This window comes from Equus quagga, chromosome 14 (assembly GCF_021613505.1).
Source record: "Equus quagga isolate Etosha38 chromosome 14, UCLA_HA_Equagga_1.0, whole genome shotgun sequence".
NCBI lineage: Eukaryota > Metazoa > Chordata > Mammalia > Perissodactyla > Equidae > Equus > Equus quagga.
Genome location: NC_060280.1, coordinates 59,801,794 through 59,873,882, shown reverse-complemented (window position 1 = coordinate 59,873,882; position 72,089 = coordinate 59,801,794). Strand labels below are relative to the sequence as shown.

At 42.2% G+C, this 72,089-nt stretch overlaps 2 protein-coding genes across 2 annotated transcripts in view; both read right to left on the bottom strand.

Annotated features, from left to right (window-relative positions):
- Positions 1–9,329, bottom strand: part of POU2AF3 (POU class 2 homeobox associating factor 3) — an 11,315-nt gene extending 1,986 nt beyond the window's left edge. Inside the window, exons 1-4 of the mRNA XM_046684884.1 lie at positions 7,477–9,329; positions 5,684–5,778; positions 1,642–1,696; positions 7–236 (exon numbers count right to left, since the gene is read on the bottom strand). Coding sequence (XP_046540840.1) covers positions 7–236; positions 1,642–1,696; positions 5,684–5,778; positions 7,477–7,483 — 387 coding nt within the window. The 5' untranslated portion in view covers positions 7,484–9,329. The remainder of the gene's footprint in view (positions 1–6; positions 237–1,641; positions 1,697–5,683; positions 5,779–7,476) is intronic.
- Positions 9,330–17,153: 7,824 nt separating this feature from the next.
- On the bottom strand, positions 17,154–51,526 carry POU2AF2 (POU class 2 homeobox associating factor 2). Its single transcript, XM_046684883.1, has 5 exons — positions 51,517–51,526; positions 42,429–42,538; positions 21,638–21,680; positions 18,790–19,088; positions 17,154–17,555 (listed from the first exon to the last, which is right to left on the bottom strand). Exons 1-5 carry the CDS (start codon positions 51,524–51,526, stop codon positions 17,154–17,156), a joined length of 864 nt encoding a protein of 287 aa, XP_046540839.1.
- Positions 51,527–72,089: the final 20,563 nt, after the last annotated feature.

The following is a 72,089-nucleotide window of genomic DNA, read 5'->3' as shown; positions in this document are numbered from 1 at the left end:
CATTACCAGGCTCTGGTTGAAGCAGAAAGGGGCAGCTTGGAAGCTGTCTGGGAAATAGTGTGGAGTACTTTGCATGGAATTGAGCGAAGGGTCCGAGTGTGTCTCCGTCTGAAGGTAGGAATCAAAGATCTGGTCGAGGCAGCTCGGGTTTTCTTCACAAGAAACACAACTGGAAAATTCTCGGGGTTGAAAATAATTAGGCGTGGAAGAAATCGGCTCAGGCTCAAAACACAGTCCTAGCAGAGAAAGGAAACAACAGATTTTTTGTTTATAAATGGCACTTATGGATTTGAATGGAGTTCTAGCCTACACTCTGAATATTTACTACATCTAGGGGAAAGGGGGGATTAAGAAGTTCTCAAAAAGTAAACAGGCAAACAATTCCGAGTTTTTAGTTGCCTCAGCTAATTCAAGTCTCAAGGAAATGAATCTGGTTAATAATGTGGAAATTGGCTGTAAATTTGGCCCAGGGCAAAAACAAAAGAACAGCGATCCAACCTGTGTCCAACTGTCACAGTCAAATAAAGGCTCAAGTCTCCACTTTCTTGGACTATAAAGCATCTACATCTAATGCTTATCTTGGAGTTCAAGTGAATCTCTCAGAAACAGCTGATAGAGTTTGAAGCTTTAGGAAAAGTTCTGCTGCCAAGGGAAAGAATTCTCTTGATTAAGGGTTATTGCTTACCTAAACTTTTCACGTTTAGTTACTTAAAATTTGAGGATTGATACAAATGGCAACACAAATTATAAAAATGGAAACCAGGAATGTAGACTATATATAAGTATTACTTGTTTTAAATTTCAAAAAGCAAAAATATTTTCTTAGTAAACATGTTAACATGATAATAAAATTAATATGAGTTAAATACTAAACAAGAATAATTCTGAAAGCAAGATTCCTTTTCCATTTTGGTATTAATAGGCCTGATTTGTGATTATTATCCGTAAGTGCTCAAAGAAGATAGGTTTAGAGTGTGTCCATCAGAGGGACGCCAGAACACTAGATTATTTGAAGTCTCAGGTTTCCGTTAAGGCTAAGTTAAAGTGGCACATTCAGTGGGGAGCTCCCACAAGCACAGGTTTCCTTACATATGACCTCCTTAAACTCTTAGCTGCTGAGTGGCATAGGTAGGAGTGTTTATGTAATAGAGTTATTCGTATTGGGCTGAGAAAATTTACACTTGTTTGAACTGCTTTCAGGGAAGAGAGAAAAGAAGGAGAAGGAAGCCTCTGCCGGTTAGAAACTAAATGAACAAGAGGAAAGGCATTATTCTAGGATCTCAGAATGTTCTGTATTCCATCTCATAATACACTAACAAAGATAACAAGTTTCTGAAAACAATTCTGATCTTTTAATCAAGCTTAGGTACTTGGAGATGAGGACCTGGAATAAACGTGAAGAACGGACTCTTGGGGTAGAGTAGAGAGCAGAGAATAGACAGTTCAGAAAGGAGGACAAAATTTTGCATTTGTTTCCTTGCTGGGTTTGCATCTGGAGTGACTATGCCTTTTTCACCTTCTGATTGGTTGGATTCCAATTAAATGGTGGTGCCTCTCTTAAGCCCTAAATCAAGCACTGAGAGACTGTCGAGATGGACCTTTGAGAGTTTTTGAGGGAATTGTAACACGGGCTGTACTGACCTGCAGGAGATGGTGCAACTGGGTCTGAAAGCTGGACACTGTTGCCTCCAGACAGCTGCCAAAGCAAGAATAGGACCATAAAGCAAAGTGAATTAAAAGTTCCATAAAGGGAAACTTAAGGCATCTTGACGTGAACTATGTTGCCTTCTACTCTAAGGTAAGCCAGGTTCTTTCTTCTAAAAAGACTTACTGTTGTTAAATACAACCAATGTTATATTTTATTTAGATGCAATTTTGATGTTTGCTTGGGGGTTTTTTCCTAATGTCAGATTCTCCCATTTAAATTTTAAAGGTTATTAATTTTGATAAAAAATTAACTTAAATGATTTTTATATTACATAGAAATGTGACAGTTTGAGAAAACTCAGTAAAGAGCCTTTCTAGTAAGCAATTTAATTTAAAATTAATAAGAACTAACACTTTAATTCCAACTATCTATAACTTAGTCAATTATTTTCCTCAAAATTTTCACATAAAGTCTGGCTGCTTAGCTCCAGGAGTTTGTTTTCCTAAAAGGACACAATTCCTAACATTATGAATCCTGGAGAGCTCAAAATATTCACATGTTCTTGCTAGCCATGAAATACTAAAGTGAAAAATATTTTCTTAAAGCTGTGACCAGTAAGCTGGAGCCTATCTACATTCTAGTTAAAGGTCAGGAAATATTTCAACTCTTTGTATTTTTTTTTTTTAATATTTTCTATAAAAGTTGCTTTTTTCACTACTATATTTAAATACTTGAAGTTTATGAGACCGTTCCTTATAACTATTTAAAGTCAGGCAGCCTTTATCTTCCAGTTGAATTGATAATTGTACTAACGGAGTAATTGAGGAATTTTTTTCCCCCTTAGGTTGGAGGTGGTGGCTTTAAAGTTTAAAGGACCAGCAGTGCTCTGTGATTCTGTGCTGGGAAGCCCAGCTCCCCGCACCTCTCCTGGGTTACAGGGTCTACTTACTCCTGTACACCTAGCCACTGGGAGACCGCACAGTCAGCCACTGCTGAAACAGGAGGTGGTAATTTTGAAAATGATCCATGCAGTAATGTCATGAACCAGGAAGCTGGAATCCTTCACCAGCTCTTTATGCAAATATCTGGCTGCAGCTTGAGCTAAAGTACTTGGACGGAGTGGGTTTTAAAAAATCTGCTTCATTGTAGAGCGCTCATTAACCCCATTCCTCCCCCGAAAGGACTGTTTGTCTGCCTCCCCACGTTATCTCCCTCAGGTATGTTTACGATATTCTACTAGATATGATCTTTCTAGTCATGGGTTCACTTTCTGCTTTGCTCCAAGAATACAAAGAAAGGCACCTCTTTCTTAGATTTCAAACAGCACAAAAATCCACAATCTATAATTTATAAAAACACATCAAGACTGTTGAAAAAAATTAATAATAAAAAAGGGTAAATTATATCTTTTGATAAGTACTAACTCAAGTTTCCTTTCATCCTAAAGGTAAAAGAATTGTGTGTATGTGTGTATATGTGTGTGTGTGTGTGTGTAGCACTGTTTGCAAGGTGATCTGGCCGAAATAAGTTTTTCAATCAAATTTACAAATCTGGCACGCATGTGTTTCTCCTGGCACTGTTTAAGACCCTGATATTTGTCTCAATCTATAACTTCCATTCACGATTGCCTTCTTAAAATTTCAGATTGTGGATACTTACTCTGACTTTATAACAGGCTAAGATAAATTTCTTCTCACTTTGTATATTTGATAAAATTAACTCTCTCCTTGGCTTAAAGCTTCCCAGAGGGGTCCTTCAACCATCGAACAAATTGGAGATCCTCTCTGTTAAACCAGAAAGGTCTACACCAAGAAGCAGGCAGACATCATACCCTGGGATCTGCCATCCTTGCCTCTGACTGTACCCTCACAGCTTTCCTAGAATCCAGATCCTTCTGATCGTTCCCAGTGAGGGATTGTACATCTGGCTCTTGTAATTAAATCATCTGTGTTACTCCTACATGCCTGTGAGGGCATGGGCAGACAGAATCTTCCAGGAAGCCAAGCAGAGCAGGCTTTGCTCTGCATGTTCCTGCAAGGCACTGGTTCATAAGCGCTGCTTTATTATTTCTCAGGGGGAAATTTGGAAAAACTTAGATAAGTCAAACTGCTCTAGGGAACAGATACTGGTCAGATCCACGAGTGAAATGTTTGACCCTTGCTCTTCATTCCTGCAGCTAGCTAGCAAGGGAACAGTAGCCAAACCACCCTGGAAGAGGCCAACAGCAATAAAATCGCCATGCCCAAATGAGACTTCTCCAGGTGCAGCTGAAGCAGAATTCTACCATGTACCAAAGCTCCTTAACGAAAGATTACATTCTGTTATGAACATCTTGATGTTTTGCTTTTGCTCCAGAAGCATTCCCCAGTTCCCTTGTTCCTGGTTTTATTACTTTTATAACCATCTCTGAATTGAAGAGGTCGATGGTTGAGGCTACCAGACTCCTGCTCAGCACAGCTGGATCTGCAGAAAGATAAATTTAGGGGACCAATAGGTGGGAAGTTTTTTTCTATTAAGAATGAAAAGACCTTGGTCCTACTTTTAGCTCTACCACGAGTAACTGCAAGACTTTGAACTTTACCTGTAATAGATCTCTGATCTGCTTACCACCCCTGGTTGTTGTAAGACCTAAATGAAATAGAGTGTGTGCAAGCACTTTAAAAGGACCACTGTAAAACCCTCTACAAAAGGAAGGAAGTTTATTGTGTTAACTGAAATTCTGCATACAGAAGTAATCACTTCTCCAGCAAATGTACAATTTGTGCGGGTACATGCCCTATCATGGCAAACTCACACCTGATCTCAACTCTACACTCTGTGCAAAGGCTGTGAATGAACATTACTGAAGAGCTGGCTTTCAATCCTTGGCTGTAATTTTATTTTAGTTGCTTTTCAGAAATAATAATAATGATAGCTTACATTTTTGGGGCACTTACTAAGTGGAAATCTTCTGAGCGCTTTCTATGCAATAACTCATTTAACCCTCACAGAATCCTATTATCTCCAGTTTAAAGATGAAGAAACCGTGGCAAGTGAGACTGAGTAATTTGAGGATATACACCACAGAGGAGCCGAGAACTGGCCCACTGGTTCTAGAACTTGTGCTCACTGCCCCTACATCAGTAGCCTCTTCCCACAAAGGCCCATTTCATGAAGTCATGCATTGCACATAAACAGCATCAGGTACAAAAACCGTTGTGGGGCAGATGCCAATAAGCTGGAGACAAAACCAATCCTAACACTGGCAATATGGGCCCCATGTGTCATATCCTACATCCACACCCAAACCAAGCCACAAGTAATTGTATGATGAATTGCCCTCTATCAGAGGATAACCTTACCTAGTTTGTTTGGTTCTGCTGCTGCCCTGAGCGATCTTGGCAGTACTATCTGCTTTAGCACATATATAAAGTGACAGGTACCCTTGTGACTGCCCAGATCCATCTCGTCATAACTGAAACTGCTTAAGGCTTCATTACATCATAAGGAGGTGGTTCTATATCCTGAGCTGTCTCCTCTGCAGATACATGGCTCTTTCTGCTGGGAATTTCAATGCCTGGTGATTTACAGATAAATGACCTCAGAGGCTGGGTTCCCGAAGAATGAGGAGGGAAGGGGGAGGGTGTTCCACAGAGATTCCTTCCTTGAAGGGCTCCCTAAAATGAAATGGGTTTCTGGGAGGATTTTCTTTGGCTATATGAGGGCACACACACTGTCTTCCTAACAGAAGAACAACCTCCTTACCTGCTGGCTGCTCCTCACCCTGCACAGGACCAACAAACTCTTGATACTCAACTATGATCATATGAGGACTGGGCTCTCCCAAATTCTGAGCCCCACAACATGCCCCAGTTGTTCTTTGAGGCTTCCTATGACGAAGTGGGATGAAGCTGGGCACAGAAGTCATAAGAACAGCTGAGGAAGGCCAGGTCTGGAGATGGTGACTGGGTTCTCAGGTGGGCTCCTGTACCTTCCCAGACCCAGGGCTAAATGAGGCTGAAGGAGTTGAGTAGTAAGAGAAGGGTTTATGCTTACGGTTCCCCCTGAGGCTGCCTGGTGCGCCCTTCTCTGCTGCAGCAGCTCCTTCACCGTGATCTTCACCCGGACACCTTGGTACACTTTTGGTTTTTCTGGGGAAAAGCAACTGAGTCAGTGGTCAAGTGCAAGTTTTGGGAGTTGGTGGTCCTCTTTATAGACTATAGCACCTGAGGCCAGGTTCCTAGGTTTGGCGAATGCAAAGAGAACGCTAAAAGACAAGTGGGAAAGAAACTCAAATTTCTCAAACTTGAAACGATGAAGCTCCAGAGGCAGGGCAGGTTTCAGGGCCCCAGTGGGAACAGAACCTCTGGAAATCTGTGGGGCCACACATGTGCAAGCTTGGAGCCTCTTCTTTATCCACCAGATCAGGTGTGGCTTCTGGGGAGGCTCCGACCTCTACTTGCCCTTGGTCTGAAAGCCAGCCCTGGGGCTGGCAGCAGACAGGTGCAGTTTGGCGAGCCTTGTCCTTGGGCCGGTGAGGGACCTGCTAGACGAAACCCAGTAAAGGGACCAGGCCCGGGGACATCCCTCCCTCCATCCCGTCTATCTTTGCCTTCTGCCTTCTCTCCCTCGCCTCTTTTCTCCGCCTTTCTCGCTCTCCATCTTTTCCTCCTCCCGCCTTCGGCCCGGCTCCTGCTCTCCCTGCTTCTCTTCCCTTCCCACCCCCTCCTTTCTGGGGCAGGCATCTCTCCGCCGCGCAGGGAGCCTCCGAGGCGAGTCCGCGCAGCGCGAGCTCCGGGGAGGCCGGGCCGGGCTCCCGAGGATCGCGCCTCCGTCTGGGGGCCGCCCTCCGAAAGGGGCCTCCCCCGGGGCTGGCGGGCCGGGTGGAACCGGCCTGGCTTGCTAGAGAGTCCAGGCGCGGGCCGGAGGGGTCGGCGGGGAGGGACGCCCCGCGCCGGCAGCGGGGGCAGCGCAGCCTCGGGCGGGCCCGCGGAGCCACAGTGAGTAGGTTGGGCCGGGCCGCCAGGCCACGCCGGAACGGGCGGGCGAGCTTCCCAGGTCGGGGGTGGCCGGAGGAGTCCAGTGCGACTCCGGCCCTGACCTCGACCCTGGAGTGAGCGCTGGGGGTATGGCGCGGGGCGGGGCTGGGCCCCGCGCCTTGGGGCGGCCGCGCGATCAGCCTGGTGGCTTGGGGACAGTGCCAGGCCGCCAGCGCCTCGCCTGGTCACTGCGGAGACCGCAGCTGGACAGGAGGGAGCCCCCCTGGCCAGGTTCCGGGAGCTAGGGGTCTCCCCAGGAATGGAGGTTGCTCTAGGCGTCGCCCAGACACAGGGAATCCCGTGCCGGCCCTCAGGGCCAGGGCCCCGCGCCCTCTCCGCGGTCCAGTCCCCCGACTTGCCGCCTCGTTAGCGGCTCTGCAGACAGCGGGCGCGGCTCGGGGTCCCACAGGGACCGCCAGCGCTCAGCCGTGTGCTGCCGGCCCGCCCTGCTCGCGTCCGGGGCTCACCGTGAGCCTCTAGCTCCCCCCGCCGCCGCCTCTGGGCGCGCAGAGTCCGCGCCGCAAAGCCCCAGGGTCACCCCTCTGGCAAAGGGGGAGGGCGGGTGGGGGGACCGAGGTACAAGGACGTTTGCAGTGGCCAACTGGGCCTCTGGACCTCTGCCCTTGGGAGCAGGTGCCGAATGGGAGCGGCCACAGAGTGGCCCGGGACCTCTCAGGATCCCCGGCTCATCCTTGCATGCCCTGACTTTGTGCCTCTCTGTTCTGTGCAGGAGAAGCTGTGGAAATACGCCGGGATCGAAACGCCCCTGGCCCACATGACCCCACCCTGGGAGAAGCAGCCGAGAGTTACCGGACATCGTGGTCAGCAGAAGCTGGGCCGGTGGCTGGGTGCTGCAGCTGCAGGGACTCAGTGCCTAGGAGGGCTCCTGTGCAAGGAGAGAAGCAGAGATGCAACATTTTTAAAGTTTCACAAAGCATCCAGCTGCACTCAGGTTCCTGGAGCAGGAGACAAACAGAATTAATGTTTTATACCTTCGGGTATAGGTTTGAGTTTTTTCCCCCTCATGCCAAGTATTTAAAACCTCTAGAAACCCATGATTTGACAATCAATGATTGCGCGATACTTTCAATTTGAATATTCAAAGGCTTAACAAAATGGACTATCTTCTGCAGAAATCCTGCACACAGGCACCCCACAGAGAGTCCAGAGAAACAGGGAGTGAGACCCCTTTGGGTCCTGGCCCTTGCTTTTACTGTATTTTGAGCATTTTTCCCACCTTCCCACAGGCAGAGCAGGAGTCCTCAAAGATGCTCTGTATTTCTGCCTCAAAGGCAACTCCGGGGGCCCTGAGGGACTTCGGCTGCCCTTCATGACCACTTGAGCCAGGCTGGCCAGTCACACTGATTCCCACATCCCCAATCTCCATTTTAAGGGCAAATCTCAGGTTTTGGGGTGTGAACATGGCAGCCAGTAGGTATGGCATGTCAGAAAGTTATGTGGGCCCAGGTTGCAGGCCGGAGGCCCGGCAGGGGCCTTAGCTCTGCACCTCGTCTCCTTCTGGCCCCGCCTGGCCACGTGCCAGCTTCCCTGCCCTTTGTGCCACTTTCTGTCTGGACCCCAGACGCTGGGGTTTCTACAGAGAATACCTGCCCATTAAGACCCTTTGCTCCTCCCCAAGGAGCTGGGGATGCCCGTGGGGCCTAGCCTTTCGCAGATTTTCTGAGGCTGGTGTTTCTTCGCTGGGAAGTTCCCTCTTCTTTCCTCCTCCTCTCTCTAGAGCCATCCCTGCCTTTTTGTTGCAGGAGCGTGTGTCTAGAAACAGTGGTAAGCTTGCCTCCTACTCATTTTAGCTGAAAGGACATGGATTTGTGTTCCAGCCTTCATACTTGGAGGGGAGGTCAGGCTGCCCCCTTGGTCCAGGCCCGAGCCTGTCACAAGTGACCGGGACTGTACTGGGTTATGTTCTCTAAGCACTTGCTCTGCCTCTCTCGTGCTTGAGAAGACAGGAGTGGTCTAGAGAGGGAGCAAGTACCAGGCCAAATCCTCTCCTAGCCCCCGAGGGGCTGGGGCAGCCCTGGAAGGCAGAGAGATAGGGTGGGGTTCCCTTTGCAAATAAGCCAAGACATTCCCATGATGCCAGGCCAGGTGATGGTTAGAGGCCTCTGCTGTATGTTCCCTAAGTTCTCTGAAATGCAGAAAGTGGAGTTGAGCCCCATGGGCCACCAGAAAAATACCTGAATGCCCTCCAATGTGTCCCATGCAGGGTGGAGCATTCGGAGATGGGAGAACAGGGGTCTCTGAGAGTGACAAGACACCAGAGTCTGTGATGGATAAGACTTGCTTGGCCCCTGAAGCCATGTCTCTGAGGGAGGGGATGAGAGCTGGTAACACCTGAGTGGCACCTGCCATTGGACGGCAGGATGGGGTGTGTTTGTCTCCAGCCCAGCTGGAATCTGTCAGCTTCTGGAGCCTTTTCCCCCAAAGGTCCCTGAGCCTGTGTCCTGAGTTTTCTTGGTGGACGTCAGGCCTGAGGCAGAGTTGGGAGGAGGGGAAGGACATTGGGAGTTGTCATTCCTCCCTGCCCTCCCCTGCCTGGGCACTGCTCCTCCTGAAGGGACAGTGAGCAAAGCAACGTGGAACTGGGGACATCTCTTGTCCTCCTAGCTTCTTCCGTTACTTCTTTTCTCTTTTGTCCTCCTTTTTGTTTTACACTTACTTTGGGGTTTGCTTTTTAAAATCTCCCTCTTTGTCCTTTCTGTTTATTTTTTTTCCGAGATTCTTTTTCTTTGTTTCTCTTCCTGTCACTGCTTTCCTCCATCTCTTGTCTGCATTGTTTTTTTTCTCCCTGGCCCCTTCTGCGTCTCTTTCCCCCTGTTCTGGGGTGCCATCTCATTTTTTCAGGCTTAATCTCCTTCCAAGCCTCTCCTTTTGCGTGGAGATGGGCAGGGACAGAGGGAGGCCACTGAGGTCCCTTGGCAACATCGTTGAGGTTGATGCTGATGACTGGCTGCCCTGTAGGAAGGGCAGGCAGGGGTTGGGTCAGCTCCCTAGAAGTCTTTAGGGACAGCGAAGAATTCTTTGTCCCTTCCTCCAGGAGCCTCTGCCTGAACCTTGCAGCAGTTCTGGGGGCTTCTATGTTGGTCCCTGCTGCTGGGATGGATGTTCTAGAGTGGTTGCTGGCCAGCAACTATAGAAAACTGGGTTTCCCATGGCCTGAGCCCTATTTTGAGAAAGAACTTCCTATTTTTTAGCCCAACATTAAGGAGTTTGGGTTCCTGCTGTTCCTGTAATTGCAAAACCCCAGCAGAGTCATAAGAGCCAAATGCCATGCTGGTGGGGGTAAGGGAGAATCCTTTCTGAATGCGGCCTGTGAATCCTCCTTACAGGTCTGCGTGTGTCAGGAGGCCTGGAGCAACCAGGGCTACACTGAGACCCCACAGAGTTGGATGTTCCTCTTAGGAGACTGGTAAAACTTGTCATTTATTGAGAGATTATTGGATGTCAGGCACTGTATTGTATTGTATAGCTTCCCCATTTTGCAGATGAGGAAACAAGCCTGGAGGGGTCAGCAGGATGCCCAAGATTATCGAACACAGAAATGGCAGGAGTGGGAATCAAACTTTGATAACTCTGACGCTAAAACCCTTGTTCTTAAGTAGTGTTGTCTTCCTGATGTCTTAGAGCAGAGGCTTTCAAACTCACTGGACTTCAACCCACAGTAGGAAATTCATTGTATATGTTCACATACTGTCTCTATAACTATATTTTATATTTATAAAACAAACTTTTCATGAATAATCCACACCTATGTATATGAGGCACTCTGATATATTCTGTTCTATTCCATCTTTTCCGTTTCATTGTATTTATGAAAAGTATATGTTGCTTGGGAGTCACTAAGATAATTTGATGACTCACTGGTGAGTTGTGACTACCATTAGAAAACTACTGCCTGGAAGCTATGCAGACAGACTTGTCGATGTTGTGCCTGTGAAAGCATTGTGATGAGCTGTTAGTCTGGCTCTCAGGGTATGTGAGGATGTGAAGGCAGTGCAGCCCATTGACTTGAGAGTATTCTGGAGACACCAGAACCCTGAGGAAGAGGCTGGCTAGAGGTGAGGGTGACCTGTGAATTTATGATGCTAATTCCAGTTTGTGCTTCACAGCCTGGGAATTCGTTCCTCTTGCTGGGGACATTGTCATCTCCAGGGTGTCTGCCCTGAAGTCCTGATAATCATTTTGGGGATTTAATAAAAGTGAAAAAAATGTTGTGGGCTTTCCAACAGGCTTTAACAGGCCCACTTGCTTAAAAACATGACCTATGGTCCTGGTGTGTGGATACTGGAAGGGATCTTTGAGGTGCTGAGAGAGACTTGGGGTCTTTTTACAACATCCCTGCTGGTGGTCGTTCAGCCTCTGGCTTCCTCCACTGCTTAGCTGAGGTCCTGGCCCGTAGTACATTTGTGTTGAGGAAATGGGAGCTCTCTATTTGTAAGGCAGCCTGTTCTCCTGTTGGACTGCTTTGAATATAATGATCACTGATTGCGCCCAAATACAATTGTGTATTAATTGAGCACCAACTATGTACCAGTTATGGTATGGAGCACTAAGAATACTAAGATAAGTCTTGGTTTGTGCCATCAACTGCTCTGTGATGAACACAGAATAGCTGTTTTCCCACTTCCACACTACTGTTTCTCCATTATCTGTTTGTTTGGTTCATTCATTGGTTCATTCATTCATTTATTCATTCAAGCATATACTGATTATCTCCTCTGAGCGGGCCCAGCGCTGAGCCTGAAGAGGTCATGCCCATCCCTGTCCTCCACCTCAAGCCTTCTCCTTTTGAGGCTCACCGTCTGTAATTTCTCTAGTTCCTCATAGGTTATAGTTTTTCAGATCTCTGAGCCACTGAGCTCAGAAACCCTTTAGTTTGTCATTGACCTTCTTAAAGTCACTGAGCACCCAGAATAAAGGGAATAGAATAGGTTTCTTTTTAAAGTTTTAAACTGAATATTTAACTGAAGATTTTTGGCAGGCTTTTGTATGCAAATGACACTGCAGAACACTATATTTTTCTCCCAAAGTAGGAGATTTTGTTAAACTTAGACACATGAATATGAAAAGACTTTCAGTAGAAAGAAAAGGGAGTTTATTCCCTCCAGATTTGACTACTGCTCTAAATTCTCTTTATTAATGCAAAGTTCTTTTGTCACTCTGGCTTTGGGACACTGTTACCAAGCCTTGTGGGAAATATCAAGTTCCAAAAACACAGAGGAAACAAGTAGTTACTGGGTCCTAGAGTGAATGTTTGGTCCGTATGAAAATGACCAGGACGACTGTTAGATGGAGATTATTTAATGAGTTGTGCTAAGTAAGTCTCTTCCCATAAAACATATTCAAAGTTTTAAATTTTCCTTAAGAGGCTTCTATGGGGGAACAGGCATTTGATAATTTCTCATCTAAATAAAGAAAATACCATCAGACGCTGCTTGAAAAGTTCATCCTTTACTGAAAACATTTTTATTATGCAATATTAAGGCATACAAAAACATATAAAGAATACCATGATAAAAATCTATGAATATATTATCACGGTTGGAAATAAAACAGTCGAGTGATCTTTAATTTATGACTAAATTGATTTATTACACATTGAACTTTTGGATTATTCTACTCAAGAGGTTTGGTTAGGGAGAAGGTTAGCAGGGACATCTATCAATTTTCGTAATGCAAAAGACCTAATTCTTAGACATTATTTGTTTTGTCCACATTTTTTCCCTTTTGGAACTTATAAAATTTTTTTACTCTTCTTTCCTTTTAGCTTATAATGTACTGATAATGACAGTGCATATTGCAAACCCATAATTTGTCAGAGGTTATGATTATAGGACACTTTTATATCAAAGATCAGAGGTAACTTAGTGTCATCACTTACAAATAATTATAGAAGATTTTAATTATGATTTACTTAGGCTGATTTTTTGGGATTCTAGTTCCTGATCTACTCATCATCTTTGTTTTAATCACACCAGGGATACCACCACACATTGAATAACTTTTATTTATAGGACTTAGCAATATATTATAGTACATGTAGATACTAAATGAAACATTTTTCGGTGCTACTTCAAAGGTTCAGTAATTTTCCTTCTTAAAGAAATTTAAAGACACTAAATCAATCATTTTAAATATATTATCACTAAAGCTCAATATCTACTACTGTCAGAATTTGCAGAGTGTGGTTACTGTTAAATACTAAACATGGTGAGGATTTTCTCATTCATTAGTTTCCAAGAGTGGTCACACACAGTGTCAGGGTCTAAATAGTTATTCGTCTTTGTGGTATAATTTTAGTTTGATTTCACAAAGGTTTTACTGAGCACCTACAGCATCCTGGGCACGAAGCCAGGTGCTGGGGATGTGTTGCTGAGCCATTCATGAGTCCTGCCCTTGATCAGTCTAGTTAGAGCCTCACTCGTTAGCTAGAGTGTATGATTTTTTGTTTTTAAAGATTGGCACCTGAGCTAACATCTGTTGCCAATCTTCCTTTTTTTCTTCTTCTTCCCAAAGCCCCCCAGTACATAGCTGTATATTCTAGTTGTAGGTCCTTCTGGTTGTGCTATGTGGGATGCCGCCTCAGCATGGCTTGATGAGCGGTGCCATGTCCATGCCCAGGGTCCGAACTAGGGAAACCCTGGGCCACCGAAGCAGAATGCATGATCTTTTTTTTGAGGAAGATTAGCCCTGAGCTAACTACTGCCAATCCTCCTCTTTTTGCTGAGGAAGACTGGGCCTGAGCTAACATCCATGCCCATCTTCCTCTACTTTATACGTGGGATGCCTACCACAGCATGGCTTTTTGCCAAGCGGTGCCATATCCGCAGCCGGAATCCAAACCAGCAAACCCCGGGCCACCGAGAAGCGGAACGTGCGAACTTAACTGCTGCGCCACCAGGCCGGCCCTGAAAGCATGATCTTAACCACTTGGCCATGGGGCTGGCCCCATAGAGTGTATGATTTTGTATGTAACCTCTCTAGAGTCAATAGTTATTGAACGTGGTGTGTAAGAGGAACAGTGTAATATTATTTTGAACAGAGAGGATACTGTGGACAGAACCTAATGAAAGAGTATAATTTTGGTGTGAAGTTGGTAGAATCACTATAATGTAATGTGACTTAAATCTTGGTCATCATTTGTTATTTTGGTTCTTTTAAATATAACTGATATTTTATTATGAATGTATTATTTAGATTTACATATTGACAAATGGATCACAAAAATTCTAGCAATACTTTTCTATGTATGTATATATGTATGTAAATATATGTTTTACTTTTGGGGTTAGTAGTTCTTCTCCCCTCGTAGAATTTCTTTTAGAGTACTCCAGCACGTCAGTACTAAAGTGCTTCTTCCCTTACCACCATAGTACCATCATACTGTATTATTAACTGAGCTGTAGCAGGCCATAATGTTCATTTAAAAGCATTTATTAAGTGAATGAGGTAAAAATGTGGTTTTCTTCTCTCACTTGGAGTTTGTGTAACAGCGTAAGAGAAACACAAACACTTTCAACTACATACTGCAATATCCATTTCAAGTGATTTATGAGAGAATTGCCCATATTCAGCTTTTGCATGGACAAATTTTGCTTTCCACTTCTTTTTGACGTTACCCTCTAGTCAGCTTTCTTAGTAGCTTGAACTCGACATCACCATCTCTGCTTATATTGAATCTTAAGGGACCTGAAAGAGATGGCATTTTGACCCTGAGCTCTTTAATTTTCTCTAGTATTCCCAGGAAAGCTGTGAGTCCTCAAACAGCAGGTTTAAGGAAGGAGAGGGAGAGAAGAATGTGCATTTGTTTCTTATGCTGGCCTTGTGCATTATTATGAAAAGTTGCAGTTAGTTCCCGGCATGCAGTAGGAAATAGAGAGTGCTTAGAGGGGAAATGGGATAGGGAAATATAATTAATTTCCCTGTCGTGATTTTGTGGCTTGGTTTCACTTTTTAACAAAGTATTGTAAATTCCAAAAACGCTAAAACCGAACTAAATCAAAATATGTGTAATATAGCAACACATTGTCAAGCTAATAGAATTCTGAAAAATCGTGTACTATTTGGAATCATTAGCACCACTCCCCACCCCCCAGCTGCTGTAGACGAGGTAACTGAAATGGATAGTAGATGTAGTGGGGGCCTGTGTAGGTCTCCTTTTTATAAATTAATTTTCCAAACAGTGTGAAAGGGCTTGGCTGCTTTAAGAAGGATGTGGACACCCCTGCACTCACTGCATTTACTGCCATTTCCAAGTCTGGTTGCTGAGCTCTGCTTATCTGAGAGTCGACGTATCCTCAGGTCGTGAGGAGATGAACATTATACGTGAGTAGATAACAGCGAACTAAGAAAAATGAGCATGGCTAACATTAGTGTTAAAATCAAACAAAGGTCAAGGTGATGTGGACCCATATTTATCACTTACACAACCATTATTGTGTTGTGTGCTATTTAGTAAGAGGGAGTAAGCAGTAGATAACCGTGATTATTATAAATTTTATACAACCAATCTTGAAAAATGACTTTGAGACCCTTGTGAAGACCCCTAAATCTATAGAGAGGGCCAGATCTCTTTGTTCTGATGCATAGGCCTGCTGTCCAGGTATGAGTGACACTGGATGACAGGTGCCTCTGCCAAGGATATTGGGAACCAGGACTGAGGTCCCAACTTTCATCAGACTTTAGAAAGAGCAGCTCTCTCTCCCACAGTGAAGTTGCCTCCTTCCACTGAAGAGCGAATAGTGGGCAAAGTAAAGATCAGGCTGTGAAACGAAGTGGTAGGAGGGAAGGAGTGAGGCAGGGGGCCCAGCAGGGTGCAGCCCGGAGCTGAGGACCACTAGTGCTCCTCCTTATCTGCTCCTGTGGGGATGCTCTCCCAGGAGGGAGCTGAGGGGTGTGAGGTAAAGGAAGGCTCCCTATGCAGGCATTTCTGCAGGCACTCCATAAATTAGGAATGTGCTTGCTTAACCAGAAAATACCCTTAAAGGTCTGTAGAAGGAAGAATATCAATTATTCACTTCTAAGTGAGAATGTCCTCATTAGATTTTTTTGGACTCCTATCTAGCTGAGGGAGAGCATGGGACACTGGCATAGAGGATGTGATGGAGACTGTATTGAGGGGCTTTGGGCAACAAGGTAGAAAATGAGACCATTGGGACCCCAGGAGATGGACGGAAAAGGCATTGGGTCAGGAGGCACCAGGGGGATCAGAAAAATGGGATAAAAAAAGGAAGGTGGTAGGGAGTTGGGAGGAAGAGTATGGATGCAACCTGCGGGCCTCAACTCATGCAGTGCAAAGTCAAAGTGTGTGCAGGGCATTTCTGATGGGCTTTGTCTGCATATGGGCACACTGCTTGGTGGGAATTACTCTGGGAACTTAATTGCAAAGGAATCCACACCAATCGAACTTTCGCGAGACAGATGAATGCTTCAGATGTCAGTTTCGTCATTTATACATAGTAAGAGCTGCACGTTCTGATGGATGAGCCTGCAACAAGGTCTTCCTTTAAATGGGAGACGATGTGTGTAAAGCTACTGGTGCACACCTGACAGTACATCCCTCTCCAAAGACCTTTTGCTTCTTGGTGTTCTGTGGTCTGTTGTTTCTTGCTGGCAACCCAGTCCTGCTCTCTGTATTTTCTTTACAATGCGTGCATTCTTATTTGATCCCACAATGCCCATGTTACTGATCCACTCTGAACTGTAGGTTTATTCCATCCAAGACACAAGGTCTAGCTTATTTAAGGCTACTATTGATCAAAGAATGTTTTTGGCCTTTATTGTTTTTTGGATTAGCCTAATTTTTGGACATCCTGGGCTTTAGGGCAGAGTCAAAACTATGTGGTTATGAAGCCATAGCCTCCTGACCTCATCCTATTTTAATGACAAGAAAGCATCCATATGTGGTGCCATATTTATTACTGGGGCTTTACAAGTCACTGTAAGGAGAGAAATCTATATAATGCTTCGCACTTTAAAGCCACATGGTATAAAATGAGTGTTGTTTCATATGCCCCAATCTATATTATATTCTATGCATTCTCGCTTACTAAAGAACACTCATGGTTCACAACTAAGAAAAATTGGATAGGAAAATCAGTATGTTTTATGATTAGCATAAACTTTTTAATGTAATTTAAGAAAAAATTATCAGTGCCAAAAATGATACTTCCAAGGTAACAGAAGATTCAGAATATAATGGATTACTAAAGTTCCCAAAAGACCTCACTGTCAGGTTGTCTCACTAGAATATGGTCCCTGATATCCTGAATTAACATTGTGTTCTATTTCAGTGGGATTGTGGTAGGGAGGATTACAAATAAAATAGATGTCACCGTCCATTAACAAAGGGTGGCATGATGGTTTATCCCGAAAAATCCAGTTCTGAATGAGCTGCCACACTGAAAACAATCTGTGGAATACAGACCCAAGTTAAAGAAAGGCATAGCAGAAGTCCTCTGGTGCGTCCCTCAGTAAGCTCTGCGGCATTCGTACGACCCCCACGCTGTGCTCCCGTCTTCTTTTGCCCATGCAGAAGGGTCCTGAAGGGCAGAGGTGTCTGCCCCCTCGTCGGGGGAGAGGGACACCACCTTGGGCGGCAGGTCATTCGACATCGTCATGAAAGGAGTGAAGGGGTAGGGGGGCGGGGTGGGGTACCCTGGCGTGTGGTACAGATCCTCCAGCGCATGCAGCGAGTAGGACTGAGCCCCAGCTAGGGGGGCCCCCCAGCTAGAGCTCCTGTGCTGGGCGGAGCTCCCCAGCTCCAGCTGGGAGAGGCAACTTGTGCTGGGCGGCAAGGTCTGCAGGGCCTCGGCGGGGACGGGGTCTGGCTGGCTGAGACCATCGGGCACCGTCTGCTCCCACGAGTCCCTCTGACGAGAACGGAAAGGGCACTGGGGTTAGTCATTAGGTGATACTCTGATGGGGAGAGATTTCCTCCCCGACAGGGGGCGCTGCTGGACCAAGGCTTCCAGAGCCGACCTGGCGTCCTCGCTCTGCTCTCCGAAACCTCCTTCCCACGCAGCGTTCCCTCTGGTGACTGACAGCAGCAGCGGAGATTTGAGTTCCCTTCTTACTCTAGAATTAGATTCCCTATATATACGAAGATTCTTTTCCCCACAAAACAGCGTTAAATGAGTGAAGTGTGAGAATAATCAAATGAACATTTATAGAGCATTTTACCATTTACAACACACTATGTCTTGGGTTCTTTTTGAGCTGCACCATGCCGGGGTCCTAGACAGCCCTTTCCACAGCGCGGTAGTCAGTGCCGGCTGCTCCTGGAAGGCGTAGGTCTCTAAACCACAGAGTGAGTTTCTGGGTGGGCTAAGAAGACCACCCTGCCCTCCGGGAGCAAAGAGCTAGGAACCTCATAGGCTTGGAGCTGGAAAGATTGGGATTCCACTCATAGCTGTGCCACTTACTGCCTTCCTGACTCTGAGCACCTCACTTTGTTCATTTGTAAAATGGGACTTTAATAACTATATCTCAAGTCGTTGCAAGTATTAAATAAACAAAGACACATAAAAGTTCCTGGCATAGAGCAGGTACTCAATAATGCTAATCCCCACCCTCTTTCGTCTAAAATCCCATCTTGAGAGATTCATTCCTTTGTGGTTGAAGGCTTTACAGTTTTCTATAAGAAGGGTGTTAGTATTCTTCAGATCATTATGAACTCCTCTTTTTGAAGGATTGCGTGAGAACAAGGTTCTATAGGGTAGAAATATTGTGGGGGAGGGGAGGCACCGGACTGGGAGGGAAGGGAAGCCCCGGCCGGGCTTGCCCTGGGAGATTACAGCCTAGCTGTGCCTGAGATGTAACTCCAGGGCTCCTTTCCTTACGTGCTAGAGGAATGATGGGGGGACATTTGGCAAAATCAGTAAAGCATTAACAAAAAGGATAAAAATCCTGCCATATTAATCGTCTCGGCCTAAACCCTGGAATACATCCTTTTTGCTGTCGTAGTTGGCATGGATCTTCGAGGAAGGCTCCTGGAGCGTATCCTGGCAGAGCGGCCTGGTTTCATCCTGGTTGCCAAGTGCACGCACTGGCCAGACGCGCGTGACCTTACCTTACACGCGAAACGTGAAATATCTGTATACTCACCAGCACGAAGTGTGTGGGGTCGCTGGGGAACGGCGGCGGCAGGAGCGGCGGCAGGGGCGAGGGGCTGAACAGAGAGCCGGTGTTGGGGGTCAGGGCCGGGGGGCGGTGGTCTCCGTAGGGCTCCGTGAAGTAGGGATCCAGGAGGGCTGGGTGGCCCTGCCCTGCGGAGGCCTCGCAGGGAAAGGGCTTCGCCGCGCCCGAGGTGCAGACGTCATTTGCAAACTGCTTAGTGTTGTGGAAGTCTGAGTCAGATAGGAAAGATCTTCTGACCCCGTAGTAACCTGACATCACTGGTGAACCTGTTGCCAAATGAAAAACAAATGGGCAAAAATTTCCTCATGGGAAAGTCAAGGCGTCTCTTGTTGCAGCTGAGTTTCTCCACGTGTGAAATGGTGTTTCTAATGTATGCCCGACACCAAGGCTAATATTTCAATAGATAAATGTCTTGAAAAGCGTTAAATATTGTTGTATTATCTCTTTTAACTGGTCCAGCCCAAATAACTATTATGTTTCAAGTTCACTCTGCCTTTGGGGATGAGTTCGCTTTAGATGGCGCAATAACTGGTTGATCATTCACTCACTCAACATACATTTATTCTGTATCTTCTATGTGCCAGGCACTGCTAGGAAGGGGTTGGGCTTAAAGAGATAAGAATAAGAATCCCTTAGCATTTACATTTTATCGAATGAAGCATCTTTGTCACGGCTTCTGAGCTCTATCCCCATATACACAGGACCGTCAACAAGGGGCTGCTTCTGGGTATGTTGTCTGAGATGCAATATTTCTAGGTAAGGTGATACTGTAACCCCATGCTAAATCAGAGGCAGGTTGTACTTGTCTTCTAATTCTTTGTATACTGACCTTTAACCTGGTGTCTTGCACCCAGCAGGCATGGAGAAATGGCTTGCTTGCTTTGGGATGATATGGCTTTTGTGCAGTCAAATTAGAGGACCATACACAAAAAAAGTTTTCTGGCTTTGATGAGTCTCATGTTATTTGCTGCCCTCTTGTGGCCATACTGAGTCCCTCCCTCAGCTGCCCCGGGCACTGCAAGTTTGGGAAGAGAATGTCTGGCACAGAAAGTTTCCCTTGGTGAAAACAGGGGGGAAGAAGCTGAAACTGAGGAGTCTCATTTAAGGGAAGGCCAGCAAAATGATCCCAGAAGTGAAGGGATGTGTTTGCTAAAGACGGTCTGACGCCAGAGCTCAGGTGTAGCAGGAAATATGCTATCATTTAGTACATGTTCAGGGGCTTAGACTCAAGGGCTGTAAAACTGATTGTTTCCAGCTGTCGTGGGTGTGGTCTAATTAGCTAAGACCTTCACCTTGAGGTCACAGGAGGCCTGAGCTGGGAGGGAGATGCAGGTGCCTGTCTTTCTTACCTTCCCCCAACCACAGTGGACTGCTTCTGAGCTTTGTCCCTGTCCACCCTGCCCACTCTTCCTCAGGGAGAGGAGACAGACTCATCAAGACCCTCTTCCTTTGGTATCATGGCTCAGTCATACATTTCTCTGCATACACAGCACCCTGGTGTTCGCCATGTGAAGTGGCACTTCAGATTATGCTCATATTCTCTCACCTGAGTTACAACCCTCTTTCCAATTGACCTGCAAGCTCCATGGGGGCAGAACTTATGTCTCACACATTTTCTGTAAACCCAGGAGTATAACACTGTGTTCAACAATTATACGTAAATTTATTCATTCATTCAGAGGAAATCAAAATTCCTTGTAGAAACTTACAGCACCATTCTGCTCACTCCACTTTCATCCTAAATTCTATGGCCCCAAATTTCTAATCTGTTCATGAATTTGAAAGCAGCATTGGGGGTTTCATCATAAGCATACTTCCTTGGAAAGAAATTTGTGCAAGTGAAAATTAATATCAATAAATAAAGTTCTGTTTCACACCATGAATTTATCTCCACTGGAGTGGTTAAGGCTGAGAACAGAATGAAGAATCTGGAAACTAGCTGTCTAGGGTCTCATGTCTATATTTCCAATTTCCAAATAAAAACAATCACAAAGAAAAACCTCTTTGCTCTCTTAAGCATATATCTTTCTCCGTGAAAAGGAAGAATAATTCTAGAAGGTCAGAGAAGCTGCAGAAATTTTCTTCTATAGAAGGGAGCAGACGCAACCGGATTCCAGTGACTGTAAATATGATTGGGAAACACAACTCGGAGACATTCAGATATGTGAGATCTTCTACTGCTTTTATTCCTTTCCCTTATCCAGCTCTGAAGGCGACTAAAACTACTGAGAAAGCCTATGCCACTTCTGAGTTTGAGATCTGGAAGGAGTGTGTGTGTGTGTGTGCATGCGAGTGTGTGCACAGATCTGGGCGTGCGTAACCCTATTATTAAGAACTCCCTTTTCCATCCTCACAGGAGTCTTTTACGAGACATATGTACTGAAATGAATATAAAATGCTGAACTAAGTGCCTGACCTATAGAGAGCACCCAATAAATGGCAGTTCCTCCATCTGTCTGCAGGCCTCTCTCTTTCTGTCCTAAAGCAGATGCATAATCTGTTGGATCATGGTGCCAGAAAATTTCAGACATTTTTAGATTGTATCAAGGGCCTATTGCTGTTTGCTATTGCTTTTGCCCAATAAACTTCCGCTAGGCAAGGGATTAAAAGGCTGCCTTCAAGACAGAATGAATTTTAAATTCAGGGATGACTGAATGAGGTCTGTCTTCACTGATTTTGTATTTAAAAAATAACTATTTTAAAGCAGCAAAATTTTGAAAGTGTTGTAAAGTGGTTGTAAAAGAGTGGAAGCCCAAATGCCCGATTTAAACTCAAAAAGGAATGAATGACTTGCTCATTGAACTGAAGAACTCACCTGGCATCTGGACGAATGGTGACGGAGAGGAACTGACGCTGCCCTGGAAGGCAAAGATATCAAGTGTTTTCTTCTTTAGTTGCAAGTTTGAATCTTAGAAAATAGTTTCGGAATATATCTTACAAGCTTTATTTTCTGATACTAAGAACCACTATTTGAGGGGTTAGTTTGAGGGGGTTCACTGAGAGTAAGAATGAAAGTACAAGAGAGCAAAGTTTCACAAGGGACTGAGAGAAACCAAAGTTTTAGATTCTGGTAAATGTGCCAAAAAGTATGGACTAGATGAAATGGAATAATTTATCCTTTGTTTTTTGCTCTTTGCATTAATATCCTTCATCAAATATATATTAAGTGATTTATATCTATTCATACATGCATACATGTGCTTGGCGTTTGGCTTCAACATTGAATGGGCACTTTTTAACTGTCTATCTTCATGTAGAGGTGAAGCTCCACCAAGGGTAGGGACCTTGACTGTGACTTGTCCTCAGTGCCCAGAACAGAGTGTGGTTCATAGTAGACACAATAAAAATATGTGGAATAAAGATACAGTTCTCAAAGAACTGTGGTCTAGTGAGCATGGGAGTTTGGGGAATTTTGTTCATTGAATTATATCCCCCCAAAAGATACACTGAAGTCCTAACTCCTGGTTTCTGTGCACATGACCTTATTTGGAAATCGGATCTTTAAAGATGTAACTAGTTAAATTAAGATGTGGTCATACTGGATTAAGGTGGGCCCTAAATCCAATATGACTGGTGTCCTTAGAAGAGGAGAGACACCCAGAGACACAGTCATGGGGAGAAGGCCATGTGAAGACAGAGGCTGAAATTTGAGTGATACAGCCTCAAGCTAAAGGACACCAAGGATTGCCAGCAGCCACCAGAAGCCAGGAAGAGGCAAAAAAGGATGCTCCCCTGGAGTCTTCAGAGGGAGCCCGGGCCTGTGGACACCTTGATTTTGGTGTTCTAGCCTTCAGAACTCTGAGGCAATAACTTTCTATTGTTTTAAGCTACCCCATTTGTAGTAATTTGTTATACAGCTCTAGGAAACGAATACAGGGAATGATGGACTGAGACAGACAATTCACTATAGTGTAAGAAGTGGCATGGCTGGGGAACAATGGGGTGAGGTGGGCACCTAAGCTGGCATCAGGCATGGGGTGGGGAACACATCCTGGAGGAGGTGATGCCAAAGCTGACCTTTGAAGGAAGGGGATCCAGGTGTGTAGAGTCTTAAAATATACAAATGCAAATTGTGGCTTCAAGATGACCAGGAACAAAGGTAAGTGGAACATGACACTGTTGTAAAAGTTGAGTCCTCAATATCCAGTTCTTTGGATCTGAGCTCTTAGCTCTGACCCTCAAGGTCCTATAAACTCTTAAGAGTTGGAAGAGATTTTATAGAGAGTCTCATTCAGCTATCTACTCAATGCTGAAATCCTCCCCATATTATTCATACTTGGCGCCTTTAGCCTCCAGTGTTGGAAAAATCAGCGCCATCTGAGAAAACTCATTTCTTCTCTTGGGACCGCTGACTCCTACAAAGTAGGCTGAAAAGAACCACTTTCTTAATTCTAATCTCTTTGGTCCATACAGAATAAGTTTAATCCTTCAAATATTTGAAGACAACCCTCCATTTCCCAAGTGCCTTAATCAGCTCGGGCTGCTATAAGAAATACCATAGACTAGGTGGCTTTAACAACAAACATTTCTTCTATTTCTGGTGGCTGGAAGTTTGAGATCAGGGTGCCAATGTGGTTGGGTTCTTGGTGAGGACCCTCGTCCTGCTTTGCAGATGGCTGACCTCTTACAATGTCTTCACGTGGCAGAAAGAGATCATCTGTTTCACATGTCTCTTCCTATAAGGATAGGAATTCCACTCATGAGGGCTCCACCCTCATGACCTAATCACCTCCCTGAGGCCCAGTCTCCAAATACCATCACATTAGGGATTGGGGCTTCAACATTTGAATTCTGGGAGGATACAAACTTGCAGTCCATAGCACCAAGCTGGAATTCTATCTTCTCCAGGTAAAACATCCTCCAACCACTCAGAAGTAGCATAGTATTTAAAGTGAAGACTCTGGAACCAGAGTGTCTCTGTTTGAATCCCAGCTCTGCCTCTTATTAGCTGTGTGATCTTGGGCACATGAAGATTTAATGGGATCATGTATGTCAAGCACTTAGAATGTTCCTGGGATAATCAGGATATAAATGTTAGCTATTATCACTCAGATGCATTTTTATGCCCTTTATTTTTATGGTATATTCTTCTAAACATGTTCTGATTTGTATTTTCCCATTTAAGAAGTTAACACTTTTAAGTAGCAGAGGGGAACTCTGGGCATGCATGGTCAGAGGTGGGTGTAGATTGGGGTGCCCTAACATCTTATTTGGGAAGGCAAGGAGGCAGTGATTTTAACATAGAAGCACCTGTGTTTGGGCACATTTTCCCATATTGCCAGAGCCCATGTTATCCAGCGTTTCCCTCCAGTTTCCAGCTCTGTCTGTCTGTCTAGGTCTTTCCTGGAATGCCTGTGCCAAGGCCTACACCCTCTGGCTTCTGCCTCAGCCTCCCTGTGTGTATAAGTAGGGTGTGGCAGGGTGGTAGCTGTCCTGGGTGCTGCCTGGGGAGATCTCTCCCTGTTCTTCTCCTACCTTCTCTCCCTGCTCACTCCCCTTAAATTGCTCTGGCCAAGGCTGGGATCAGGAGAAAAGCTTCTGTGAGACATGGTACATGTGCCTAACGTGGTAGTATTAGCACCCTGTTCTCTCAGTATCTGTCAGCCATTTGTTCATTGACTGGCATGGCTCTACCTCTGGCCTCTGCCCAAGGCCGGGATAAAGCTCAGTCTATGTAACACAGCCCCTTCAGCTTTTGACATCTCTGCTGTAAATGCTTTCCTATCTTTCTCTTCTACCAGCAACAATCTCTAGAATCTTCTTATACTCCTTCTCTTTCTTCTAGTTAGGTTTAATTATTACAGAGGAATTGCCAGCATTGTCCCTCCCTCAACCCAATTTCAATACTTGAAGACTCTACAAAGGTTTCACAACTACAAGTGTAGTTGATTTTATTTATTATTTGATGAAAAGAACCTTCTTATGTTCACTTCTTCTATGTAATTTTGCCCTCTACCTGCTGTGGAAATTGAACTCTCTACTTCCATTCTTTCCGGTTACCCGTAAAATTTTACCTTGCATTTTTAACAGACTACAAACAATATCCTAAAACTCCCACTGACAGCCAAGATCTTTAGAATGTTAACTCTTTCTACTCCTCTCCTAATTTACATGTGTATATTTCCTTGCATTTTAGCTTGTTTCTTTTGTTAAACCTCCACAAATTAGACATCATAATTATTAGATTTATTTACATGTTCACAATTTTCCTTGCTTACTCTTCTTTCAGACTTTTTTTTCTAGATTCATTTTCCTTCTTCTAAACTAATCCTTTAGAAAATTCCTTTCATGGAGGTGGCGTTGGTGGTAAACTGTTCTGGCTTTTATTTATCTGAAAATATCATTTCTCTTGCCCTTGTACTTGAAAGATAATATTGCTGGACTCACAACTGTAACTTTATGGGTATTCTTCTCTCAGCACTTTAAAGATGTCACGCCACAGTCTTTGGCTTCCATGACCGCTATTAAGAAGTTTGCTATGAACCTTATAGTTATTCTTTGTGACATTCTTTCCTTCCTTTCTGACTGCTTTTTGATATACTCCCTTTGTCTTTATGGTTCTTAAAGTTCATCTCATTTTGCCTAGAGGTAGATTTTTAAAATTTACCCTGCTTGGTATAAGATATGCTTCATGTGTCTGGGGATTTGTGTCTTTCATAAGTTCTGGAAAAGTTTCAACCATCCTCTCTTTAAAGATTGCTTTGTCTGTATTATCTCTGTTCTCTCCTTCTGGGACTCTGTTCAGATGCATGTTAAACCTTTTACTTTTGTCCTCTATATCCCTTAACTTCATGTTATTTTCTTTATCTCCATGATTTTCTGTTCTATATTTTGGTATAGAATGGTATAGATTTCTTCAGATCTATATCCAGTTCACTAATTCTTTCTTCAACTGTAGTTAATTTGCTGTTTAACTCATACATTGAGTTATTTTATTATCAATAATTACTTATTTTTTCATTTCCATAAATTCCATTTGATTTTTACAAAACCTGCTTGGTAATTTTTGATAGTCTCTTGTTGAGTGTTCTTTATTTATTAAGTTATTGTATATTTGGTATTTGGTAATTTTAATATCTGGAAGTTCTGGAAACTTATTGCCTATTGTTTATGCTGACTTTCATTCATAGTGGTTTGCTTTTTTAAGCATTTGGTAATCTTTGATTGAAATTTATATCTGGTTAACCTTAAACTGTGAAAAGCTGGGGTCCTAATTTGAGGTTGCTTTCCTCCAGAAGATTTATGTTTATATTCTTAGGATCCAGCTCTCTTCCAGGTTCCCAGATTAATGGAGTCCCGGGTTCAGCCCCTCAACCTTGACAACATCTCAAGGATCAGTCTTCACACGTAAAGCTAATTTGAAGACCTGTCCTCAGGGGAGCCCACCTTTTTGGTGTGTTCACCTTCTCATCATTCAATGTCTTAATTTCTGCTCAAAACTTTCCCCAACCTCCCATGTCAACCCTCCCTCCCATCCCAGCTTTGGAGATTTTCCTTACTTCTTGCCAGCTCAACAACTCATTAAAATGTGTTTTATTCAGGCTCCGGTTTTGTTGTGGGTGAGATTTCCCCCCTCTCTGACCATCTAGTCTCCCTGAAACAGAAATGAATCCCTAAATATTGAAACTGGATGTAGATACCTTCCTGTTTCTTACACAGCACAAAATATGTTATTTTACCATCATTTCCAACATTTTCCAGCAGAGATTTAAATTATAATGGAAGTAATTCATAAGCATATACTCATAGTAATTTTATAAGCACGCTGTTAGGCAAACGGCCAAATGTCTTAAATGTATTACCTCATTTAGTTCTCACAACCACCCCAGAAGACAAGTAATATTATTCTCATCTTAATAATGAGGAAACTGAAGCACAGAGAGAATAACCTAGGTTCCCCTGCAGGATGAGGTGGTCGTGGTGGTGGATGGGATCGAACAAGGACTTTTCTGATTTCAGAGCCTGTTTCTTAACTACCACACGTGCTACTGCCTTCCAAGCATTTTAATAATTCAAAAACAAAAATAGGAAATCTTCATAATTAAAAAAAGAATTTTAGTATAAAAGAAATTTATGGACATCCAGAGAGATGATATAATTATATAAAAGCTCACAAGAGGATCAAGTGGGATTTATACTTCATATATATCTCTCTATATATATCTGTAGTACTTCAAAATATATTCTATTTTTAGGGGGTCAGCTTTGTCGAGGTATAATTTAAAATTAATAAAATTCACAAATTTTAAGTATGCAATTTGGTGAATTTTGACAAACTCTTGTGACTCACTCACTATCATAATCATGACATAAAACATTTCCATCAAATTGATTATTTTATCGCTATAATTAGTCCTGCCCCATGGCCTGGGAAATATTTGGATGGATAAATACGGAAAGGAATGATAGTGCACCACTTCAGTTCATCTCACAGCACGTAGAAGAGTTCTAAAGGGGCTGTGTTGGGACTGGGAAGGATTTCACTGGACAGATTTCAGAGCTGGCCCTTACTCCCCCAGCCCATTCCCAGATTTTATAGGTTAACAAAGAACAGCCTAAAAACATGAGCCTTCAGCATGAGCGCTAGTTGTTATTACAAATGTGGAGGGAAAACTCACATTCCTTTCTTCTTTGTTCAAGATATTATATTCACACAGTTGCCTCTCACCATACGAATCCTCCAGAAATAGTATTGAAATTAATATTGAAACGCCCATAACTTTTGACCAAGCGAGATGGTATATAATTTTTATTTTGCATACTGCAAACAACAGGATCCTGCAATGCCAGGTAGCCAAATTTAGAGGTTTATATTTGAATGAAATTTGCCAGTCTGCAACTTCCTGTAGCTAACACAGCAGCCTCACAGCTGCCCCAAAGCCCCTCCATGAAAATGAGTTAATTTGAACTAATAGGTTACCAAGGTAGTAAAGCGATAAGATTAGAAGTTTCCCTTGGATACTTTTATAGTCATTTTTATGACCCTATAATATTTTTAGGGCCAACCTAGTTGAAGGAATATATTGAAATGTACTAAGGAGGAGATCAACTAGCGTTAAGATTTTTCATACAGCAGTATGAAATATATATATATATTTAATTCTGATGGTATAGTTTAGAAAGTGTCTCTTTAAACTTAAAGATATTGATACTAAGGCTTAAATAATAATTATCATAGCCACTTGTGAATAGCTTGGATCCCTTTTCAAGGAATTCACAGTACTTTATATATTTAATTTCTCTTTATCATAATATCTGTGTTTGGGAGAGGTGGTGCTGATGCTATTATACTGAACATTCTAAAACCACGTTTTAATATCTAAAATTTAGACCCATCATAGGTCGTATGATTTTCCTCCAACTTTGAGATGAATATTAAGTTAATGCCAGATGTAACCCAGTTAGCCTTTAAATGGGTACCTGTGTTAGGTCTGAATACCTTCTTCCTCCAGAAGGAAATGGGCATAGAGAATTAGATGGCTTAATTAATGTGATAAATATGCAGTAGAACTGGGGGCATTCTGATTGGTGAGAAATCTTATACAGTGCTAAACTATACCAAACCTGTTTTAATAAATCTTATTAGTTTTGCAAAGTTTGAAATGGGTTTTGATTTATGGCCCACTTATCTAAGTTACATAGTAATTTAATCGTAAATGAGAAAAATACTCCATAATAAATAGGAACTACAGCTACAAGCATCTACCACCTGCCAGGTGCTTTATATAATATTATCTTACTATAAAGTAGATATTATCACCTGAGGTTTAGAAAAGAGGAAACTAAACATCAGAGCAATTAAGTAATGTGCCCCAAATCACCCATCTTGTCAATTACAGAGCTAAGGTTTAAACCCAAACTCTGACTCCCAAATTTATGCTCCCTCAACCTCTCAAGGACATAACAAGCAAGTTCTCTGCACTAGCCCTTACACCAACTGCATATATTTACTGAGCTTCTCTGATGTGAAAGGCACAATGCTGAATGTTGCAGGCACTAGAAAGAATGCAATCAAAGGGCTTAGATTTGTATCTACTTAGGGACACAAGCCATTTGTGGTAAATTAAATCTGACCACAATTTCTTTGCAGCTCCTCCCATCAAGAAGTGAAGTCTATTCCTCTCCCCCTTGAATTGGGGATGGGTTTGTCACTTGCTTGGACTAACAGAATGAGGCAGAAGTCATTGTGTGACCTTCAGAGTCTAGGCGTCAAGAGGATTTGCAGCTTTCACCTTTGCTTGCTTGAAATGCTGCCTTATGATTTCCTCTTCAGAAAGTCAGTCTAGCCTCCTTGTGGATGAGTGACCACGTGGAAGAGAATCCAGGCACTCCTCCTGACAGCCAGCACCAACTGCCAGACATGTGAGGGAGCTATCTTGAACTTTCCAGCATGGCTGAACCTCCAGCTAAATGCAACTGCATAGGTGAGCCCTGGTGAAACTAGCAGAGGAACTTCCAGCCACCCACAGAATCGTGAGACTTAACAAATCATTACTATCAATTTCAAAGGTTCAGGTGGGTTCTTATGCAGCAATAAGTACCCAATACAGATCTACCCAGGAAAAAGTAGCTCATGGTACAGAACAGTATGTATCTGGCTTCCAGGTGCATGGTCCATGCTCTACGTGCTCTGGAAGTCAGAAAAGGGGGAAATCAATGTGCTGAGGATTTGAATTGGGCTCTGAAGTATGAGAGGATGGAGAGAGGAGACAGGAAACTTCCAGGTGCAAGGAATTTTGTGAACAAAGCACAGAGGTGGGAAAGCACAGCTCTTCTTCAAGGAATAATAAGCAAGTGGGTTTGTTGAGAGCAGGAATTTCACCTAACTGATTAAATAAAAATGCATTGTGTGCCTACTATGCATCAGAATTGTGATAATTTCCAGAAATACAAAGAGGAATAGGCATGGTCTTAGGCAGCATACTCCCTAAGAAACTTAAGGCGTGTCATAAAGAAGATAGTTGTTTAAATATATATGTAATGGGTGCAATAATAAAAACAAGGATTGAGAAGACGAGCATTTCATGAATACCTACTTCATGCCAAACTCTGTGTCAGGCACTTTACATGTATTAGTATGTGTTTCATTGTTTTTAGTAACAACTAATATTTGTGTGCTTTATGTACTCCGCACTGTGCTACACGATTTACATGCATTATCTCATTAAATCTTCACCATTAACCAATGAAATAGATGCTGTAAGTACTATCTCTAGATTATAGATTGTAAGACTAATAGTCAGTGTAAAGGACTTGTCCAAGGTCACAAAGCTAGTACGTGACATAGGCTGGATTCTGACATAGATCTAGTCTAACCATGGTTTAGAGCAGGTAGGTGGGAGGTGTGGGTGAGTGGTGGAGGTGAGTTGCTGTCTTAGGGGAAGGTGACTGAACATGTCACACTACAGGTGATATATGGGTCCAGTTTTGAAGGATGAAAGGCAATCAGGGAGCAGATAGGACAAGGGGTGTGGTTGTTGGGGAGCAAATTCAAGGCTTAAATGTGTGGACAGCATGTGAGACATGAAATGTGTGCAGACAGGAAAGCTGAAGAGGAGCTGGAGGAGGGCGCAGGAGCCAGGCTATGAAGGATTTTTTTGAGCCATGCTAAGGAGCTTGGACTTTGTCCGCTAGCAGGCAATGGTCCTTTAGAGGTTTCTCAGCAGTGTAGATATGATGATGGTGGCATTTGAGGAAATTTAACCTTGTGCTGAAAATGATGGGTTGGAAATGGTTGAGTGTACGGGCTACAGTATTGAGCTGAGTTCAGTGATGGGGGTCTGATGGGCTCTCAGTAGGGGCGAAGTTTCAGGAGGCCAGCAGGTGACACTTGTATACACTTCCACTTGGCTCTGTTTTAGAGCCCAGCAAGGGCTGGTACTCGCCCTGCAGGTGCTGAGGGCTGCTGGCCATCTGTGCCAGTTGTACCAATTCTCAGGGCTCTTTCTCTCTTTTCTTCTTTTTCATCAACTTCCCTTCTGATACGTCTTTACAAGTGTATACAAAGAGGGGGCTGGCACATCCCCCTCATACTGCCCTATTTGCAAAGAAAAAATCCCTACATTCTTAAATGATTTATTACTACATTGCATAGGTCCAATCCTAAGGCCAATAAGAATTTCTGAGGAAGGAATATTGTAACATATTTCCTTAAGAACATTTGTCTTGTGTCTACAAAGCCTAGATTATAGAGGATTTATCTCACAAAGAAAGAGCTCATCTGGTTTTGAGCTCCTTGTTTCCATTATTACCAGCCTTGAGTGACAGTAGGTACTAAGTAATTGACATAGAATGGAGACATAAAAGGATTAAGTGATTTGCTTAAGGCCTTCAAATGTATAGAGGTTAAATGAAGACTAAAAGATGTGTTTAAATTCTCTCTTGGGGGAAGGGAATTTACCATGAAAATGTTAATTTATAACAGTGCATATAAATATCTAACATAGATTTTTATGTTGAACATAGATTTTTATGTTAAACATAGACATTAAATGCTAAGCATAATGTTTAAAAAGATGTTCCTTAACTTGTTGGTGCAACAACTTAATTTCTTTCTGCTAAAATGTCAGCAAATTTCCGGAAGATTGTATGTGAAACTCAGTGTGGAGACCCCTGGAAATTATAAGGAGAGGATGAGGGGACAGGGGAGATAAGTAGACTACTTTTTACTTTATACTCTTTTATGCTGTTTGAAATTTTACATGTATTACTTTTGTAATTAAAACGGCTAGTTAATAAAAGTTAAAAAATAGAATTTAGGAATTTAAAAAAAACTATGACTCCAAGTGTCTTAAATTTCTGTTATATGAACTATTTTCTGTCCTTTGGAAAGTTTGTACTGTTACAGAATTTCAGTTTTCTAACAGTTTCTTGAAATTTTACTGTAAAAACTCTCTTACTTGGCACAAAATTATGTCCAGGCTGTCTCTGGGAGAAAGTGTTTTCTGTTGCCTACATTACAAAGCGAAACCCATTTTTTTACCCCTGGGTCTTGGTGTGCTTTTGGAATGCTATTTGTGTTTATGTAGCTAAGTTAGAGCAACAGGAGCCACTGGGACACACGTTGATAAATCACCCTGCACACTTTGGCCGGAACAGATCTGCAGAACTTCAGCTCTGCCAGATGGGCTTGCGATGGCTGATTTTGCTGCAAAATCTGATTATTTTTGCAAGCTGTGTGAAAGAATTCACCACCAGGAAATATTTTAAGTTTCATGACATTTGAAAAAAACTACATAACCAACAGAACAGCTGAAAAACTAAGTTGCTTGCAAAAGGTTCACCTTTGTTATTATTATCTTTAAAAATTTCTGCAATTGTGAAGGAGCAGGTGGTTGGGTGGGGAACATGGAAAGCCCTGGAAATGTGGTTTAGTTCTCTAAACAGAGCAGGACAGTGGGCTAATTAAGTCAGACAATGAACCATTTTCAACGCCCTGGATAAAATGAATGCCAAAGATATAATATGTACCTCTGTATTCAAACATTGGCATTTTGAGTGTACAAGGCATTGCCTACTGAGAAAATGTTTATTTCTTTTTAAATTGTTTCTGGGCTCATGAAGCGGGTTAGTTGGCAAAGTTAACAAGCAATATGCAAAGCACTGTGCTATGAGAGTGAGCAAAATGTGTAGGGGACGTCACTCCCGGGGTAGACACTGATTTCCTTTATCAATAATCTCTCCAACGTTGCAAATAAACTGATCCTTCTGCTGGCAATTCAGAAAAAAGTAGCAAGGGCAAATGAGATGTACTTATTAAAGAAAACTTACAGTTTTCCTAAGAGATTTAGTAATCAAACACAAAGAAAATAGGTATTTCTAAAAAATAAGAAAGAAAAATAATATAAGAAAAATAAAACACTAGCAAAGCAGGAAGACACACATTGGGCCATCTGAGGATCCTTTTCTGTGCCCAGGCAAGCGTAAAAATCTTACTAAAGCCAGAACACATTGTAGGATGGGTTCAGTTTATGAGAGTTGAAGAGACGAAAAATAAATTTTATGGTAAATTTGAAGAAATCGGAGAAGGGCAGGAGTCTGTCTTGTTATAGCAGTGCTACAGACTTTTTTGCACTCACGTGTCTTCAGAGCTTGGGGTGCCTCTGTCCAAAGCTTGTCTTTCTTCTAACTACAGATTCAATATAACATACATGTGCTTTGCTCTTAGATTTGATAATACAGTGATAGCTGCAATGGCCATACGTAAATCCAAGAAAGAATTTGTGTATGGCCAGCTCCCTAAATTTAGGGCCCAGGTAATTCGTTTGTAGTCTTATTTCCATTCTACTTCTTTCTTCTTTTGATGTTTTTATTGTTGTCTAGGACTACCGTTAGAATACCCAAGAGAAGTAGCACAATATGTAAATTGTCTAAGTTTTAGCACGTTTTGGAGGTTACACCTTGATTAAAATTAGATTTTGATATCAGTGAAAGCTTCCATCTGCCTTGAGCATGAAAGACTAAAGCTTGGCTTCGACCTCGGAAATGAGTCCGTTGGTTGTCCCTCCTCCCCATCTCTTCCTACGCTTTCATAAGAAGGTGGGAGGACCAGGAAGTTACCTTCCCCTTTCCTTAGTAGCTGCTATATTTGTTAAGAATATGCATTTGATTCTTTATTATGTGAAACTCTGAGAGAACGCTGGGCACCATGGAGGTAGGGAGAGCATCTAAGCGGTAGGTCACCAGAGACAGCAGGTCAACTGAGCTGGTAAGCTCTACATTACACTGGACTCAGGGATCTCTTCTAGCCTTCAGAAGGGAGCGGATATGGTCTCTGACTTCAGGTGGGAGAAATGGCATTCTACATCCAGTTCCAGGAGCCAGCCATAGGATACCAGCCTCTCAGATCAGCTCAGCAATATTCAGAAAAGAGATCACACTTCACCAAACGGCATAGCAGGAGAGTAAGCTTCAGGCAAGAAGAAAAGTTCAGAGCGAAATGGATTGGGTGAGGTAGGTCCTAGAGATCTCTAGGAGAGTGGTAGAGAGGCTTCTATGAAGTCACTGTGGTATGTTTTGACTCTGGTGCAGGAAACGTTTCCTCGTTTACAGAGAGAGCCAGGTGCCATGCGGGGCCCAAATGGGGAATGACAGAGAGGAACTATATTCTGGAACCAGGTTTTGGGACAGAACTAGAGTCAGGTTCTAGAAAGAAATTAAGAACTTCTTCTGTCTAGTTTCTTCTAAGATGTCTGGGTATCACAGGAAAGGAAGGTCCTGGCTCTGGAGGTGGCATCGTCTGAGCAGTCTAGAGAATCTTTGCAGGGACAGGAAGGGAGACAAACTGTGATTTAAAGGAAGCAAAAGTCATGATGGTGATCCAGCATCAGGTACGGAATGTGAAGGGTGAGATGAACTCTGAGCAGAGGACCTGAAGCAGAGTGGTTATTCCAAAGCTAGTCCTTCCTTGGACCAGAAATGTAAATTTAAGAAGGCAATACGTTAGGTGAAATAAAGACCATGCAGGCCAACAAACCTGGGTCCAATCTGAGCTCCACGGCTCTCCACCTGGTTCTTAATCTCCTCATCTGAAAAACACACATGAGTGGCACCCTCTTAAGGCTACTGTGCTTTTCAATAAATGAAATATATTTTGGAGTGGATAAATGAAAATAATTGTAAAGTCCCTATATCAGAGCCTAGTAGTAAATGATAGTTATCATTATTAACAATTTTTATTTGTCCCACAGAGAACTGAGGTGATAGAAGGGGACCCAGGCCTGGAAGTCACCTCTACTGTCCCACCCATGCCCATCTTTGACCAAATATTAAAGTCAGAATGTTTGCACTCCACGTAATTGCTCTCGTGCTTTATGTGATTGTTCTGTTCTCTATTTCCCTTGCAAACTCAATTTGCAAAACTCTAGTTGAACTAGAGGAAAGGGGATGTATCTTTCTCAGAATAAAGAGGGAGTTCAACTTGGCCTTGGAGTTTGGGGGTAGGGGTACCTATGGGTGGAACATGTTCTGAGGTTGGGAGAAGCTATCGTCAGTAAGAGAAACAGCTGTACTCAGTAGGGAGGAGAAGACATGTTAAAAACACTGAGTTCTGGTCCCCTCCCATCTGTACTACTCATAAGCTTATATGATCCTTTGTAATTGAGGAAATGTAGGCCTAAAAAGGTAACATTACTTGGTAGGTCAGTAAATTGGTAACAAATCCAGTCAAAATGTTGACTTATTTCCTTCTTCCTGCCATTTGAAGTTGGAGTTTTCATAAAACAATAGTCCATGATGGGAAGTATAATATTTGGTTTGTTATCCAAGACTGGTTAAGTCTTTGGATATTTAGGACTGCAGAATGGGAGCAGTTGAATTTATCTTAATGAAATGCACTAAATTGGAGTTTCAACTCTAGCCATCTTGTCCTGTGGAATGGAGGAGGGTGGCATTGCTGAGTCAGAATAAAAATAAGTTTGCTAACTGTTGCTTCTACTACTTTGTTGTTTCATTTGCTCATAGTGAATCAATTTTTCAAACCTACGAAAGTCACCCAGAGGCCTTTCTAATGGGTTGACTTATTTAAACTATCTTAGAATTTGTCATAATAAAGACAGAAGTATCTAACTCCCAAGGCTGCTGTCCAGAGCTTGCCACAATCTCGAGGGTATCTCCCTTTGTGTGGCACGCTTTCGCTGGAACATTGATCAAATGCTACAATGTTCCAGGTACTTTAAAAACCATAAAAGTTGCCATGTGATGAGAACTTACAAGGTGCCATGTACCAGCTGTACCAGGTGCTTTATATGCATTGTCTAACTTCATTTTCATGACACCTCTATGGTCGCTATCTCCATTTACGTAGGAGGAAACTGAGGCCCAGAGAAGCCGGATCCCCTTCACATGCTAGAGTCAGATCTTCAGTCCATCTGACTCTGAGGCACAAGCTCATTCTATCGTACTACTGAGCTGCAGGCTCCAAAAGGAACAAACAGAAATAGCAAGACATTACCCAGTTGGAGTAGAGATTTAAGAAAACAAGTAGTTAGAGTGCAGTGTAATAAATATTTTAGCAGATAAATATGCTGGAGGCTCTGGAGCAGAAGGGAGTGTTTGGGAGAACTTAGCAGACAAGACTAGAACTGAATTTTGAAGGGTCAGGTGCCAGGCCGGGCCTCCCAATCTGCTCTTTCACTTCTCCACCTGCAGACCAAGTTGGTCCACCCACTGAACATCAGTGTCTCCTCTTCCTCTGGACCTTTGCCCCCTCCAGGTGTTCTGCTTGGCCTCGACCTCTCCTCACTGCTTACCTGCATTATCTTCTTCCTTCAAAGCTCAGCTTAAGGCTCACCTTCCACCCAGAACCTGTCTACCTCTTACCCTCAAAGCCCATGCTTTGCTCACACTCTTCTCAACCTCCATAGTGTTCACTGATGGTCACTATCGTGTGTTTGGCCCTTGGAGCAAAGCCGTCTTTTTATTTTTAATCACTTATTTCTTGTGTAATTCCTTCTCCCACAACTGGACTGTATATTTCTCCAGGTCAATGAATTTCTCCCGTCACTTTGAATTCTAAGGTTTCTCGCATGGACTAAAGTGTTTACTAGCAATAGCATTGATTGAGCACATACCATGTGCCAAGCCCTTGACAAATATTAAATCTAACCCTTATGATAACCTTGCAAGGTGGATATTCTCTTCTCTTGACAGCAAGATTAAGTAACTTTACCATCACCATACAGTTAGCCAATGGCAGAGCTGGAATTTGAGTTCATGTATCTGGGTCCAGCGCCCAAACTCTTCACCATGCTATGCTGCCTGTACCTTAGATAATGAGCCTCAGCCAACCTAAGTGCTGTAGGTTCCAAGATGGCAGAGTGATCTGAAACATCAGCTCAAAGATGCTTCAGTTTGTGTGTGAGCTAGTTCTCAGAGATTCAGATCTGTTTTAAATCCTCAACAGTGAGATGGAAACATTTGAAATATGAATAACAAAGACAAGAAAGACAAGGAAGTGAGATAAACTTATAAAAGTTTGGGTATTAAAATCGAATATTGAAGTGGGAGTAACCCAACTCTCTACGTTTATTGATAAGGACACGGAAGCCCAGCAAGGAGAAAGGAATTGTCTGAGGCCACTGATAGCCAGAAGAGGGATTCAAATAGACTAAGAAGGAAAATTTCTCTTTTGGTGTAGAAGAGATGTCTCGGGTATGTTTTCCAAAGTTTCAGGGAAAACAAAGAAATTTTGAGGTGCTTTAATATACCATACCCAATCGCATATTTTCTTTTTCTAATACTTCACAAGAAATCCAAATGCAAATCACAGATATGGACATCACAATGTTTACACTCGGTGGTAACTGAAGTGTGCATGTGATTGGTGCTACAAAACAGCAGCTGGAGATAGGACTAAACAAACCTGGAGCTAGCACTCCTGCTAGAAAGACAGACAGTTATTATGGATGGAGCCAGGCAATGCACAGCTGTTCCACAGTTAGAGCTCACCCACCTCTCTGCGAAGATCAAAACACTTTCAATTACTCTGTGCCATAAATGCACGATATGGCACCCATTTACCTTCTGTTCCTCTGCATTTTTTCATCAGTGTGTACTATTGTCATGCTTCTTTCTGGGCTTAAAATGGTTTCCTTCCGAAAATGATTGGGAAAGATTATTAACCAAGACACCCAGCTGGCAGTATAGCCTTATCCTATATGCTCTTGACATAGAGATTTTAAGAGCTAATTTAAATGGAAGGATTTAGGAAAATATATAAAGGGAAAATAATTGTACGTCATTATGATTTGAAAAGCAAATACTTGAGGCTGGTGTAAAAAGAATCATGCCAAGTGAAAATAGTTAAATTCTGGTTTGTGGATGTATCAATATGTATAATTCGAGGCTGATATAATCCAGATATATTTCCCACTTGGGATAGACCTCCTCAACATTTTCCTCAGTTTAGAGCTTCTAAAAACAACCAGATCTTCACTTAGTTTCCCTCGTGTTTATGTAGAATATTAACTTAAAGTGACTTTCGTATCTATTTCCTTATTGTTCCTCACTATAGCGTTTTGATGAATGAGCAGAGCTGGATAGCTATTAGTGTGCCCGTAAACCAATAAAATAGATTGAACGTCAGACCCTGATTCCCGTTCTTAATTTCCCTCATACTGCATTGTATTCCCCCATTCCACTACACAATTTTAATTCCAAACTGATCTCCAACTCCCACTCAGCAAGTTAAAAAACTTTTTTTCTCATGCCAGCTGTTGCATGTTCAATGATTTTAAATGAATCTTTATGATAGCTTCAGAAAAACTCGGTTAGAAAGCTCAATAGCCTGTAAATCATTCATTGACTTTCAGAACAAAAAGGAAAAATTGTGGTTGTTAGGCTTACTGCTGCTGCTGCTTCTTTATTTTACTATACATAACTGAGAGTTCGCTGAATTTTGTGATGTTATTAAAAATTTTCAATGATCAGCTTTTATGGAACTCAATTGAAACAGTGCAATAGAAAAAATACAAGATAAACCTACATGAAAAGTCTAATTGTACAGTCTTTGGTACTAGATGCTGGTGAATAGCTCATATTTTCAATATTCTGGTAGGAGATCTAGTAGTATAATAAAGAATAACAGAAAAACTCAAGAAAGAAACAGAAAAGCCAGTATTTAAAAACAGATATCCATGACAATAGTTGTGAAACCAACGGATTATGGCTAAAATGTACAGAAGTGGTTTTAAGTCCAGCCATTGGTGAAAGTCCCTTTTGAAGCAAGGGATTTTTTTTGTCTTTGGTTCTTGCTGCAAAGATGTAAAACACATTTCATGGTATCAGAAACAGATGTTCTTAAGGGAAATTGTGGTAAAGATGGATCAACACAGTCTGTGTAAACTTATCAATGTGTAGTCACAAAGAGAAGAGCAGCAATTTGGGCATCAGATGGACGCTTCCTAAAGGATCCTTACCCAGAGGGACATGGTTTTCATAATATATGCATATTAGTTTCTTGGGGCTGCGGTAACAAATTACCATGGCCTGGTTTAGAAAGACCAAAATTTATTCTTGCACAATTCTGGAGGCCAGTAGGCCAAATCAAGGTGTTGGCAGGGCTCTGTTTCCTGTGGGACCCTAGAGAGGAATCTATTCTTTGCTTCTTCCAGCTGCCTGCATCCCTTGACTTGTGGCTGCATGACTCCAATCTCTGCCTCTGTAGTCGCATTGCCTCTTCCTCTTTTGTGTGTCTTAGTGTGTGTGTCTCTCTCAAAACTCCCTCTTATGAGGATACATGTCATTGCTTTCAGGGCTCACTTAACAGGGTAAGTGCCTCCTTTCAAGATCCTTAAGTTAATCACATATTTTGCCATACAAGGCAACATTCACAAGTTCCAGAGATTTGATGTGGGATCTTTGGGGGGTCCATTTTTTTGGCCCAGCACAACGTGTATGGTAAAACCACATGGTAGGGGCTTCCATATCCTCAAGTTAGCCCGTGACTGATTATTGTCCGTGTCATCTGCAGCAAATTTTAAACACATCCAAGGATGGATTCCCTATCTGAACTTAATAAAAGATATTAAACTTACTGTCACCAGTTCATTGGTATAAAAAAGAGGAGGTAGTTTCCACCCATGCAAGTAGAGCCCCACAGTTGCCTGCCAGTAATGTGGTTCTCCATAGTGCTCCATGATTTCCGCTCATTGGGTTGCATTTGCAACAGGGCCAGAAATATGTCCTTGAGAGTGGATAGTTAATTAATATGATATCCTTCTTGGGACATACAAATATTCTAGAGTAGTGGCTAAGAAGATGAAACATGAGCAAGTGGACAGCAAACTCAATTCATGGGGATCCCCAAAGTCTGAATAACTACATTTTGGGACTACATGCATTTAATTAACCAAATTTAAAAGGTCATTGAAATAAGGATGAGAGTACGATATTAGCAATGAGATGTTGGGTAATATATGTGAACACAAAGCTAAGGTTGAGTTCACACTGCCCACGTACTTGATGCCTGAGAAAAACTACCACAGTTAGAGCTGGTTTGTGCCTTTCCAGTCCTAGAAGTCCTTTCTACCTGATATATTATCTTATATTTTGATTTTCTTTGTTTGCATGTGCTACGGCGTGAATGTGTGTGTCCTCCCAAAATTCATGTGTCAAAATTCTAATGGCCAGTGTGATTGTATTAGGAGATGGGGCCTTTGGGAGGTGATCGGGTCATGAGAGTGGACACCTCGTGAACGGGATTAGTGCCTTTAGAAAAGAGACCCCAGAGAGCTCCCTAGGCCCTTCCACCATGTGAAGATACAACAAAAAGTCCGCTCCTTGGAAGAGGAATTTCAGCAAAACTGGACTATGCTGGCGCCCTGATCTTGGACTTCTAGCCCCCAGAACTGTGAAAAATTCTTGAGCTACCCAGTCTGTGGAATTTTTTTATAGCAGCCCAAATGGACAAAGAGAGCACAAGTCAGAGATTATTCTACTCCAGTCCACACTGCTCTTTCCCTTTAAAAGGAATATGGAATTAAGAGTCAGCAGACCTCCCACTTGCTAACTGTGCAGCTTGGAAACAATTACTTCTCTTCTTTTGTTCTCAACTTTTTCGTCTGTAAAATGGGGAGCCATGCAAATATCACTCTCACAGGATTAGTGTGTTTATCAATGAAACAACACACAAGGAAATGCGCTTTAAACTGTGCTTATGAGGGTAGTATTACAGTCTTCATGTCACATGGCCATGCTGCCTGGCCTTTTGTCTTTAGCGTTCAGCATGGTGGTTGGTTTACGGTTTTGTATTTATTAAAGGTATAAGTATTCTTCTTTTCCACCAGGTCATTTAGTGTTTAATGGCACAGACTGTGTATTGCAAGTTTCTTGTACCCACTTGGACTAGAACACTTTCAGTGTCACTGGGCCGACAGCAGTTGCTCAACAAGATCTCATCTGGGTGGAGACGAGACCCTTGGCTGTGGTGTGGATGCTCTGACACTTGCCCTTCGCTCTGTGGCAAAGTTCTCCAACTATGATGTGCAAAGGAATCACCCGAGGAGCTTGTTTCAAATGACCATTCCCTGGCCCCAGCCCCGTACCTCTATGTCAGTAGACAAGGGACTGGGACCAAGAATCTGCATGTTAAAATTAAATCAAATAATCTGGCTTATTATTAGTTATGTTTACATTGTTATAGCTTTTAAAAAGTTAAAACCTCAAAAATAGAGAAAGCACACTATTTGATAGTCACAGATCTTGAGCAAGACGTCATGTTACATAATTTTCAAAAGAAAAATATGTTTACAAACACCATTTGGATAATTGCCTCCTTGTCTTTTTATGTAACCTGTCTTTTTGTGTAACTGTCTGGTATAGTGCCTTATCATTTGAATATGCATCTTGGTGATGATGCCAAGGAGTGAGTGATATCCTCACTCACATAGGGTGGATACAGTTCTGCTCTTTGACTATGACATTATCCTCATTGTGACTCTTGTCTTCCCAATTGACAGTTTGCCTGAAACTTTCATCAAGTTTCACAATTCTAGCTATAGTTGTGGCCCAGAAATCCAGATTACTTCCATGAAGCTGCGGTTCATTTAGAGTAGACTCCGTATTCTCTCTGTCTCTCTTCCTCTCTCTACCAAGAGACCAGATTGGCATGATTTAAAAGAAAGGAAGAAAGAAAATGTGCAATAAAAGGTGTTCTTGGATGGCAGGAAATCGAATCTGGAGTTGAGTCACTTGAAACATGTCCCAGAAGTTTGATTTTGGAGCAATGTTGAACATGATGCCGACATTCTGAGCAGACGTCCTTATCTAGGTGTTGTACATGGTTGCCTCATTCATTCTGTGTCATCTGCTCTCATGTCCTGCACCCAGCAATGCCTGACAGATGCCTGACATTCATGTTGTTATAGTTCACCTCATAGAATAAGTGATTATTTACCCATCTTGATAGCCAACTGCTATTTCCCTTCTAAAATCATTTTTTTTATAATACCTTTATATATGGATTTAGGTAATGTAATAGAATTACAGACAGAGCAAAATTCTGGATGCATCAGCATCAAGACACTCACAGGGCTCATTTCCAGGTGAGACAATTAGAGGTGGTACAATGTAGGTGATATTCTAAAATCATTTTTTTTGAGATCTGGATGCAACTACTTAAACATTTTAGACACAGAGTGGAGCTATTTGTGAAGACATGATGGCAGATAGAGGTTTTAGACTTAAAGACATCTTCTACTAGGAATTTAAAATATGGTTTTGTGTGTTTCAGAGAGGATTTTTCTAAGTTGTTGCTATCAGGTTTAGAATAATATGTGAATGAAGGTCAGCATTATTCCCATCAACTGAGCCTTTGTCAATTCACCACTGGGGGAAAGGAGAAAGTCAAGACATCATCTTTACATTGCCACTAGCTGAAGGAGCCAGCCAATAAGTTCATAGAGCTCTTGGAATCCTTGCTCATAGCTTATAATGTTAATAATGGTTATTATATAGCATGTGCCAGCTAAAGGAGGGCTTTGCTATCAAGAATATCGGACTCCAGAGGCCAGACATTGATGTATAGATAGAGGGAGAAGGGAGATAACTGATCTTAACAGAGGACTTAAGCCCCCAAAGACTTCAGAATGTATTAAATTGAGACTTACATTAAATCTTGCGTTACTTGTCTGCCTGGACCGTTTTTCTGCCAGTAGATCTTTGACTGTGTGCTTCACTCTCACGCCTTGATACACGCGTTTGCTGTAGTCTCCTGGGACTTAAGCAAATGAAATAGTAACCATCAAATGCAGATGGAGTAATTAGGTTAATCCTGCAAGGGGCATATTCAAGAGCTGATAATTGTGATGCTATTTTCTTCTTAGAATGATACACTTGAATTTGAAGTGGTTTCAATAGAGGTCATTTAGTCCCGTCTCTTGGTTTCTGATAGAAACTCATCCGATCTCTGCTTAAGTGAAAGAAGCACTGTTCCATCCTCTACACAAGAGCTCTTCAAAATGTCCTCTTTTTGCTACTCTTATTTATCAAGATTTGTTCCAGGAAGATTTACAATTTATTCTTTAATCACAAGATCAGGGTTCGGATGCAACTTGAAACAGTGCTTCATACTACATGATGCGACACTTAGATTTGCATGATTCAGGTTACAGAGTGACTATGCCTGCCACATCATATTTCTGCCCAATGTGGGTGAGCAGGTCAACAGGACTCTTTCAAGAAGATTATGTTCCTAAGGAGAAAGTCACTGGTTTACTGCACTAAATTAAGTATTTTTTATTTTTGAAAATACAGTGATTCAACATGAGGAGTTCTTCTTCAAAACTATGCCAAGGATAAAAGAAAAATTCATTCATTCAACAAATATTTATTGAGCACTTACTGAATGCACTTACTGAACATATTATAGTGCATGGCAATTTACATGTATTATTTCATTTGATCCATTTTACAGATGTAGAAACTGAGGTCCATGGCTAAGTTATTTGTCAAGGACTCAAGGCTGCTAATTAGCAATAGTGCTGGGATCCAGACTTAGGTCAGATTTTAGAGCTAACAAGCAGAAAAATTTGTTATTTTCACCATGAGGAAATTACAGAGAGATAACAGACTATAAAGAATAATGTTTCTCCAAGGTTCTTAAATTGACAACACTGCTTCTAAGGATAGTGAGTTCCTTGTCACTGAGGATGGTCAAGTAATGACAGGAGAACATTTTCTTTGGACTATTATAGAAAGCATTTAAGCACTGAATTAGTAGGTGAACTGGAGGAATTATAAGATATTTTCTAACTCAGAAATCATTGATCTGCAGTAGGTTGGATGGTTTCAATTCATTTTAATTGAAGCGTTGCAGGCTTACCGGCAATTTTAGCTGGAACAGAATTCAGCATCAGTATGTATGGCAGAAATACTACCATATATATGTGTGTGTGTGTGTGTGTGTGTGTGTGTGTGTGTGTGTGTATGTGCATTTGGCATATAACCAAAAATATTCTCTAATCTAGTCGAACATGTAGATAGTCTAGGATATATTTGATTTATGAGTCAAATATCATTACGAAAAGAATAAAAGGGAGGCAGAAAGGAAGAAACCAAAACCAAAACCAGAGACAGAGAAGCGCATTAGAAAATAGAGGCAGCTGGCTTTGGAGTCAGTGTCACATGACCACGTTAGCACATATTTGTCATTGACTTGGGAAAATCACAATCTCTCAGCCCTATCTTCTTCATCCTAAAAATGGGTATAATAATCTCTCCATAGCTGACTTCAGAGTTTTATAAGATACGCATGCGCAAATACTTTGAAAACTACTAACAAGTTTTATACAAAATGTTGGTACAAAAAGAAGGAGAACAAAAAATCTGAGTTCCAAGACAATTTATTATTTAATTCAAATAAAGCCACATGCAACCTGACTTTAGCAAAACATAGTTGTTTGAATGGTTCTTTGGGTCTAATTTCGACAGAATCTAATTTTGGTCTATATAGCTTTTAATTAAAGAAGCTTGAAGTACTCTTCTCAAATCAGCCTCAAATTTAAAGCTTAATGACCTTATGTTTGTTCCAAAGGAATCTAAGCATTGCTCCTAGAATTGCGTGTGATGTCTTATTTTTTAGAAAAGCCTGGGGTTACAGTTATTCATTGGTGATTTAGTGAGTACTTTTTATGTGTCCGGCATTGTGTCAGAACACAATACAAAAGGACATGCTATCTAGTGGGAGGAGAGAAATGCTTAAAACATAATCATAATGCAATGTGCTAAGTGCGACAACAGAAATATGCCTAGGATATTCAGAAAAACACAGAGTGTGTCAATTCCTTGTGGTGGTGGGGAGGCAGTTAGGGAAGGTAAGGTCACACCCGAGGTGAGGTAAGGGGTGTGTGGTGATGGCAAAATGGGCAAGAAGATTCCAGCTATGGAGCACAGCATGGGCAAAGGCCTGGAGTCAAGAACAGAAATCGGTATGTGAGGGAGGAAGTGGCAGGAAGTGAGCCTGGGCAAACGAAACGAGTAGGGCTCAGTCATGAAGTTTCTTGTGGGCGAAGGCGTTTGGACTTCATCCTGTCGGCTGTGAGCCACTGGAGGCTTTTAAGCATAGGAGTAGTGTGGTTAGATTTGCATTTTAGGTAGACTTTTTTGGCAGCTGTGTCGAGGGTGGATTTAAGAATCGCAAAGCCACAGGGAGATCGGTCAGGAGAATTCTAGAATAATTCAGGCAAGAGGTAATGGGGTCTCAGTCATGGTAGATAGGAGGGCAAGGAGCAGACAGGTCTGAACATTATTTACATGTGGGAGAGAAAGGAGTGGGAAGATTCAAGGGTGATGCTCAAGTTTCCACCATGGGATTGGTCTGGATATGTAAGTTTCAAAGCCATCATGATGTTGATAGTAATGAAACCAGGAAGAGGACAACATCTCTTGGGGAGTATTTGAAAGGTAGAGTCAAATGACGGCACATATAGAAACAATATGTGTCTGGCACACTGGGCTAAACAGGCCAGGCTACTCCCAAGGGCTGAGAGGATCAATGTCTTGGAACTCTTATAATCCTGATTCCTGACACACTGGTTGGGAAGCTCTGGACTAAATGGTTACAGATGGAGTCCTGGAGATCATTGACATTTGAAGGGATGTCAGAGGAGGAGGAGAGAAACCGATGAAGAAGAAATTGTTGGAGAAGAACCAGGAAAAACCAGAGGAATAAGACATCACAGAATTTAGGAGAAGAGACTTCAAGAAAGAAGGAAAAAGTATGAGACGTAGCAGAAGGGTCCAGGAAAATAAGGAGAGCAAAGCATCCTTTGCTTTCCATTCAGTGGTTAGCGTTGACCTTAGCAATGGCAATTTGAGAAGTGTGGGGCAACCAGTAGCCAGATAATAATGTCAAGAGAGGAGGTAGAGACAGGGAGACTTCAAGACTGCTCATTCTTGAAGTTTGAATGAGAAACGGAAGCAAGAGATTAGATCCTAACTGAAGAGAACTACAGGCTCAAGGAGAAGTTTGCTTATATTTTTATGTCTATTTATGTATTTATGGGTAGGAGAGGTTTGAGGATATTTGAACAGGACAGAGGGAGAGACAAAAGATTTAGGATAGAAGGAGAAAATGATGGAAGGAGGTCTTGAAGAGGATGCAAGGAAGTGGGGTCAGGGACACAAGTTGGCTTTCAGCCTCTGAGACTGGAATAAAGACAGGTGGGGCAGGAGTGGCAGTAGGGAGGTAGGGTTGGTAACTAAGACAGCTCTAGTGCTCAAAGGGCAGCCTGGAGTAGGAATAGTGACTCAAGTTCTAAAGGCCAAAACAAGGCAGGGGTCAAAGCCAGACAGATGAGTCAAAGTGAGAATATACACCAGCGACCCTCAAAGTGTGATCCTGGGCCAGCAGCAATGGCATCAGCTAGGAACTTGTTAGAAATGCAGATTCTAAGGCCCTACTCCAGATATACCAAATCAGAAACTTTAGGAATGGGGCCCAGCCATCGTGTTTTAACAAGCCCTCCAGGTGATTCTGATGTTCTCTGAAGTTTGAGAACCACAGATATATGTAAGAGTAAGGACTTTATAAGTTTCCCATGGAGGTGTGGGCCAACTCTAACCTAGGCATTACTAGCTGAGCAAAAAGGGGAACATCTGGCTGATTGATGGTGGGTGTGGGCTTAGGTCTGAGAAGGAGGAGGGGGTGGAAGTTGAAGAGGTCCGGGCTGGATCCTTTGTGTGTTTGCATACAGTCTTGGCTTCAATTTTTTCCAAAGGGCTTTTTAATTGATGATTTCAATCTGAATTACCAATTTATGCTTTATGTGTATGCCAAAAAGCCTAGAGGAAATACATCTATTCTAAATAAATTTAACAAATAACCACAAGATGATTAATAGAGGGATAAAGTTCATGAGATGGCAAATAACCAGATCAAAACTTCTGAAGTTTTGTCAAACAAAACAATCAGCCTTATGCACCAGTTGGCATCCACTTAGTGCAAAGTATGGGGCTACGTGCCACAGGGGATGCAAAATAAGTTTAGAACATACAACAGATGTCCTCAGAGAGATTCTGTTGTAGTGAGAGAAATAAGACATTCACATGTGAAAGAGCAGGGGAGGGGAAGAGCACACTTTGGTTTGTTGGTGGAAGTTCTGTGGGAAGGACTGGGACTTAGGTTGGACTTGGAAGGATGTGGATAGGTTAGGAGGAGGGAGAAAGGCCTTGTAGACATCAGGCATGGCATGAGCAAAAGCAGAGGCAGGAAGGAGCAAGGCATGTGTAAAAAGGGTAAGGAACTAGGGTAATTGGAGTTAATGGATTTAAGTGCCATCAATATCTAGATGAAGTTCAAATACATGCCCCTAGCCCAGACCTGTCGTGGACCTTAGACTTGCATGTCCGTCTTCACTTGGATGTTTAGCAGACATTTCAAACTTCACATGTCCAAATCTAAACTCCATTCTTCCCTTCCATGTTTGCTTTATCTAAAACCTTCCTATCTTGGTTGATGGCAGCTCCATCCTTCTAGTAGCTGAGTCCTGGAGCTATAGAGTCATCCTTAATTCCTCTCTGTCTCTCATGCTTCACAACCCATCCTATAGGAATTCCTGACAGTGCTACTTACAAAATAGATCCAGAATCTGCTGACTTTTCTCCACCTCCTCTGCTAATATCAAGGTACACTCTACTGTCATCTTTCATGTACGTTGCTACAGTAGACTTCCAGCTGGTCTCCTTGCTCCCACTCTTCACCCCTGTCCCCAGTCTATCTTAACATGGCAGTCAAAGCGATTCTTTAAAAAAAGAAAATCCAATTGCATTACTCCTCTTCTCAAAACCATACAGTGGCTCCCCATTTCACTCAAAGTAAAAGCCAAAGTCCTCGCAATGCCCTACATAACCTTGTTCCGTGATACTTCTGATCTCATCTCCTAACACCCTCTCTGCTCACTGTACTTCAGCCAGTTTCTGAAATGTACCAAACACACCACTCTGTCTTAGGACCTTTGCATTGGTTGTCCAGTCTATCTGGAATATTCTTCCCCCAGTTATCCACGTGGCTAAATGCCCTTGTCTCCTTCAAGTTTTAGATCAAATGTCATCTTCTCAGTGAGAACATATTTAAAGTTGCACCTTCTCTGTAAAACATTCCTAACCCCCCTTAACCTACTCTACTTTTTCTTTCGATGTGACACTTGTCCCTTTACAATGTCCTATATAATTTCCTTAATTATTAAGTTTATTTTTTATTGTCTGTCTGGTCCTTACTAGAATGTAAGCTCCATGAGGGTGGGGTCTTTGCTTGTTTTTCTCGTTGAAAGATCTCAAGTGCCAATGCCTAGAACAGTGCCTGACACGTAGTAGGCTTTTATGATATATTTGTTGGCAGCATCTTTTTTTTTTGGTTGAGAATAATTGAAGTATTAAAGGTCTTGAAAACTAGGCTCTAAAAATTTATTTTTTATATTGCAGGAGATAGAAACCACTGAACTCTTTGAACAGAAGAGTACTAAGACTTTGTCGTATTTTGGGGAAGATTTGGGATAACTTTTTGGAAGACTAACCGAAGGTAGATCCTAGGATGGGTTGAGGGTGAGAAAGCAAGGAGGATGGAAGATAGTGAAATAGCGGCCAACCAGAAACAGTGGAAATGACAAGGAAAGGACAGATTGAAGGGACCTTTCCAAAGAGAATACATGCATGTGTGCACACACACTCACACACACACTAAAAAAAGACTACCATGATTAAGAAATCAAGAAAGCAGGGAAAAGAGTTGGTTTTGATGAGGAAAGAAGAGGTCAGTTTTGAATACATTTACTTTGAGGTTGTGGTGGCTTAACCAAATCCAAATATCCTAGAGAAGGCACGAGAACGTTGACCAGGGTTAGAACTGTACATCTAAGATACAACTTTAAAACTATGGTAGTTAATTCTATGAAAACAAAGTTCTCCAAGGAAGACTTTGTAGCAAGAGAAGAGTAGAAATCCAAGCTGTGAGCCTTGGTAAATGGCTCCAGTTCCGATGCCCGGGGGAAGGCAGGGGTCAGGGAAAGACTGGGTGGGGGAGGAGAGGTCAGCAATGTAACAGAGTGGTAGCGTCAGGGAAGTGAAAGAAGAGGGAGTGTAGAGAAAGAGGAATAACCAGGAGTGTCAAGTATTTGGCACCTGGTAGGTGGTCAATAAATACTTGTAGAGTAAATAAAATGCCATAGAGAAGTTGAGGAAAATGAAGGCTCAGAAACCACAGGGTTTGGAAAGGTGCAGATCCTTGGAACACGGGAGAGAGCAATTTCACAAGAGGTGGGCATGAAACCCTTTCTCGAGGGCTCCGTGAGAGCCTGGTGGAAAGAAATAGGAGCAGTGGGGCTAAACCATGCTCTGAAACAGTGCTACAAAAAAGCAAATACCGACACTTTACACAACACATGAGGTGAATTAAAATAAAATAAAACTAAGCAATGGAACCTAGTACAAATTCTTTAAACTATCACCTGGAGTATTCTTCATATTTTTGAGAATTCCGAAAGTTCCTTAATCGACCCTGTCTCTCTTTTTTGGGGAGGAGAGACATTGAGAGTTTAAAATGTTCCCAGTATTCCTACTCCAAACATTTTTTTCATGTGCATTGTGTCTATTTAAAGACTCCACACCTGCATAAACCAGGGGACGCTGAAGAGTTTTTATTCAAATATTCTAGATACAAACTTGCATTCAGATCAGTTGTTGAGAAAACAGAGACGTGTGTTTCCGGAGAGAAAGCACAAGCAAATTTATTACTAGGAATCAATTTATCCTTAGAATTCGGAAAAAAAATTCTTTATTTTAGTATTGTGATTATGTAAATGCAGCAAATTGTCTAAGTCATCTCATTGCTGTTTACTTTGATGAAGAATTTGGCCCATAGTAGATTTAATGGTGGTGTTGCTTTAACAGCATTTTTGAAAATTAAACAATTTCTCTATCAAATCAAGCTCATACATTCTGGATTGAGTATTTAAAATGTAAGTGATTCCTAAACTGTTCTCAGTTACTGAATATCAAATACGTTTGTGGTTTGAGCACCTCTTCTTTTCCTATTTTTGATGATGTTCTCTGGAATACATTTCTTGCTTTTAAATTCTTTAAGCAGATGCTTGTTGCATAAGGTAAGGGAATAAAGAGATAGTTCAAAACAAAAAAAGAATAAAACGAAAACCATGCCGTAACTTCAGAAAAGAACAATTCACACTTTGAGTTACATCATTAGACAATGGCAAAGTTAAGATAACAGATGATGTCTCTCTGAATTGTAGTCCCCCAAGGTATGGAATATAGGCACGCTCTCACTCAAGACAGAGCAGAATAAAAATCCTGAATGGTGGATTATTGGCGGATAGGATCCATGTTTGTTCCATTTCTCTGCCTGTGAGGGAAGTTCCAACAAAGAGGTCCCAGGCAGTCCCATGGCAATACAGTGTGCTGGCCCACGGTCTGGCTCAGATTCTGGCCCTGGCACTGTGGGGACCCCTCTCCTCACCCCATGAACCCAGCTCAGCCTTCCTTGCTGAGGATCAGAGCGCCCCCATTGAGGGAAGGCGATACCCACCTAGAATAAATAGTTCTAGCTCTACAGCCACTAGAGGCTCAGCGTTTGTGGTTCCACTTCTGATCTGGGCACATGACCTCATAGTTTTATTATGGGAAACCTCCAGCAGAGTATAAGGAAAGGCAAGTTCAAATATTATTAAGCAGAAAATAGTATATCCTACTTATGAAATCTTAAACTGGAAATAAAGACTGAAGCTTTTAAAGAAATGAGGCCAAATTAGTTAACAGGTTAGGATTTTGTAGACATTTGGTTTGCCCGCACCATAGGCATCCAGACACCCCTCCCAATGGCCACCCTGTTTCCTATCTTTCAAGCCTCATAGCTGGATCCAAAGACTTAGCACTTCTGTCAATAACCAATTCCACGCTGCAGAACACAGATCGAGATCGTCTTATGGCTCTTGCTACCCTCTTACCTTTTGACATCTGACTTTGAAGAATCGTGGTATTTTAAAAAATATTAATTTTTCTTTCAAGATACCTTTGTAAGGTATTTTTGAAATATTTCTTCCGTCATTATTTATTAACATTTAAAATGCTAACATTTTCATCTCAATTTCTTCCTAAATAGATGGGTTTTACTCTCTGTTGACTCTGACATTTGTATCCTCAGAGTGAACAAACTGGGAAAGATCCATGTATAGTCTGAATTCGTTAAACGACAGCTCAGGTTCTTCCTTATCACAAATCCGTGGAAAGTCCTTCATCCTTAGCCTAAGAGCCTAAAGCGAGATGCATGAATAAAAGGTATTTCAAGTTCTAGATAAATGTGGATTCTTCTCCTGCACTTTCCTTACGGTAATTGACGGCTTACTGAAAGCTGTTACGTTTGACACAAAATTCACTATATTGGAAAAGAATGCTTTAATACCCAAGTCCTCATTTTATAAAAATAACGTTTAACAAAGTTGATCTTTCAGAATAAATACATACCGAAACTCTGTGCAGCAAATGTAAGTCCAAGAATTATAATTAAATGTGATTAGAATTATGAAAATATTACCAAGAATTCTAAATTGTTGATCTCTGGTCTATGTTTTTACATAGCCAGAGTTAGGAATATTTCTTCTTGTCCTTAGCTTCATAAGTTTGTGATTTCAAAAATAAACAGGCTTATTAAATTTTTTTTTTAAATTTTAATAATCAACATTGACTCACCACTTTCCATTCTGGATCGTTCTGGTGAATTTCCTTCTTAATGCCAATACAGGATTTCTGGTGAATGGCGTATTTTCCCTGATAAGGGGTCCTGGTCTCCTGGAAAGTTCAGTCTGATCCTGATGGGAAAGACTTCTGTACACGGTAGTGATGCTTCTAAAATGACTTGCTTTAGATTTGATTAAATGCAAATCCTCTGGTGTCTGTTTCTTTACAATTTGCATCCCCAATGTAGATTATATATGAAGATACTTTTTTCCTCCCCAAGAAGATTTTTATTCAATAACAATGAGTTTCTATTAGGAGCAAGCGCTCTTAAAACTTTGTTATGGAAACAAGGAATCTATTATTTGTTTTATGAATAGCAGTGGCATTTTCTATCCCTTTAACTTAGAGTTAGGTTTTAAAAAATAGTATGTATGAAAAAGCCCATACTTCCCAGCTGGAAATACAGCTACTAAGCCTGTGATACTTAGATTATGGGTACGTGATTTTTAAAAGTTAGGCATCTTTCAGATATAGAGAGAATTCCAGTGAGTTATTGTTATTTAGGAATAAAAATAAAAATGAATGTCACTTTAATGCAATTGGGTAGCCTTTTTATTATGTAAAACACAAATGTCTGATCTATAGCAAAGCTTCCTAAACTTGGCAGTGCATCAGAATCACCAGTGGAGCTCATTAAAAATACTGTTGCTCAGCCTCCATTCAACTCTAATTCAGAATCTTTTGAAGTAGGAGCCAGATAACTATATTTTAAAACAAACTTTCTGATTTTTTTAAAAAGGTCTTTTTTGATACATAGTCAGCATTGTGAACTTCTCTAGAGCAAAATGTAAAGAAACCAGATTTTAGGTACTGTCTGACATTTCTCTCATTCATCTGCCCACCTACCTTTGTGCTTAACCTGAGTCTGGCTCTGTCTCCCAGTCCTGTTAGTTTATGGACATCTTCCTAGTTGTTCTGGATTTGTGTAATATTTGGTATTCCACGACTTCAAATAGGTGTCATCTAGTGACCCTCCAACCTGACTGGAGCCCGTACCCCTACTCACTTCAGACAAATGGAATAGAGGACAGCGGTTCTCTAAGCGGGTTCTGCAGATTCCCAGAGGTCCCGGAGACTGGTTCAGGAGATCTACAAAGTCCAAACTAATTTCACAATAAAACTATTAAGTTATTGGCCTTTTACTCGCTCATTCTCTCATGAATGTACAGAGGAGTTTTCTAGAGGTTACATGATGTGCGATATTGTAACAGTTGAATGGAGAAGCAGATTTGAGAATTCAGTTGTGTTTAAAGAAGCCAGACATTCAGAAGATTTGCAAAATTGTGAAACAGTGCCACCCTTCTCAATAAACTTTTCGAGGATTTGGAAAACATAGTCATTTTTTATTTAAAAAGTTATTTATGTCAATATGTAATGGTTTATTATAGTTATTTTAAATGAATAATAAATATCTTAAAAATTCCTCATTTTAATTTCCAATATAATAAATACATGTGGATATAAGTCATATGAAAAAGATTTTTGTGGTCCTCAATAATATATAAGAGAGTAAAGGGGTTCTGACACCAAACAGTTTGAGAACTGCTCCTCTGGAAGAAGATCTGTAGCTTAAATGAGTTTCTAGAGTGTTCCAATACATAGTAAATTTGAGAACTTTCTGTCTATGCTTCTCTTACTGATAGAATTCACATTTTATGGTCTCTAGCTTTCTAAAAGAAAACAAAAAAGACAAAATTTGTCTCAGTTTCCAGCACCTTTTTCTTCTACCCCTTCAAGCAAATGAGAAGAAAGAGGAAAAACATAATCACACTGATCCCACAGCCCTTGTGACTTGTACCATTTTTCAAAGAGGGGGTGCCCTGGTGGTCATCCCAATTCATTCTTGCTTACTCTTCCAACCAAGAGCTCTATATTAAAATAAAATATAAACTTATTTAGTGAACTTTACTATTTCTGTAGTAAATTCCCCAAGCATGTAGATTCTTCTCAATACTGTACTTTTAAATGAGACTGGAACATTATAAACCTTTCAAGCAGAATGGAACCATTTAAAAACACAAATACAGCATCCCACTGCTGCTAGAATGAAGTCCAAGCTCCTTAGGATGGCATTCGAGGTTCTCTACGATCTGAGCCTGGCCTACATTTCCTCTTGTCTCTCATTTCTTCCCTTCACATAGCCTCTATCCCAGCACAAAGTGTGGTTTTGGGCCACCTACCTCAATATCGTCAGCAATCCTTATAAAATGTGGTCTATCCTAGATTTACTGAATCAGAATATCCGGTTATGATGCCAGATAATCTGCATTTTAAACAAGCTCCCTGCCCCCATGTGATTCTTAATAAATACTGAACGTTGAGGGTCTCTGCTCTAGCTACAACTGATAACTCAAAGGTTTTCAAGATTCAGCACAAATGCTACCTTCTCCACGTGTTTGCTTGTATATTCACCAAGATGGACTTAATGGCCCATTTCATGGTGCTTCTTGCTTGAATCGCTGTCATGGCACTGATTTCATGCTGCTTTCCATTCTGGTCAGTGGTTTGCGTATCCATCCCCCAGCCCCAACCAGATTGTCTCTCTCTTCTTCTCCCTATTCCCACAGTAACACTTAACTGTGTTTATGGTGCTGTGCACACAGTAGGTCTCTAGTGAGTGCTGGCCATGCTGGACTCTGCCATTGAATTCATCAGGGATGATAGTTTCTGAGCATGAGCAGCAATACATAAAAGATAAAGGATAGCAGAGGGAATTCCGTTATTTTTCATGGTAAAGAAACGTTGCCCTGCGTATAATCTTTCTCTTTCCACAAACTGAACACAACACTGAAGGGTTTGTAACCATCTCCTTGTAGGCAGGTTCTGTATCCAAAAGATGTAATAATTTTCTAGAGAAAGTTTAGTGTAGACACGTCCAGTCCCCTGCAGAAGCGTTTCAGATACTCGATGTCATTGGAAGAGCTGAAATGCATTGAAGCTGAGAAATTGATTTGCAATAGATGTGTGCTTGTGCTTGAAAACACTCTCTAGTACACTTGCTGCATTTGCATAGAACTCTAGAATTGTTTACATAGACTTAAATACATTTTAAAAAATCCCAGAAAATGTTGTTGTCTTATACCAGGGAAACAAGTCTTCTGCAGATTTGAGTGGACGGTTGTTGCTGGGAGGATGTGGCTTGGTGATTGGTTTTGTCTGTTTGCTTCAGCTGCTGGTGGGTCCCGAACATGGCACATCCGCAGTCAGGCAGGTTGTTCGGTCACAGTAAGGTCTGATGATGGTCTGGGCAGCCAGTTAGGGAGGGGAAAACAAGGGCAGGTTTGGGTAGAATAAACACAAATCCACAGAGCACAGGCACAATTAGTATTTGTCTCCTTTATCTCATACGGGGAACACCCCTCAGATACTCCCAACCACAACGTTTCTGTATCAGCTTGCTTATTCATTCCAGAACTGGGCACCTGCTGCGTGGGTTGGTAGCTCCTGACAACTTGGCAGGGGCTTCGTTGACAAATGTGTTATAAGGCAGACACGGTGGAGGCGAGGGTGTGGAGGGCAGGTGTGAGGGACCCCGGAGCTGACATGCCAAGGTGGGAACCATGGCACCTTCTATTTCTCCCATCCAGGCTTTTTTCCAGGGTTTCCTATTTCTGAGGCCTATCTATGAGGCAGCGGTGGAGGGAGCAGTGAAGGCTGCTCGGTGGTTTGAGCTGATGTCATGCTCTATGGCACAGTGCATAGGGGTTTAGGGGCATCTTTACTACAGAGTGCAGGAGCAGGAGCATGAGGATTCTACTGGGAGGCAGAGGGGAAATATGCTAGAAACATAAGAGATGCCTCTTTAATGGAAAGAAGAATTTGCATTGTGGCATAATAAGAAATGTATATTGGGTCTCTGCCCTCGGTTGTTGACACAGAGATCCTAAACCCCTTTTTATTTCCTGAGTGATGGGGGGCTGGGAGCATTATTTTCTAATATTTGGTCTTTGACTCTGGTTCCTGGCACAGCGCTCTAAATCCCTTGGAATTTCCTGGGTGACAGAAATACATTTTGTTCTAATGGAGTGACTCTTGGTGGGCTCCGGGATAACTTCAGGATGCGGCTGGTTGCCAGAAAGATCAAACCATGATTAGAAACTTGGAACTTTCGGCCTCTGTCTCTAATGAGGAGAGGGGGCTGGAGATTGAGTTAATAACTGATCAGGCCCACATAATGAAGCCTCCAGAAAAGTCCCTAAACTATGGGGTTCGGAGAGCTTTAAGATTGGTGACCACCTTGGGGTGCTGGGAGGAGGGAGCCCCCAGAGAGGGTGTGGAAGCTCTCCACCTCTGCATCTGTCCCATTTGTCTGTTCCTAAGTGGTGTCCTTTATAATAAATCAGTAGTAGCAAGTAAACTTTTCATTGGGATCTGTGAACCATTCTAGCCAATTATTGAACCCAAGGAGAGTGTCATGGGAACTCCCAACTTATAGCCAGTTGGTCAGAAGTACAGGTGAGAACCTGAGACTTGTGATTGGCATCTGAAGTGGGTGGCAGTCTTATGGGACTGAGCTCTTAACCTGTGGGGTCTGCACAAACTCTAGGCAGTCAGTGTCAGAAGTGAGTTAGATTTTAGGATATCCAGTTGGCATCAGCCGAGAACTGGAGAAATGTGTGTGAAAATCCACACATTTGGTGTCAGAAGTGTTGTGAGTAGAGAAAGGATAAAGTTTTTTTCTTTTTAGGTGTGAACAAGCACACGCCCAGTGGGCCCAGTGGGATTCTCACATGCAGACAGAACTTTCTTTCCTGTCCACACGTGGATAGGTGTGAAGATCTGTGTGGCTCAGGCAGTCCTGAGGGGGTGACTGTGTTTGCATCTGTGGCACGAACTCAAATTTCTGGGTCTGCTCTGTTGGCTTCATGCTTCTTTGCAGGGGTAATAGTGATCCTGATGAAGACCGAGCAGAGAGGAGGGGCTTAGCCATCAGAGCTTGTCAAGTAATGGTACGGATGGCTTGAGAATAGAGCCAGTGGCTGACCTGGAGTACAGTAGGGGGCAAGGGAGGTACCAGGTGTGGCCAGTCTAGGGCACCCGAATTGTCCTTTAGAAGGACCTGCCTGCAATTTGTAGTGGGATGACCTGGCCACTTATCTGACCCTCCCACACGCGGCCAGTTTCATGGCCACAAGCTTTCCCTTGAATCTAGAAACAGCTGTCTTGCAAATACTCTGGCAGTGGTGATATGGAAGCTCAGTTGGAGAATGAAAAGTGCATGACAGCCTGTTTCCACTGGAAGAGACATTGGAGATTGGGCAGCCTATATTCCTCAATTTGCATGGGAGAAAATGCGGTCCTTGACCTGCTGGATCAGAATGAATCATCACTCCTAGAAAAATGATTAAATTGATCCTGGTGTTTCGGTTGGTAAAGCAGACACACTGGGGTTACAGACATGAGATGTCAGGAAACCTTGCCCTAGGGGGCTGCTTCCCTGGCAGGACATGCTTCAGGGAGGGGTTGACCCGTAGCCAGGGGAAAGGACGAATAAGATGGCTTAAGGAGGCCTTTGAGGAAGCAGTTACTTTATTTCTCAGACTACGTCATTCTGTGACACCCACTGGCCCCTCAAGAAAGCAATGAGGCAGCTCGAAGTATCTTTTCGGGTAGGAGTGGTGGATGGGTGTATTTGCTGAGCAGTGCATAGGGCCTGAGGAGAGTCTCTGATCCCGAGCCTTACACTTAAATAAACCAGTCAATTCCTTAAGCCCATTCCCGGAATCCACTAAAGAATGGATTTTTAGGGATTGAAAAAGCTAAGCAAGTGCGCATGGCGGTGCTGAAGGTAAATGCCTGCTCATTCCCAACCCCAACTCTCAGAACTTTTTACTCGGTGAAGGATCTTGCCTCCGAGTCCCGTAACTATGATGTCGCGAGGGGAAGGGGCAGTGATGGAAGGGGTGAAAATAAACCCTCTTTCTAACCATGAGCCTTGAACAGCAAAAATGCCAGGATTTTAGAATCTTAAGGCTCCCGCATAATTAGTTCTCCTGAATGTGACAGTTGAAGTGGAGATCTTGACTCTATAAGTGAGGAAGTTAACTCAGCAGATTTCACTTGACTAGAGATTTTATTTCCCATTTTTAAATTCAAGAGGTAGGTAAGCCACTGAGAGATTCTTGCTTTCTGGCTGGAGCTGGGCCTGAAGCTTGGCCTGAGCACACTTCTGGGAGCAGCTGAGGAGGCTTGATGAACCATTCTAATAGACAGCTTCTAGTCAGATATAGCCAGGTATGCGATGATGAGAAGGCCTTTGCATTTATTTGGACTTATATTGTATCTCTTTGAGGCTAAGGAGACATTGACTGTAAGACACCTCATGATTTTGTGTATCACTAAGAAAGAGCCAAAGCTGCCATTTGAACTACAGCCTAGTGCCTAACAACAGTCCTATGCATGAGTTGATCAGAGCCTCTCCTCGCTTTGAAATCTTTTATATCGGTTTTGAGGGATGTGACCATTTTTCCCCTCTTTAGTTGCATCGCTTGGCATTTAAAAATATTTGTTAAAAAATAAAAACATGCTTTTGCATATTTTCTGCCAAAAAAATGTAACACATCTCTGTGGATTTTTAAGTATCTACTTTGCTTAGATTCCAGGGACCCTGGGTTTTTACTTTCTAAGAAAACATGGAATTGTGGTCATTTCTCTAAAAATGACTGTTTGTTTTATGAATATCAAATTTACGTCCCACTGCTGTTTCTATGCTTTTTTGTGGGCATGACATTTTTAATTTCAATGCTTATCACGGGGTACTCTTATTTTAGGGCATTTTGAATGATATTTGAAACCAACATACATGGTACTAACAAGATGCATCACCCAGGGGAACTTTTGTCCACATCTGCCTGGGATGGTCCCCATTACACATATCGTGGCATCCATCTGGTTAGCGTCTCCTTTCACTTTCAAAGATTCTTGGTTTGGAGGATGGAATCTGTGGTCATCTTACACACACCTCAATTGAGGTGACAGCGTGAACAGCTATGACCACATTGCAGGGGCAGGGGCAGCGATGACTAGCTGTAGCTGATGACCGGATGGCAGAGATTGTGAGGTGCGACCTATTTTCAGAGATGCTGAATCATGGAAACATACGTATCTTAGAATCCGAAAAATAAGGAAGAACTCTTATAAGACTTAAGTGTCTGAGTGTTCATCTTCCCAAGCTGCCAATCTTTTCCTCCAGTAAAGAATGCAAATTGACTCTCACTCAGTCCTTCAAGTGGATCACCGACTGTAGACAAAATCCATCTCCTTAAGGGCTGGTTCCCTGAAGGGTGTTCTCTTTAGAGGAAGACAGAGGTAAATGACTGATTAGCACTCAGTCTAGTAAGTGCTATTTGGAGATATCATCGCTGCCCTCAAAGCATTTATAGTGCAGTGTTTCCAAACCATTTAAAAATTCATGTTTCTTCTCGATAAAACTTTAAAAATCCCCTCCTCCTAGAGATTCAGACAGCGGCAACTTCCTCTCAATCTTTTCTCCTCCTTCTCCTCTTTCACCTCCTCCCCCTCCTCCTTTTCCTCTTCTTGTCCGTGGAAAAAAGAATTCTGCACAAATTAAGGTAATTCGAAGAAGAGCATATGTGCTCTAATACTGGCACAAAATGTCTACGAATGGCTCAGAGAAGGTGTTCAGGAGGCAGAAAAGCCTCTTAAACCAGGAGGCATTTGAGCTCATTCTTGAAAATGTGTATAAGTTGGTATATAATTAAGAGTCTCCTACCTACCCATTCCTTCTACCCTATAGATAATCATTATTATTAGTTTCTTGTGTATTTTCCCATGGGTTCTTTATGCACTTACCAGTAAATACAAATGTAAGTTCTATCTGGCTCCTAGCTTCTACAAAAAAAAGTTAGCACACTAGACACATTATTCTTCCACCTTCCCTAACTTATTTTGAAGATTATTCTTTTAAATTTTTGCGTAGTATTCTTTTGTACGGATGTGCCATCATTGATTCAAGCAGTTTTCTACTGATAAACACTGAGTTGTTTCCAATCTTCTATCCCAAACATTGCTACAATAAATAATCTTAGACATCCATCATTCCATCTATACACAAGTATATCTGTAGAATAGATGCTCAAAGTGGAATTGCTAGATGGAAGATTATGTGCATTTTATTTATTTATTTAATTTTAATTAAAAAAATTTTTTGCCCAGTTTTATCGAGATATAATTGACATATAACATTGTATAACTATAAGGTATACAACGTAATGATTTGATATATGTATGTATTTTGAAGGTTATGTGCATTTTAAATCTTGATAGATGCTTCCAAATTACCTTACATAGTCCTTGCAACCTATTTCTCTCCGCCAGTAATGACAAGAGGGCCTGTTTCCCACCACCTCACCGGTAGTGCGTGAGGTGGGGAGAATAATGGCCCCCAAAGATGTCTGAGTCCTAATCGCTGGAACCTGTGAATATGTTAGGTAACATGGGAAAAAGGAATTAAGGTTGCTAATCATTTGACTTCAAGATAGAGCTATTTTTCTGGATTATCTAGATGGGTCCAATGTAATTACAAAGGTCCTTAAAAGTAGAAAAGGAGCAAAGGAGTGTGAGTGGCCCCAAAGCTGGGAAGAGCAAGGACACAGGTTCTCCCCTAGGTCTCTGGGAAGGAACGCAGCCCTGCCAACACCTTGACTTTGGCCCAAAGAGACCCACGTCGGACTCTAACCTGGAAAACCGTAAAATAATTTGTGTTGTTTAAGCCTTTAAGTTTGTGGTAATTTGTTACAGAAGCAATAGAAAATGAGTACACTGTTATCAAATTTATAGATCTTTGCCCACCTCAGGTAATAAATGTTATCTCAGTGTAGTTTTAATTTACATTTCTCTTATTATCAGTGAGACTCAACTTCTCTTTATACATTTGTTTCCTTTTCTGTGACCTACCTACTTTTATATTGGGTTGAGTGCTTTTCATTTTATCAAATTCTAGGAATATTCCATAAATTGAAATCAGCTCTTTCTGTGATATGAGTTGCAAATAATTTTCCCCAGTTTGTCATTTATCTTTTGACTTTGCTATGGCTTTAATTTTAGTAGGGTTTTTTGGGCACAGTTTTTATTTTTATTTAGCAGAATGCATCAATCTTTTCTTTAAGGCTTCTAGCTTTTGCGTTAGAGTGAGAAAGGTCTTTCCCATCCCAGGTGTATAAAGGAATTCTCCCATGTTTTCCTTCAGTATTTTTATTATTTATTTATTTAACATATTTAAGTCTTGGATCCAATTGGAATCCAGATGGCAAAACTTTCTTTCTGAATAGTTAATCTTTCCTTCACGGATTCGAGATGACTCTTTTATCATGATCTAAATTTCTGTATATATTTTAGTGTATTTTTTGGCTTTCTATTCTGTCCCATTAGTCTATTTATGTACCAAAACAGCACCTTTTGAATAATTGAGAGTTTATGTTTTAATATCTTATAGGGATGGTCACTCCTCTTTGTCCATCTTTTCCCAGAGTTCTCCTAGCTATTCTAACTTGTCTCTTTTTTCCATATGATCTTTAGAATTAGCCTTAGTAAAACAAAAAATGTCAAAAAAATCCTTCTGGTATATTTACTTATTGGGTTCAAATAAATGTTTTTTTATTTGATCAATAGAAAATGTCTTGTTTAGGGGCCAGCATGGTGGCATAGTGGTTAAGTTCTGCCCTCCACTTTGGTGGCCTGGGGTTCGCAGGTTCGATTCCCGGGCATGGAGCTAGCACCGCTCGCCAAGCCACACTGTGGCATCCCACATAAAATGGAGGAAGATTGGCACAGATGTTAGCTCAGTGACATCTTTCTCAAGCAAAAGAGGGAGATTGGCAACAGATGTTAGCTCAGGGCCAATCTTCCTCACAAAAAGGAAAGAAAGAAAGAAAGAAAAATAGTAGACCTAAATACAAAATGCAAAACATAGAGTTTCTAGAAGAAAATACAGTAGAAAATCTAGGTGATCTTCAGTTTAACAATGAATTTTTAATACAACATCAAAAGCAAAATCTATGAAGGAAAAAACTGATGATAAATTGAAATTTACTAAAATTAAGAATGTCTGCTCTGTGAAAGACACTGTTGAGAGAATGAAAAGACAAATCACACACTGGGAAAAAATCTTTGCAAAACACTTATCTAATAATAAACAGCTTGTATCCAAAAATAGGAAAAAAAACCTCTTAAAACTCAACAATAAAAAAACAAATAACCTAAATAAAAAGTGAGCAGGGGCCGGCCCAGTGGCATAGTGGTTAAGTTCCCATGCTTCGGCGGCCAGGGGTTCACTGGTTCAGATCCCGAGCGCAGACATGTGCACCGCTCATCAAGCCATGCTGTGGCAGGTGTCCCACATACAAAATACAGGAAGATGGGCACAGATGTTAGCTCAGGGCCAGTCTTCCTCAAAAACAAAAAAGTCTCAGTTGGTATCTATCTGTACGGTTTAAATTTTGTATATATGTTCTGCCCATTTCTTGAGTTTATTCCAGTTACTCTATCTATTTTGTTGCTATTGAAAGTAGAGTCTTTTTCTTCCATGATATTCCAACTTATTATTGTTTGTATTTATGAAAGCTGTTGATATCTGTATATTAATTTGACAGCTCTCTGTTACCGAATTTCTTATTGTTTCCAGTAATTCCACAGTGGTTTGTATCATGTTTTTCAAATATACAACTATATCATCGGGGGATGTTTTAGGTAAATTACATGTCCATAGACAATTATCCGTTTAATCTAAATTTTCAGATTTATCTGTGTAGAGTTGAGCAAAGGAGACTATTATGATTCTTTCAATTTTTTCTTTAGGTATGGTGGTTTCTTATTTCTGTTTATGTATATTAGTGCTTTATCTTTTTCTTAACGAGATTAGCTAGCAGTTTGTTATTTTTTTTAAGATGCACATTTTGCATTTATCAGTTCTCTCTCCTAACATTAATTTCTGGTTGATTAATTCTTTACTTCTACCTCCCTTTGGTTTATCTTCTTGTTCCTTTCCTAACGTCTGTGTTCTTCTCCTAACTTTCCTAACTCCCTGATTAATGCATTTGTTTTTATCCTTCTCAGTTTACTCAAACACTATCTTGAAAGTTATGACTCACACACTAATGATCCGATTCAATGGCTTTCTCCATCTATGTGATCCTGTAGTTCTCTGTTTTCGACATGGTCAGCCCTTGTTGAAGATCCTTCCTTTTCTCTCCTAGGACACTGCACACTTCTGCTTTTTCAACTTTTCATGTAAGTCTTCTTTTTCTTTTTTCCTGAAGATTCTTCCTTGTACTATTAGTGTGAGTGGATTTTCTAAAGTCCCACTAGCCCCTGGTTTAAGCTCAAGTTGGCAGTCCTGTGTGATCTTAACCTTGAGGGTCTTTTTCCCTACAGACTACCTTAAATTCGCATTGTATACTAGTCATAGCTCTGTCTCCTCAGCTTCAGGCTTACATTTTGACCTGCTCCTCCATCTGGGCCTGCTAGAATTTAAACCTAATATTTGAAAGGGACCCCTTCACCCTTCTGTCCTCAACCAGTCTCGCCACACTCTGGCTTCCGTAGCTTGACAGCGTCACCATTTTTTGAAGAGCTAAACCTCGACAGTTTGCAGTTGTGTTTTATTTCTCCTTTTCACTTCCAGCATTCAACCAATTATCAAATCTCATCAGTCCTGCCTCCATCGCGGGTTTCCCTTCCAGCTCCTTTCCTGTGCCTATACCTGATTCTGGCCCATGTTTTCTCCTCCCTGACTATTATGGTGGTTTTCTATTAGTTTCTCTATCTCCAGCCTTACCCTTCAGTCCATCTGTCTCAACCAGTTTCAAAGCTCTGACCTTTCACTTCCCAAGTGGAAATCCCAAACGATACCTCACGGTCCACCAAGTGAAGGATTGGGTCCTCATCTGGTTTTCTATACTGAGGCTCTGACCTTCCCTCTGAGCCTGGTTCTGCAAAAACCCTACATGCTTATGTTCATTGCTTCCTGGATTGCCTACGTTTTATCATCTTCAAGCTTCAGCTCATACTGTTTTTTCCACTGGAAACATTTTATTCTCCTCTTCTTTATCTACTGAAATTTTATTTATCCTTCAGATCCCATCTCTTATACCACTTCCTCTGTGAAGGCTTTCCTGTTGCCCCCGAAGTGAAGGCCATCCCTCCCTGATTTCATACCTACAGACTCTCTATTATGCTTGTTTTGCTACTCTGAACGTATTTATTCATTTCCTTGCTTTGTCTTCCTGTTAGCTCAGGATTTCTGAGAAGGCTGGGACTGCATCTCCTGTGGAATGCAACCCAGCACCTTTTAAGTACTAAGTGTTCAAATATTTACTAAACATAGGCAAAGTCTCTAAAACATGGTGAGGAAATAAAGTAGAAGAGTCCTTGAATGACTTTGCCCAGCAAACAGCTTGCTACTTTTCAAAGCCGCAACATGGCAGAGAAATACACTTTACTTTTAAGCCACTGTAATTCAAGGTGTCTTTGTCACAGCAGTTTATTTAGCCTTTCAAACACATACAATGGGGAACATACATAAGTAGGCATGCCGTTAACAGAGGAAGGCTCGTGCACTCATTGATCTCAGGATGCAAATCAGCTCTGTATGACAAATAGAGAAAGACCTAAGGGGGCCCCCTCTAGTTGGAATGAGTTTAGGGAGCTCTTCTGTGGTCTGAGGGCTTGCAATAGGGAGAGAGAGCGATCTGGCAGCTGTGGCAGGGATTAGACATAGCTTGGAGAGGCTTCCGATATGATGACCCTGACCAGCAAGGCCATGTGACCACTGGTGAGACTAAGCCCTGAGCTCAGCTTAGAACAATAGGTGAGGAGACCACACTTCACCCAGGGAGAGAACCAACCCTGAATAGGGAAAATAAACGTGACCAACGTGGACAAGAGAGAATGGGGTCGGGGAGCTGGAGCTTTAGGGACTTGAGTACAGAGACTAACAGGAAGCTGAAGGAGTGGACTGCAATGCCAGAACAGATGTTCCTGAAGGGCAAGGAACCGCTCTAATTCCTGAGGCTCAAATAGGAGAAATACCATCCTCTGCCTTGGTCTGAATACTGGGGCTTTGCGGGGCATGGGGTGCTTGCAGAACAGATGTAACAAAGCCTAGGGACAGAAGGCAATATCTGGAAGCTCATTCTTAGAAAACATACTAGAATCCTGGTTCCTGCAGGGTCAAGGCTCTCTCACACCTACCATGATGCCAACCTGAGTTGACTTGGGACCAAGTCTGTGTAGAGTGACTAACACTCAACCTGGCATTGGTTGACACTACATTTGGCCATTTCCTGCATCATGTGTGTGTTTAGACCTCTTCTGTCTGATCCTTTGAGTGTGATGGTGTTCAGGGTAGGCCGCCCCAAGATGCACTACTCTGGTATGCAGATTATTTTGAACTGAAGACAATAAAGGCTCAGAAGACTCAGGAAGAGCGTCGGACCTTAACCCCTGCAAACTGCCTAAAACACTTTAACATAGAAGGCTTGTTCCAGGAAGGAGCTCATACCGTATGATGTAAAATAGGGGTGATAAAAGGACACCAACAAATTCATTTTGTGGCCCAGCAAAACCTGTTTCACAAACATTTGCATTCCATCTCTATGTAAATTGTCTTCCTCCCCTTTGAAGCCCCAAATCACTACCCCCAAAATCCTCCTTGTCTGTAGCTGAAGATATTTGAACAGGCAGCCTTGGCCAGGTGGCTGATTTACTCAGTTTCTCCTGGGTTTCTCCCATGTATGCATGCTATTAAACTTTGATTTTCTCCTGCTAACCTTCCTCTTTAATTATTTGACCAGCCATAAGAACCTTAAGGGAAAGCAAGGAGAAATTCTCCTACTTCCTCAACAAGTGCTTGGAATTTCTCTATCTCCCCAGGTTCCTGGAGATGGGGTAGGGGAGCCCAGTCAGGCTCTGCCTGGTTTTCTGGGGTTTGAGCCCCCTAAAACCCTTCTTCCCAACCACTCTGAATTGACACCACCAGTTAACACCCTCATCCGCACCTGACTCCAGAGCATGACCACTGCTCAGAATTCTAGAAGCTGTGCTTACGTCCTTATCCCTCACACTGCACCTCCCAGCTGTCCCCCTATCCTATAACTCTCCATCGTCACACGCCTGATCCAGACTAAAGTTCTGCTGGAGGTGTCGACCTGCCCTGCCAACCTCTCTGTCACAGAAGTCTCAGGTGGACTGCCTGGCTCTTGCTTGGTCTGGTTCCCTCGGGTGGCTCCTTAACATGTGCCATGTAACAGACAAGGGATAGACACTCACTGACAACTCATGAAATCACGAAGAAGGTGGGGTATACCCTGCAAATAATGCATTCTGCAGCCCTGCCCTCTGTTACGCTGAAGTTTTTGCATAAGCTCGGCGGAAACTGTTCTTTGAGAAGAAAGAAGCTTCTCTTTCCAATTTTCCGTGTCTTTTCCTGCTCCTTCTTTGCTAGTAACCTCTCCTGAGTTACCTCTAGATGTTGAGTAAGGTTCACAGCTGTCCAGGATGCTTCTCAGTCCTGGGGAAGGATTTTAAGAGACACAAAGAGTAAGCGACTGGGGTATGGAGTTTAGGCCTCCTGGTATTCTGTGTAAACCCTTGAACAGGCTGGCATAAAAAAAGACATCTTTTAATATCTTTTAGGCTACAGGGGAATTCAGCAAGGCTTTGAGCGTGGGCAGTTCTCGCTTTCAGTTTCCGTTTCCTGCCTTGGACAGATAAATTTCTTTCCTGCCTCTGATTCTCCAGGACATCCTTTGGGAGTATTTTCAGTTTAGCCACGAGGTGGCGCCTCAACCCTATCAGTTGCTCACTCTGACAGCTGGGTTAAGAACAAGGAATTTTTGGGGAACTGCAATGACATGGAAGGAATGTACTCTTTTTTCTTGAAACTCCTAGAAGTCAATCTAAATATTCTTTCCACAACTGCCTGTGGATAAGGAGGCCATTTCTCCAACTTCTCTGCCCATTCTTCTGACTCTTTCCCCCTGCCCTTTGCTGCTAGCCGCTAGACGGTGGAGCCTCTTTCTTAGGGTGGTCCTGGTTGGGAGCTCCTCTCTGGTTCACAAGGGGCAGCAAGGCCAAGTGGTTAAGGGCACAGGCTCTAGACCTATTGGTCAGGTTTGAACTGGCTCCACTTACGTACTATGTAACATGGGCAAGTCACGTGACTTCCCCATGTCTCAGTTTCCTCATCCATAAAATGGGGATAAGGAAAGTGACCTATCTCAAGATTGTTACATTGTGATAGCATAGTTGTTATTTATTAGCACTGTCCAGGTTAGATACTAGATCAAACCAGGCAAACTTTAGTCCCTGGTAGGATCAATCTGACATCTCACTGGCCCTGGTGAGATAATATTGGTCTGTCTTTTCTAGTCTTTTCTCTAAGAAGGAGCCTCGGTATGCCTCCTGTTTCCAGGATTGGAAGAGCTCTACCTCTGACCACAAAGCTGGTACAAGACTGTTAGCCTGCTTTTCTGGTCTTGAACTTCTTCCTGTTGACCATATCCTTGGAGGCAGAGCCTCCAGATCATACACCAGTGTTCCAACTCAAGGCTGGCTACCTCCTGATCCCCTCCCCGCCGCCTCCTCCTACCCCCCATCACCCTGCTCTTGGCACTTCCTCCCTTTGTAACCATCATGTAACTAACTTGGCATTTTTTCTTTCCATTTCTGGATCCTCTGCTAGACGTAAAACCTTTGAAATCATTTTGGTTTAAAAACATTTATTCTGTGGCTCTTATGGCCAGACACTGTGTTAGTATGTTTTGTATCTGCTGGGGTATTGTTACTGGAGTGTGCATCTTCACTTCCAGCGCCCTAGGAGTAGGACTCAGCTCTCTTCTCTCTATCTTATCAGAGTGAACGGTAGGGACCACATCATCAGCTCATTGAGTGACTCCTGGGGATGCAGAGCTGCAAAGGGAGAGAACAGAGTCCCCCGGATACAGTAGCCCTCCATTCTCTATATCAAGTAGTAAAATGAAATTCACATCTCCTCAGTGGTCTACTCTGAAAGTCACAGAGGAAATAACCTCTATTCATAACAACTCTCTTTACCTCTTAGAGTTCTCTAAATTGTCCATGCTTTATGTACTTCAGATTTATCCCCCCATGAGTTGCTTATTGACTGACTTTTGGGGTTAAGTGGGGACTAACTAGATGAGGAGAAATTGAATCTCCCATGGGCTCAGGAGTTTCAAGCATGATCCTCCTCAGGTATCAGAGGAGCACCGGAGGGTCCTGAAGCCTTGAGGGTCTGTTCCCTGTGACCAGCAGCTGTTTGGTTTCCTCAGCTGAAGAAATAGTCCTTCCTTCTTCATTGGCTGACAAGAGAGATGAACTTTTTGGATAGGAGAGGATTTCTGTGCCTATACAAAAAAGACACACAGTCTCTCTCAGCCCTGACAAACAGATTTGTGCCTTGGATTCTGTGGTGAAAATGTTGTCTTTTTTTTCAAAGCTTGTGCATTTTTCTGTTGAAGTCTGCTAAAGGATGTTGAGTGATCTTCTCCTGATACCCCAAAATGGGCACTAGGCCCACAGCTGGAAATGACAGGCCGGAATTCCCTGCCATTGTAGAGAGAGCCACCAACTCATGGAGGCCCCTGGAAGCCACCTTCTCCAGGCTTATTAGGAAGTAATGAATAGTCCTTTCTACCACCAGCCACTTGGTCCCCACCCTCCCAGTCTACACAAGAAAACTAAGGAGGGGATGAAGAAGGAGAGTAGAGAAGAAAAGCCACAGATGTGCGGTATGTGGGTTAAGAAGTTATTTCCTCTTTTCCCTGGGTGAAGAGTGAGTTATATGCCACATCACCTCCACAAGACCAGTGGAGTAAGCTCCAAGAAGATTACTTGTAGAAATTGGAGAAGGGGAGATGGGCATCTTGGTCTCTAATTGGATGACTTGCTGATCTGCCCTGCACAGAACCCATCTGATCTCGTCTGAGCAGGGGAAAGAAGGAGATGGTGGGGCTGAAAGAGGTGTGGCCATGGTGAGGATACGTGCATCTCCCGTGGGCCTAGAGGACCCTGTGGAAAGTGGCTTGGCCTGTATTGCTTAAGAGACTTCCCACCAAGAGGGGACCTGGTTGATGAGTTGCCATGACACTGTGGCATGGTCCTCTGAAGGTGGAAGCTGTGTGGGGGTGGAAGAGGTAAAATCAGGTTGGGTTCTCCTGACTCAGGAAAGTGTGCTGGGCTCAGGCCCCGGAGCCCCAACAAGAGCTCCCACACAGGCTTTTTGAAGAGCGGGTATTTGAACACCAACCATGTGGGAGGTGTCTATAGCTAGTTAACATTACCCTGAGAAGCAGAGCAGCCAATGGGGAGAGGAACCACAGGGACCATTTACAGAGGAGACACCTCTCTCTGCCTCCTTCCTGCCAACATACTGGAGAGACTAGGCCTTGCGGGAGGGTAAGGGAAACAGTTCAGAGCTTCTCGTGCCCTCTGCCCCCTTCTTCTCTCAATTCCCAGAGTCTCAGGTCAAAACCATGCTATTGGGAGGAGAGGATGTGATATGCAAATCAAGTCTGAGATTAAAAATTTCAATTGGACTGACTTTTAATAATAGAAGATAACCAGAAAAGCTTTGAAGCCTGCCTAGGATGTCACGAAGGAACACAAAGGGCAGATTTGACTGAGCTTGGTTGAAGGCAGTAATTAGAAAAAAATAAAACTACATCATGTTCATACACCACTGAATTGAGACAGAGCAATATACTGGTTACAAGCCGTTTGAAAATGATTTCTTCTAAAAGAGACATAGACATCTCTAAAAGAAGTGTTTACAGGATAAATTGGAGATGCTTTTGTTAGCTGAAAGTTATAAAATTTCTGATATAAACACCAAGTTTTCCCAACACAATATCTTAATCAAAAGCAAATTATAAAAAGCCACTTGGTGTTAGGTCTTAATAGATGTCCGTGCACTTTGAGATCAGCACTGGGGATTAAGATGAAGGATTATTGGCCTAAATTTCCTTTGTTAGCCTTCTTAGAGGAGACTCAAAGTCTACGAAGGATTCTAAAAATCACATCGATTAAAAATTTCTCAGAGCAGGCTTACGTTTCGGGCCATCTTTGGAGCTATTCTAGAATCCACATCTGTTTTGACTGATTCAGTTCAAATACACAACCTCCAGGGTCTCCAGTTAATTCTCTTAGGACTAATGGATCCCTACATAACTTTAGTAATTATTGCACCCCACCCCCACGGCCCAATGCTCATCAGGGAAAATTCACCTGCCTAGTGTGGTTACCACCTTTGCCTGGAGGGCATGGCTTCTCTCAGCCTATGACTACATTCCTTGCCTGGCCACTGGCCATCATTGTGACCTTAACTCTGCCTAAGATTCCCTTCTCATTGTCCCGACCATGACCTCAACTTAGCCTAACTCACTAAATCCCCTTGTTTGGCCAGGACTTTTGCTCTGTCTATTAAGCTCTGCTGTCTGTCTTGATGAAACCTTTTAAAACTGTGTCACTTTTTGTTTTCAAACCATTTTGCTTTTAAAAAATACATCATGGGGGGGGGGATAAAGGGAGATCAGTTTTTGCAAAGAGGAAAGTATACCAGTTGGAAAGTATTTATGGCGGGGCTATATCTCGTAGCATTAAAGCTGTGTGTTTTCTGCACCCTCTGCTCTCTCACTAGTGCCCCCTCCACAGCCCACCCAGGAGCAGAAACAAAGACTTAAAGGAGCTGCTGGCCTAACCTGGGAGGAGAAGACTGATGCACGCTTATATTTAGCTAGAGTTTTCCATCCCCAAAGGCAAGTTAAGGCTGGAGGAAACGGAGAGGGAAGAGGAAGAAGTGGAGGGACAGCCAGACTGGAGTGTTTGAAGTGGAGAGGGCAAGAAACTCAGGTTTGGTGAGGCTTAGGGATGGAGTAAACACCAGTCCATCCACTATTTGTGCACGACCTGTCATCCTACAGTCCTGGGTCCCGCGAGCCCCTGAACAGAGGGTGAGGAGTTTGGGACACCTTGGGTGAGAAGGGGCTATAAAAGGCAAACTTCATCCCAGGCCAGGAGGAACTGTTCAGAACCAGTTGGATTTCCATTTGACCCAAATGGAAACCACGGGCATGCTCCCATTGTTACATACTTCAAGAGGAACTGAGCTGGTTGGCTAGCTTGTGGGTAAAAATGATGCATATCACCTGAATTTTAAATCTGTGCCTGCTAATTTTAGAGTAGCTAATTTCTCAGTTGAAAATGTTAATTTTATAGATTAAATGAATTACAAGCTACAAAATAATAATTTTATCTGGGTGACATGTTATGGTAATGATTGGGATGCTCAGTTTGCTCTGGATGCAACATTGGAAAATTCCATTGATCTTCTGGGTTGACAGTCTGATCGGGATCTTTTTTGGATGATGATAATTGTACTAACCAAAGTCAGCTTTTCAAGTGGCCAACCAGTGATTTAGCTGGGAACTCAGCAGTCTGAGCTCTGGCTCCAGATTATGTGTTCCACCCTCAGATTCATGCTTGATTGCTTTTGTAGAATTAAGTATACACAGATACATCATCAACAAGTCAGCTACTCATATTTGTTGAGTCAATTTGGAGATAGAAAATATGTTTCTTTGTGTGTGTATGTGTATACATTACAAAGAAGTAGAAGATATGACTATAGCACTTGAGGAACTTATAAACTAGTTAGAAAATTAACATATAAAGTTAGTAGGTTTATATTTAGAATTGTCTTATGGCTAAATATTTCTTGGTCCTCAAATACGTACTTATATAAATTTATAACAGGACATTAAAACTGAAGTTTCAGGGGCTGGCCCCATGGCCGAGTGGGTAAGTTCATGCACTCCGCTGTGGCGGCCCAGGGTTCCGCTGGTTCGGATCCTGGGCACGGACATGGCACCGCTCGTCAGGCCACGTTGAGGCGGTGTCCCATATGCCACAACTAAAAGGACCTGCAACTAAGATATACAGCTATGTACCGGGGGGATTTGGGGAGATAAAGCAGGGAAAAAAAAAAAGATTGGCCACAGTTGTTAGCTCAGGTGCCAATCTTTAAAAAAAAAAATAACAAAAAAATATAACTGAAGTTTCAACTGAGGCATTAAAATATAAAAAATGCTGTTTACCAAAATGAGATGTGAGAAAAAAATGTAGTTGGAATCATGCAGTATGTAGGCTTTTCAGACTGGCTTCTTTCACTTCCCAGTATTCATTGAAGATTCACCCATGGTTTTTTTGTATCTTGATAGCTCAATTCTTTTTATTATTTAATAATATTCCTTGTATGGTTGTTCCAAAGTTTATCCATTCACCTATTAAAGGACATCTTGGTTGCCTTGAGTTTTTGGCAATTATAAATAAAGCTGCTATAAACATTTGTGTGCAGATTTTTGTGTAGATGCAAGTTTTCAAATCAGTTGAGTAAATGCATAAGAATATATGATAAAACTATATTTAGCTTTCTAAGAAACTGCCAAACTGTTTTCCAGTGTGGCTGTAGGATTTTGCATTCCCATCAACAG

Bases quoted from the DNA above. Each gene is read 5' to 3' on its own strand.
- POU2AF2 (XM_046684883.1), bottom strand. The intron at 21,681-42,428 runs GTAAGTCTCAAT...TTTGCCTTCCAG, and splicing joins CAAGTAACGCAAGATTTAAT to GGCAGCGTCAGTTCCTCTCC. The intron at 17,556-18,789 runs GTGAGTATACAG...CGTTCTCGTCAG, and splicing joins ACCCCACACACTTCGTGCTG to AGGGACTCGTGGGAGCAGAC.